General features: G+C 52.2%; 1 protein-coding gene across 1 annotated transcript; it reads left to right on the top strand.

Annotated features, from left to right (window-relative positions):
• Nucleotides 1-27,056: 27,056 nt before the first annotated feature.
• Nucleotides 27,057-41,388, top strand: LOC119964199 (neuropeptide Y receptor type 2-like). Its single transcript, XM_038793485.1, has 2 exons — nt 27,057-27,147; nt 39,482-41,388. The coding sequence occupies exons 1-2, from the start codon at nt 27,119-27,121 to the stop codon at nt 40,668-40,670; spliced, it is 1,218 nt and encodes a 405-aa protein (XP_038649413.1). The 5' UTR covers nt 27,057-27,118; the 3' UTR covers nt 40,671-41,388.
• The last annotated feature ends 30,701 nt before the right edge of the window (nt 41,389-72,089 follow it).

Here is a 72,089-nt window from a genome sequence, read left to right as displayed (position 1 = left end):
AGTGCAGCATTCTTTCAGTACTGCCCCTCTGACAGTGCAGCACTCCCTCAGTACTGCCCCTCTGACAGTGCAGCACTCCCTCAGTACTGCCCCTCTGACAGTGCAGCACTCCCTCAGTACTGACCCTCTGACAGTGCAGCACTCCCTCAGTACTGACCCCCTGACAGTGCAGCACTCTCTCAGTACTGACCCTCTGACAGTGCAGTGCTCTCTCAGTACTGCTCCTCTGACAGTGCAGCACTCCCTCAGTACTGACCCTCTGACAGTGCAGCGCTCCCTCAGTACTGACCCTCTGACAGTGCAGCACTCCCTCAGCGCTGACCCTCTGACAGTGCAGCGCTCCCTCAGTACTGACCCTCTGACAGTGCAGCACTCCCTCAGCACTGACCCTCTGACAGTGCAGCACTCCCTCAGTACTGACCCTCTGACAGTGCAGCGCTCCCTCAGTACTGACCCTCTGACAGTGCAGCACTCCCTCAGTACTGACCCTCTGACAATGCAGCACTCCCTCAGTACTGTCCCTCTGACAGTGCAGCACTCCCTCAGTACTGACCCTCTGACAGTGCAGCACTCCCTCAGTACTGACCCTCTGACAGAACAACGCGCACTTAGTACTGACCCTCTGACAGTGCAACACTCCCTCAGTATTGACCCTCTGACAGTGCAGCACTCCCTCAGTACTGACCCTCTGACAGTGCAGCACTCCCTCAGTACTGACCATCTGACAGTGCAGCACTCCCTCAGTACTGACCCTCTGACAGTGCAGCACTCCCTCAGTACTGACCCTCTGACAGTGCAGCACTCCCTCAGTACTGCCCCTCTGACAGTGCAGCACTCCCTCAGTACTGACCCTCCGACAGTGCAGCACTCCCTCAGTACCGACTCTCTGACAGTGCAGCACTCCCTCAGCGCTGACCCTCTGACAGTGCAGCGCTCCCTCAGTACTGACCCTCTGACAGTGCAGCACTCCCTCAGCACTGACCCTCTGACAGTGCAGCACTCCCTCAGTACTGACCCTCTGACAGTGCAGCACTCCCTCAGTACTGACCCTCTGACAGTGCAGCACTCCCTCAGTACTGACCCTCTGACAATGCAGCACTCCCTCAGTACTGTCCCTCTGACAGTGCAGCACTCCCTCAGTACTGACCCTCTGACAGTGCAGCACTCCCTCAGTACTGACCCTCTGACAGAACAACGCGCACTTAGTACTGACCCTCTGACAGTGCAGCACTCCCTCAGTACTGACCATCTGACAGTGCAGCACTCCCTCAGTACTGACCCTCTGACAGTGCAACACCCCCTCAGTACTGACTCTCTTACAGTGCGGCACACCCTCAGTACTGACCCTCTCACAGTGCGGCACTCCCTCAGTACTGTCCCTCTGACAGTGCGGCACTCCCTCAGTACTGCCCCTCTGACAGTGCGGCACTCCCTCAGTACTGACCCACTGACAGTGCGGCATTCCCTCAGTACTGACCCACTGACAGTGCAGCACTCCCTCAGTACTGACCCTCTGACAGTGCAGCACTCCCTCAGTACTGACCCTCCCACAGTGCGGCACTCCCTCAGTACTGACCCTCTGACAGTGCGGCATTCCCTCAGTACTGTCCCTCTGACAGTGCGGCACTCCCTCAGTACTGCCCCTCTGACAGTGCGGCACTCCCTCAGTACTGACCCACTGACAGTGCGGCACTCCCTCAGTACTGCCCCTCTGACAGTGCAACACCCCCTCAGTACTGACTCTCTTACAGTGCGGCACACCCTCAGTACTGTCCCTCTGACAGTGTGGCACTCCCTCAGTACTGCCCCTCTGACAGTGCGGCACTCCCTCAGTACTGACCCTCTGACAGTGCAGCACTCCCTCAGTACTGACCCTCTGACAGTGCAGCTCTCCCTCAGTACTGACCCTCTGACAGTGCAGCTCTCCCTCAGTACTGACCCTCTAACAGTGCAGCACTCCCTCAGTACTGCCCCTCTGACAGTGCAGCACTGCCTCAGTACTGACCCTCTGACAGTGCAGCACTCCCTCAGTACTGACCCTCTGACAGTGCAGCACTCCCTCAGTGCTGCCCCTCTGACAGTGCAGCATTCCCTCAGTACTAACCCTCTGACAGTGCAGCACTCCCTCAGTACTGACCCTCTGACAGTGCGGCACTCCCTCAGTACTGACCCTCTGACAGTGCAGCACTCCCTCAGTACTGACCCTCTGACAGTGCAACACCCCCTCAGTACTGACTCTCTTACAGTGCGGCACACCCTCAGTACTGACCCTCTCACAGTGCGGCACTCCCTCAGTACTGTCCCTCTGACAGTGCGGCACTCCCTCAGTACTGCCCCTCTGACAGTGCGGCACTCCCTCAGTACTGACCCACTGACAGTGCGGCATTCCCTCAGTACTGACCCACTGACAGTGCAGCACTCCCTCAGTACTGACCCTCTGACAGTGCAGCACTCCCTCAGTACTGACCCTCCCACAGTGCGGCACTCCCTCAGTACTGACCCTCTGACAGTGCGGCATTCCCTCAGTACTGTCCCTCTGACAGTGCGGCACTCCCTCAGTACTGCCCCTCTGACAGTGCGGCACTCCCTCAGTACTGACCCACTGACAGTGCGGCACTCCCTCAGTACTGCCCCTCTGACAGTGCAACACCCCCTCAGTACTGACTCTCTTACAGTGCGGCACACCCTCAGTACTGTCCCTCTGACAGTGTGGCACTCCCTCAGTACTGCCCCTCTGACAGTGCGGCACTCCCTCAGTACTGACCCACTGACAGTGCGGCACTCCCTCAGTACTGACCCACTGACAGTGCAGCACTCCCTCAGTACTGACTCTCTGACAGTGCGGCACTCCCTCAGTACTGACCTTCTGACAGCGCAGCACTCCCTCAGTACTGACCCTCTGACAGTGCAGCAATCCCTCAGTACTGACCCTCTGACAGTGCAGCACTCCCTCAGTACTGGCCCTCTGACAGTGCAGCTCTCCCTCAGTACTGACCCTCTGACAGTGCAGCTCTCCCTCAGTACTGACCCTCTAACAGTGCAGCACTCCCTCAGTACTGCCCCTCTGACAGTGCAGCACTGCCTCAGTACTGACCCTCTGACAGTGCAGCACTCCCTCAGTACTGACCCTCTGACAGTGCAGCACTCCCTCAGTACTGACCCTCTGACAGTGCAGCACTCCCTCAGTACTAACCCTCTGACAGTTGATGCACCATCAATTGGACACGAGACGAAGATGAGATCCAAATGATAGGCTTTAATGCACAAGATGTGTGCCCGGCAGCAGATGTACAGAAGAATGGCCGACTGCCAGGAAGCACGGGTTCTTATATCCCGCCTTGTAGGCGGAGCTACCTACCTCCCAGCCAATCGGCTGAGAGGCACAAGACGTACCCAGGCCGATGGGCAGCAAGTCCTCTGCACCAATAGTAGCTCACTTCCAAGGTACCGTAATACCCGTAGTCATACTACCACAACAGTGCAGCACTCTCTCAGTGCGGCCCCTCCGACAGTGCAGCACTCCATCAGCACTTGACCATGTGCTGAAGTCTCTGGAGTGAGTCTTGAACCGACTTACATTTGGGCCCAGAGGTAAGAATGCCTCCCTCTGAGCAAAACCTGAGGTCGAGTGCAAAAGCTGCTTGACAACAGCAGTCTGGTGGATCCCACCCATCTGTTTGGCTCCAGTCAATATAATGTCCGTCGCTGTGTACCACACATGACCTACAGCAGGGACTATCTGACGGGTTTCGACTGCATTGCTGTATGTTTCTTCTTTCATTCAGGACCCGATAATGCAAACTTTATCTCCCACTCCAGGATATAGTGTTCAGATACAGTTCAGTAAACAGTTTGAGCTTTCTAAACGCCTTTCAGATAACAGCTGACGAGAGCTCAAGTGGACAGAATCAAAGTGAAGCCTGCTGCCTATTCAGGAAACAGATCACTGGAGCAGGTTTGATTTGTCGAGGGAACACGTTTTAAGCCACGATGTGGAGTTAAGAGTTTGGATGCGTTTTGCAAAGCCGTCAAGCCGTTGCAGTCAGTGGTGGGGTGGTGATCAAACGGTTAAATGTTGAAACCAGGTGTACACTCTAGCTCTGTGCCCTCTCTATAGATGATTTGGGGGAAGATGCTCTGATTGACGTGTTGAAGAGGATTTAATACCTGTGCCACAATCTGGATGGTGAGGGCTGAGCCATCCGAGGAGGTGAGTTACTCGCTGCAGGATTAGAACATAGAAAAATTCAGCACAGAACAGGCCCTTCGGCCCACGATGTTGTGCCGAACCTTTGTCCTAGATTGATCATAGATTATCATAGAATTTGCAGTGCAGAAGGAGGCCATTCGGCCCATCGAGTCTGCACCGGCTCTTGGAAAGAGCACCCTACCCAAGGTCAACACCTCCACCCTATCCCCATAACCCAGTAACCCCACCCAACTCTAAGGGCAATTTTGGACACTAAAGGCAATTTATCATGGCCAATCCACCTAACCTGCACATCTTTGGACTGTGGGAGGAAGCCGGAGCACCCGGAGGAAACCCACGCACATACCTAGCCTTTAACCTGCTCTGGTAGCCACAGCATTAATATGGCTAGTCCAGTTCAGTTTCTGGTCAATGGTAACGCCCAGGATGTTTGTAGTGGGGGATTTAGTGATGGCAATGCCATTGAATGTCAAGGGGCGATAGTTAGATTCTCTCTTGTTTGAGATGTTCAATGCTAGGCACTTGATGGACATGAATGCTCCTTCCCACTTCTCAGCCTATGTTCGAACCAAGGCTGCAACGAGATCAGGAACTGAGTAACTCCAGAGGAACTCAAACTGAGCATTAGTGAGGTTATTCTTAAGCAAGTGTGATAGCACTGTTCATGACACCTTCCATCATTGATTGATTTATTGTCACATGTACCAAAGTACAGTTAAAAGTATTTTTCTGCAGCCAAGGGAACGTATACAGTATGTACACAATAGACAAAAAGAATAATCGACAAATTAGATCGACAAATAGTGATTGGCCACCATTACTGATCACTTTGTTGATGATCAAGAGTTGACTGATGGGGCAATAATTGGCTGGGATGGACACACCCGGCAACTTTCCACATTGCCCAGTAGATGCCAGGTAGAAACTATGCTGACAACATCTGTACTGAGGCAGTGCTGCACTGCCAGAAGATCAGTGCAGAGGGAGTGCTGCACTGTCAGAGTGACAGTACTGAGGGAATGCTGCACTGTCAGAGGGTCAGTACTGAGGGAATGCTGGACTGTCAGAGGATCAATACTGAGGGGGTGCTGCACTGTCAGAGGGTCAGTACTGAGGGAGTGCCGCACTGTCAGAGGGTCAGTACTGAGGGAGTGCCGCACTGTCAGAGGGTCAGTACTGAGGGAGTGCTGCACTGCCAGAGGGTCAGTACTGAGGGAGTGCTGCACTGTCAGAGGATCAGTACTGAGGCAGTGCTGCACTGTCAGAGGGTCAGTACTGAGGGAGTGCTGCACTGTCAGAGGGTCAGTACTGAGGGAGTGCTGCACTGTCAGAGGATCAGTACTGAGGCAGTGCTGCACTGTCAGAGGGTCAGTACTGAGGGAGTGCTGCACTGTCAGAGGGTCAGTACTGAGGGAGAGCTGCACTGCCAGAAGATCAGTGCAGAGGGAGTGCTGCACTGTCAGAGTGACAGTACTGAGGGAGTGCTGCACTGTCAGAGGATCAGTACTGAGGGAATGCTGGACTGTCAGAGGATCAATACTGAGGGGGTGCTGCACTGCCAGAGGGTCAGTACTGAGGGAGTGCTGCACTGTCAGAGGGTCAGTACTCAGGGAGTGCTGCACTGTCAGAGGGTCAGTACTGAGGGAGTGCCGCACTGTCAGAGGGGCAGTACTGATGGAGTGCTGCACTGTCAGAGGGTCAGTACTGAGGGCGTGCTGCACTGTCAGGAGGGCAACTCTGAGGAATACTAATCTGTTGTTGAGCGGGGAGCTGAAAGACTTCAGTTGTTGGGAGGGAATGGGGAGACGGGGGTTAATTGTTTGAGGGGGTGCAGCTTTAATTCTTAACTGGGTAATTGGGAAGCGGGGGGTGAGGGGTGAGTGGGAATAGGAGGAGTTGATGAAAACACACAATTTCTATAAAAAACTTTTCACAGGCTTTTTGTGTGCAGCAGTGAGGCCTCAGAGAGAAGTTCATTAGACCATGCCTACCAATGGAAAATAAAGTGAGGATTTTAAGAGGCCTCACAGCTTCAGAACTCAGTCTGAGCTGCTTCGGAACTAGTGACCCCCAAATCTCGTTTTCTGACACCAGGGAGGTGGGGGGGTGCCATAGACCACAGTTTGGGAAGCCCTCCTTGTCCCATCAAATATTGCAAGGGCTGCGTAGCAAATTATATGACTATTAAAACCACAGTTTACTTCCAATCACGTGTCTAGTGAATTGATGGTCGCATCAGGCTGCAGCACTGGTTAGATACAAAGTAAGGCTCCCGCTACATTCTCCCAGCAATGAGCCTCAGCCAAGACAATACATTCACCAGGAACACCTCTTGGTTCTGATGAAAGATCAGCACGTGGAGATGTTATCGGGAAGGATGGAAGAGGGCAACTGCTTCACTACCACCCACCGTTGCCCTTCAATCACTCCTGTTTTCCACACTGTCACAGATTTTCTACTTTCCTCTTTCCCCTCTTTCCCTTGCTCTGTGCTTGCTCAAAACCGGTTAGAGCAACCTGGGGCTGGTTTAGCACACTGGGCTAAATCGCTGGCTTTGAAAGCAGACCAAGCAGGCCAGCAGCACGGTTCAATTCCCGTACCAGCCTCCCCGAACAGGCGCTGCAATATGGCGACTAGGGGCTTTTCACAGTAACTTCATTGAAGCCAACTCGTGGCAATAAGCGATTTTCATTTCATTTCATATCCCACTTCTCATGAATGGTCATCAGCCTGGAAGGTTGCGGGGCAGGGTGGGGGGGATGGGATTTCCTGGTCAAACCCATAGCAAGGGCCGGAAATACCCACTAAGGTCAACGCACCATTTGCAGGATCCATCAAATTTTCCGTGCTGCCCATTCCGGTGACCGGCGGGACCGGCGGACTGGCACCATGCCCCCTCCCCCCCCCCCTCCCCCCCCCCCCCCCCCCCCCCCCTCTGCAAAAGCTGCCAGACCTATGGAGTGTTTCCATCACTTCCTGTTCTTCTTTCAGGCTTCCAGCCTTTGAAGTATTCACCTTTTAGCCTTCGGCAAGGCCCCCCCCACACAATTAAATCAAGGCGACCATATTCTCCAATTCACAATCATGTGCCTTTTGAGTTTAATGCTGTTTAGTGATGACTACAAGGCTCTCTGATGCGGAGGAACACATCCCACTGGGAAATGCATTGAAGTGACCCCCACACCATTTAATGCCCAACCTTTTTGATGATTGTCTGAAATTTTCTGAGGTAATTGGCTTCGCAGTAGCAGACTGCTATCCAGTTTCTGCAAATGTCCATCTATATTAATAATCATTCCACGGCGCGCACAAGGCAAAACTGAATTTAAGGCGTACATACATCAAATCTGAACTCTTAATGGGCCTGTGGTCATGCCAACAGACTCCTGACATTTGCTGATGGTTTCAACAAGTAAATGACAAACTGATTGCATTCCACTTGTCGAATCAATGCATTAGACACTTCTTCATTCATTCTGCATCTTTTATTGATTGTACAGTGGGAAAAAAAAAAACCGCTGTGCCTAAATGTTTGAGCCACATGAAAAGTTGGGGATGAAAATTTTCATTTGAACCAGGTAAATCTGAATTCTCTCGTGCGTCATTGAAGCCCGTTGCTCCGGCGCCCTAACTTTCCCATCAGATTGTGCCTGTACCATCCTGACTTGCCCATCAGAGCCCATTGTTCAATAGCCTCAGCATCCCGTAGAAACCATCCCTCCAGTAACCTAACTCTCCCACCAGAGCCCACCTCTCTCTATATGAGGTGCCCCTCTCCATCATTTTCTTTTCACTGCAGTCAATAGTGTTTTGTTGGTTTTGGGATAAAGGAGAAGTTGGCATTATTTGCCCACCTCTAGTTGCCTGGAGTGGAACAACACAACAACATTGGACTTACATGTAAGGCAGAGTGATTTTTTAACGTGTACCTGCACACCCACGTTTTGACTTTTGGGGAGTAGTGGGGAGGTGGTGGAAGGATTCCTGGGCTGGTTACTCGTCCGTTGAACCATGTTCATGAATGCCCCTTGGCAGAACCCGCTGTTTCCTAATACAGGTAAAAGTAATAGTTCGAAAGATAGCTATTTAATATTGAACCCCTGGTCTATTGAATCACTCATAACCTCAAACAGAAATTCCTATGCAGCTAGCAAAATACATATGCAAAATAAAATAAGCCAAGGACAAGGCAAGTATGTGATAAGAAAGCCGAATCGCATTCCTAGCTGATACAAGAATACATTTTAGGCCAATGTTGCCTATAAATGAAGGACAACTAACCCTCAAATCAAACCCATTTGATGTTAATCCAAACCAATTAGGATTACATTGGGGTGTAATTCGATGGCTGAAGACAGATATGATACAGTATAACTGTGAGGTTTCGTTCGGCCATTTTTATCTGGATCACTCTCTCTCTCTCTTTCCGGAATCAATCTATACTTTGACTTAACAATTTGCTGTCTTCATATTTCACTTTCTGACTTTGATTTTTGAAGTTATTGCGAGCTCTTTGCCGAAGCAAGAAAATAATTTCTGTGATTCTTAGAAAGTTTCAATTGTCTACAAATTGCCTCTCTGAGTCCTATACTGGCTGGACGTATTAGAGAATGAGACTTTTAAATGACTCTCAATTGTAATCAATAGAAGATAAATAAAACAATTCTTATTTGCATCTGAGAAGTTTTAACTTAAATTTCTACTGAGATTTAGTGATTTTCAAAGTGCAGGTGAATCCGCATGGTAGATCCATCAGCCCTCCATGGCTGCCAAGTCATGGTGTGGGTCTTCTCTCTGGAGCTCTGGTCTAGATGTACGGATGCTACCCACTGAGCCACAAGCCCTCACCAGACTGGGTGAGGATGGTACATTGCCTTCCCTGAAGCTAGTTGAGACTTTACAGTAACTCATCTGGTTCATGGTCAATTTCCTTGCTGCGCACTCATACACGACAAGAATTCAATTTCACTGTCATAGGATGTGAACTCTCTACCAATGGATGGTTGATACAGCACCACAGTCACTTTCTACCATCTATTCCCAATCGCAGAGTCCATACATCCTTTCTGTAGATACTGAACCCAATCAGCCTTTAGCAGGAAAGATTGTGCAAGGTGCAAAGGTTAATTCCCAATTGGCCATCTTACGCAATCACCGCAGATCAATTATAACACCCAGTAGCTCCACAAAGAGCTCAAAATGCCTCCAGATCCCCCCTTGAATTGTTTACTCCCATTACGGTCCTTCAAGAGTCTTTGATGACAGCCATTGCTGGGTTTAAGTTATGCTACTGAGGCCCATAGGGGCCTAAAGAGTGCAATTTTCAGGATAACTAATAATACTAATAACACCTTCCCCTGATTTTTCCCAGGGGGTGGTGAGAGGTTCGTTGGTGGGAATGGCCTTGACATCTGCCATATCGACACATCACTGATTGAGGTTGAGTGGCTCCTTCTCTGGCACTGATGCAGGATGGAACGTGGGGGCCAGGATGTTGATGGCGATTGAATAATTTGTGATGAAAGATGGTCCCCACAACAAGTGCATGAGCCATCATTTATATAGTAGAACGCCCAAGGCACTTCACAGAAGCATATCCAAACAGAATTGGACATTAATCCGCATTGGACGGGTGACCTGAAGCTTGGAAAAGGAGGCAGCTTTCAAGTAAAAGTGGAGAGGGATGTAGCGGGGCGAGCAGGCTTAGCAAGGGAATTTCAGAGGTTGAGGGCCTGAGGAGCTGAAGGTATGACCGCTAATGAGGGAGCAACTAAAACTACAGATCTCAGAATTGGAGGAGTGCCGAGGTCTCGGAGGGCTGGAGTGAAGTACAAAGACATGGGGCGGGATTGTCCCATTCGGCGGCAGAGTGTCAACGCCGTCTGAAACGCCGTCGCGTTTCTCGCAGCGTGAACGGGCCGCTGGGAGTACCGATTCTGGCCCCTACAGGAGCCAGCACGGCACTGGAGAGGGTCAGTCACTCCAGCCTCCCATCCCGGCGTGAACCTTGTGCCGCGCCAACACGCGCATGCGCGGCCTCCCATCCCAGCGCGAACTGTGCGCCGCGCCAACCCGCGCATGCGCGGTGGCTTCCCTCAACGCGCAGACCCCGAATTAACATGGCGCGGGAGTTCAGGGGTCGGCGCGTAAGAAAGTAGGCCCGGGGAGCGAGAGGCCAGCCTGCCGATCGGTGGGCCATGATCGCGGGCCAGGCCCCATCGGACCCCCCCCCCCCCCGGGTTGGAGGCCCCCACAGGCCGCCCCTGACCCTGCACGCAGAGTTCCCGCCGGCTGTGACCAGGTGTGGACGCCGCTGGCAGGACTCTGCCTTTTTAGAGCGGCCGTTCGGCCCATCTGGCCTGGAGAATTGGTGGGCCGGCCGCGTACAGCGGCCCGCAACCGGCGCCGAGCCAAACGCACCGGCGCCAATGGCCACGTGCCGGCGTCGAGGCGGCATGGCGCGGTTGAGGGGATTCTCCGGCCCGGCGCAGGGCTGGGAGAATCCTGCCCATGAAGTAGCAAAGCCAGAGAGGAATTTGAATACGAGGCTGAGGATTTTAAAATTGAGGTGCTGCTCGTAAAGGAGCCAATGTAAGTTAGTGAGCACAGGGGTGCTACATCAATGCAAAGTGGGATAGGGGCAAAGGACTTTTGGCTGACCTCTACTTTATGGATGGTGGGAGATATTTGGTGAACATTGGGATAGTCAAGCCTGTAGGAAACAAGGAGTATCTGTGAGGATTTCAAAGTCCTCTGTATATGGGTTGGCAATCCTGTCTCCAGGAATTGAAGATTGATCTTCAAGACACTGTGGCAAACAGAAGCCAGGAGAAAGATCATCGTGGCCTGAAACAAAATGGTGTCTTTAATTCACTTTCTTTGAACACTGCTTTACTAGTTACACAAATGTTAGCAAAGGGGGAAGAAAGGCCTGTTTGACTGAATCATCCAATCGATCAATGGGGACTGTTTGCTTTCCAATTGGAGGTGGATGTACATGTCAGGTGGCCAATGGCAGGATTTTGGGGGTAGGGCTGTTGGAGGCAGGAGGTCACGTGGTAAATTAAAGTTAACAAAGCTAATCCCAGGGCAGCACGGTGGCGCAGTGGGTTAGCCCTGCTGCCTCACGGCGCCGAGGTCCCACGTTCGATCCCGGCTCTGGGTCACGTCCGTGTGGAGTTTGCACGTTCTCCCCGTGTTTGCGTGGGTTTCGGCCCCACAACCCAAAGATGTGCTGGGTAGGTGGATTGGCCACGCTAAACTGCCCCTTAATTGGAATGAATTGGGTACTCTAAATTAAAAAAAAACAATGCAAATTCTGTGTAAGGTGAGATACGTTGAGCCAATTTCCCCTCAGAAACCTTTGGTGCCGAAGAACCTCCAAGGTGGGGTCTTAATGATTCTTTAGCCTATGTTTAGCACAAGATGTCATCTTGGTAAAGGAGTGAAGTGTGCGATAGAAATGGCTGTCCCAAGGATTATTAAGGCAGTGATTGCCAATTAAATTGCGTGCTCGTTCTCACTAATGAGATTATGTGGGTAGCACTTGATCCGGCATCCTCTGCTAACAAGGAACAGCTGATTGGGAATAACAGGGCATGACAGAAGATTTTGAGTGTGATTAAAGATGTATCACCTTTTGCAATTCGCTTGCTGCTGGACATTACGATATTATTATAAAAACACTTTGGAAATCCATTTGGACGTTTTGCCAGGACTTTGCCAACATTTACTCTGGAAATTCTGTGACAACTTCACATGAAAAGAGTGATTTTGCTTAATTGAACACCTGGGAGTCACCAGGAGAAAGATAACCTGATCACGGCCATCTTGCGAGGGGTCTCTCTCGCAAGTGGCGTTCAATTGATCAATTGTTTGCCATTTGATTACACTTGCCTCTTGAGTCTTCTCTGCACTTTGTGTGATTAGTTAAGCCTTCGCATGGTCACTTAGGAAAAAAAACCAAACTAAACTGAAGCCAGCTGCTGAAAGCATTAAAGCTTTGACTACAACTTCTGTTCAAATATATAACTTGGGGTGCCTCATCTCTGCATATCTCCATTGCACAAAACACAACATTGTTCTGCAGGATCGGGGAATGGGAGGAGGGCAAGATACCAGGCAGAGCAGCACCAGCTGCTGCAGGAGGCACAGACGGGCAAGGTGGATTGCCTACCTGTGGGGAGAGGACAACCCTTCTCCTCTGGAGCTCCTCCACCAGGGCCTCTAATGTGATGCCCAAGGAAGTTATCACCTTCATCCTTGTCCCTCGAGCCATCCTGTAGCCTGCCATTGTGTACCATCCAACCGGAGCATGCCACACTCTCAGTGGAACCCGGTGTGAGGTGCTCGCATTCGCTGTTCCGTGAAAATGTTGCCAACATGCCGATGTTGCAGGTTGCTCTGGTTTAGCTCCTCCAGGCAAGTTCACATTACAGCAATCAGCAATTAAGATCAAATGTGCCTGTAAAACTAGACCTTCAAACAAGCGTGTTCTACTAACACAGCACCCTTTGCTGCCTGATCCAACCTTCCACCAAAGCAACCCCTGTAGGCTCTGATTTCAGTTCTGCTACCAGTAAAATGACACCCGGTGACAGATCTGACAGCTTAATTACCGCCTAATGTGCTTTTACACATCAGCTACATCTTATTCCTTCAATCAAGCTTCTCTTGGTAGGGAGCAGAGACTGGAGAACTCGAGTTAAAAATATTATTTTCAAGTATCTGTAAATAATATTAAAAGGAAAAGGCAACCGAACTCCTGGTTTGTTATTTGCATATTAGCATAATGAGGGTGAAAATTGAGAAACTAGCTTTTTTCTCCCATAATTAACACGTCGTCCACCAAATTGTGGCCTCTAAATGTAAGGTTTTTTTTCCAGAATCAAATACGGGCCAGCACAGTGTTAACCAGCTATCTTCTTGTTTTATTCAGAGATTCAGTTCACTCCAGGGTAATGTTTCTCACGTTGCATTGCACAGTGAGCCAGGCGGTTTCCATCCACTCCCCCTGTCCCGCCTGAATCAGAATCAAGACCGTGTTATTAATGAGATGATGTGCTTTGGGAGTTACCAGAACACTGCTCACGTAGTATGTCAGCAGCCAAGAACCGTTCAATATCCTCTCCTGATCATTCTTCCAAGGCAATTTCTACAGGCAATGTGTAAAAGCTGAATTATAGGGGAGGGAATCTATGTGTGGAGCCAGAGGAAATGGGCGAGGTACAAAATGAATACTTTGCATCACTATTCACCAAAGAGAAGGAATTGGTGGATGTTGAGCCTGGAGAAGGGTGTGTAGATAGCCTGGGTCACATTGAGATCCAAAAAGAAGAGGTGTTGGGCGTCTTGAAAAATATTAAGTTGGATAAGTCCCCAGGGCCGGATGGGATCTACCCCAGAATACTGAAGGAGGCTAGGGAGGAAATTGCTGAGGCCTTGACAGAAATCTTTGGATTCTCACTGTCTTCAGGTAATGTGTTGGAGGACTGGAGAACAGCCAATGTTGTTCCTTTGTTTTAGAAGGGTAGCAAGGATAATCTGGGGAACTACAGGCCAGTGAGCCTTACGTCAGTGGTAGGGAAATTACTGGAGAGAATTCTTCGAGACAGGATCTACTCCCATTTGGAAGCAAGTGGACGTATTAGCGAGAGACAGCACTGTTTTGTGAAGGGGAGGGCGTGCCTCACTAACTTGATTAAGTTTTTCGAGGAGGTCACAAAGATGATTGATGCAGGTAGGGCAGTGGGTGTTGTCTATATGGACTTCAGTAAGGCCTTTGACAAGGCCCCTCATGGCAGACTGGTACAAAAGGTGAAGTCACATGGGATCAGAGGTGAGCTGGCAAGATGGATACAGAACTGGCTAGGTCATAGAAAGCAGAGAGTAGCAATGGAAGGGTGCTTTTCTGATCGGAGGGCTGTGACTACTGGTGTTCCACAGGGATCAGTGCTGAGATCTTTGCTGTTCGTAGTATATATAAATGATTTGGAAAAAAATGTAAGTGGTCTGATTAGTAAGTTTGCGGACGACACGAAGGTTGGTGGAATTGCAGATAACAATGAGGACTGTCAGAGGATACAGCAGGATTTAGATTGTTTGGGGACTTGAACGGAGAGATGGCAGATGGAGTTTAATCCGGACAAATGTGAGGTAATGCATTTTGGAAGATCTAATGCAGGTAGGGAATATACAATGAATGGCAGAACCCTCAAGAGTATTGACAGTCAGAGAGATCTAGGTGTACAGGTCCACAGGTCACTGAAAGGGGCAACACAGGTGGAGAAGGTAGTCAAGAAGGCAAACGGCATGCTTGCCTTCATTGGCCGGGGCATTGAGTATAAAAATTGGCAAGTCATGTTGCAGCTGTATAGAACCTTAGTTAGGCCACACTTGGAGTATAGTGTTCAATTCCGGTCGCCACATTACCAGAAGGATGTGGAGGCTTTAGAGAGGGTGCAGAAGAGATCTACCAGGATGTTTCCTGGTATGGAGGGCATCGGCTAATAATAATAATAATAATCACTTATTGTCACAAGTAGGCTTCAATGAAGTTACTGTGAAAAGCCCCTAGTCGCCATATTCCGGCGCCTGTTCTGGGAGGCCGGTACGGGAATTGAACCTGTGCTGCTGGTCTTGTTCTGCATTACAAGCCAGCTGTTTAGCCCACTGTGCGAAGCTACGATGTGAGGTCGAATAATCTCGGTTTGTTCTCACTGGACCGACGGAGGTTGAGGGGCGATCTGATAAAGGTCGACAAAATTATGAGCGGCATAGACAGAGTGGATAGTCAGAGACTTTCTCCCAGGGTAGAGGGGTCAATTACTAGGGGGGCATAGGTTTAAGGTGCGAGCGGCAAGCTTTCCAGGAGATGTACGAGGCAAGTTTTTTACACAGAGGGTAGTAGGTGCCTGGAACTCGCTGCCGGAGGAGGTGGTGGAAGCAGGGACGATAGTGACATTGAAGGGGCATCTTGACAAATACATGAATAGGATGGGAATAGAGGGATACGGACCCAGGAAGTGTAGAAGATTTTAGTTTAGACGGGCAGCATGGTCGGCGCAGGCTTGGAGGGCTGAAGGGCCTGTTCCTGTGCTATACTTTTCTTTGTTCTTTGTTCTTTGACCCTCTGACAGTGCGGCACTCCCTCAGTACTGACCCTCTGACAGTGCGGCACTCCCTCAGTACTGACCCTCTGACAGTGCAGCACTCCCTCAGTACTGACCCTCTGACAGTGCGGCACTCCCTCAGTACTGACCCTCTGACAGTGCAGCACTCCCTCAGTACTGACCCTCTGACAGTGCGGCACTCCCTCAGTACTGACCCTCTGACAGTGCAGCACTCCCTCAGTACTGACCCTCTGACAGTGCAGCACTCCCTCAGTACTGACCCTCTGACAGTGCGGCACTCCCTCAGTACTGACCCTCTGACAGTGCAGCGCTCCCTCAGTACTGCCCCTCTGACAGTGCGGCACTCCCTCAGTACTGACCCTCTGACAGTGCAGCACTCCCTCAGTACTGACCCTCTGACAGTGCGGCACTCCCTCAGTACTGACCCTCTGACAGTGCAGCACTCCCTCAGTACTGACCCTCTGACAGTGCGGCACTCCCTCAGTACTGACCCTCTGACAGTGCAGCTCTCCCTCAGTACTGACCCTCTGACAGTGCAGCACTCCCTCAGTACTGACCCTCTGACAGTGCAGCTCTCCCTCAGTACTGACCCTCTGACAGTGCAGCACCCCCTCAGTACTGACCCTCTGTCAGTGCGGCACTCTCTCAGTACTGTCCCTCTGACAGTGCAGCACTCCCTCAGTACTGACCCTCTGACAGTGCAGCACTCCCTCAGTACTGACCCTCTGATAGTGCAGCACTCCCTCAGTACTGCCCCTCTGACAGTGCAGCACTCCCTCAGTACTGACCCTCTGACAGTGCAGCACTCCCTCAGTACTAACCCTCTGACAGTGCAGCACTCCCTCAGTACTGACCCTCTGACAGTGCGGCACTCCCTCAGTACTGACGCTCTGACAGTGCAGCATTCCCTCAGTACTGACCCTCTGACAGTGCGGCACTCCCTCAGTACTGACTCCCTGACAGTGCGGCACTCCCTATGTACTGCACTGGGACTGTCAGTTTAAATTAAGGGTTCAAGTATCTGGAGTACCCAACCTGAGAGTAAGAGAGCTAGCCACTGAGACAGCGTGACACCTTGTTGGTGATTAAAAAGTCCCAAGTCCACAGAGTGTCTCAGCTCTAAATTCATCGCTCCCCGTACAAAGCTCAGACTCCATTGAATAACTACTGGACATCTCAAAGCACTTCACTTTACTTTTCGATGTAATTTTGAAGTGTATGCAGTGCAGCAATGTGAAAATGCAATTTGTGCACAGCAAGCTCCAACAAGCAGCCATGTGATAATGACCATAAAATCCTGTTTGTGATGTTGATTGAGGGATAGATATTGGCACTGAGACCAGTGTTAACACCACTACCTTTCTGTGAAATCGTGCCATGGGATCTTTTATGTCTGCCTGAGAGGGCAGACTACGCCTCATCGAAAGACGGCACCTCCGGCAGCGCATTCATCCCTCAGTGCTGCACTCAAGTGTCAGCCTTGATTATCGTGCTCAAGTCCTGGAGTGGGACTTGCTTGGTGCATTGGCCAGTTGTGATGTTTTAACCCTGGCCCCATGGCAGGTGCTGCACTGAGCTAATGCCAACCCCAACTCTTGTTCCATTTGCCACATGAACACCTCTCCAGTCAGCAATGGATCCATGGAGGAAGATCGAAGGAGTTGGGAGAGGATCAGCCTGGATCCTCGGAGCGAGCATGTCTACTCTTGTGGGTCCCAGACGTCTGTTTTATTCTGCCTGCTTCCCAATTCTAACACAGAAATGCGGCCCTTTTGCTTTCCGTCTTTCAAGGATGTGCTGATTGGAGCTTTATTAAATTAACCACAAGAGTCTGAAAAAAAGGTCACGGCAGCTGAAATGTTACTGAAATGTGAGTAAGAGGCACTTTCACTGATTATTAACACTCGCACATCTCAGATGAGATGATACAGTTTGTTCATCTTTCGAGGATATTTTTCACAGCACTTTGATCAGCGTGGCAGTCGCATCACGGGCATCATGGGCAGCACGGTAGCATTGTGGATAGCACAATGGCTTCACAGCTCCAGGGTCCCAGGTTTGATTCCGGCTTGGGTCACTGTCTGTGCGGAGTCTGCACATCCTCCCTGTGTGTGAGTGGGTTTCCTCCGGGTGCTCCGGTTTCCTCCCACAGTCCAAAGATGTGCAGGTTAGGTGGATTGGCCATGATAAATTGCCCTTAGTGTCCAAAATTGCCCTTAGTGTTGGGTGGGGTTACTGGGTTATGGGGATAGGGTGGAGGTGTTGACCTTGGGTAGGGTGCTCTTTCCAAGAGCCGGTGCAGACTCGATGGGCCGAATGGCCTCCTTCTGCACTGTAAATTCTATGATCACGTGCAGTTGACAGCAGCGCCAAGGGCTGATCTTCGATCGGCAACACGGCACCCAGGCTGTGCATGGGAAGATCCCACAAGCAACTCTGCACAGCTGAAGCATAACTCATAAGAACATAAGAACTAGGAGCAGGAGTAGGCCATCTGGCCCCTCGAGCCTGCGCCGCCATTCAATGAAATCATGGCTGATCTTTTGTGGACTCAGCTCCACTTTCCGGCCCGAACACCATAACCCTTAATCCCTTTATTCTTCAAAAAACTATCTATCTTTATCTTGAAAACATTCAATGAAGGAGCCTCAGCTGCTTCACCGGGCAAGGAATTCCATAGATTCACAACCCTTTGGGTGGAGAAGTTCCTCCTAAACTCAGTCCTAAATCTACTTCCCCTTATTGTGAGGCTCTGCCCCCTGGTTCTGTTTTCACCCACCAGTGGAAACAACCTCCCTGCATCTATCCTATCTATTCCCTTCATAATTTTATATGTTTCTATAAGAGCCCCCCCCACCCCCGCCGCATCCTTCAAAATTCCAATGAGTACAGTCCCAGTCTACTCAACCTCTCCTCGTAATCCAACCCCTTCAGCTCTGGGATTAGCCTCGTGAATCTCCTCTGCACACCCTCCAGCGCCAGTACGTCCTTTCTCAGGTAAGGAGACCAAAACTGAACACAATACTCCAGGTGTGGCCTCACTAACGCCGTATACAATTGCAGCATAACCTCCCTAGTCTTAAACTCCATCCCTCTCGCAATGAAAGTCAAAATTCCATTCGACTTCTTAATCACCTGTTCCACCTGTAAACCAACTTTTTGCGACTCATGCACTAGCACACCCAGGTCTCTCTGCACAGCAGCATGTTTTAATATTTTATCATTTAAATAATAATCCCGTTTGCTGTTATTCCTCCCAAAATGGATAACCCCTCTGCACAGCAGCATGTTTTAATATTTTATCATTTCAATAATAATCACTTTTGCTGTTATTCAACACTCCCTCACCTGTTGCATGCGGGTCCCCTTGGGATAAAGGCCTACATTCCATGAAGTTTTATTTTTGTTTTTTAATTTTAGAGTACCCAATTCATTTTTCAAATTTAGGGGCAATTTAGCTTGGCCAATCCACCTACTCTGCACATCTTTGGGTTGTGGGGGTGAAACCCATGCAGACACGGGGAGAATGTGCAAACTCCACACGGACAGTGACCCGGGGCCGGGATTGAACCTGGGACCTCGGCACCGTGAGGCAGCAGTGCTAACCACTGCGCCACCGTGCTGCCCGATTCCATGAAGCTTTATGACTGCTGTTCATACCCGCGCACTAGATGTTACTCACTTGGGTTATAACAAGAGTAACAAGAGGAAATGGTGGCCTCGTGGTTATGTCACTGGTCTAGTAAACTAGAGACCCAGAGTAATACTCTCGGAACCGAGGTTCAAATCCTGCCACTGCAGATGGCAAAATTTGAATTCAATAGAAATCTGGGATAAAAGTCTAATGATGGCCATGAAACCATTGTCGATTGTCGTAAAAACCCATCTGGTTCAGTAATGTCCTTTAGGGAAGAAAATCTGCCGTCATTACTTGGTCTGGCCCAGATCCACTGCAATGTGGTGAAGGGGCTGGTTTAGCTCACTCGGCTAAATCACTGGCTTTTAAAGCAGACCAAGCAGGCCAGCAGCACGGTTCAATTCCCGTACCAGCCTCCCCGAACAGGCGCCGGAATGTGGCGACTAGGGGCTTTTCACAGTAACCTCATTGAAGCCGACTCGTGACAATAAGCGATTTTCATTTTTTCTTAACTGTCCTCTCAAGGGCAATTAAGGATGGGCAATAAATGCTGGCCCCGTGTGCGATGCCCACATCCCATGAACGAATAAAAAAAAAGCACTACAAAAACTCAGCAGGTCGTGCAGCATCTGTGGAGAGAGACATGGAGTTCGCCCGTAGAAGAGTCACATTGGAATTCAAACATTAACTCTGTTTCTCTCTCCATAGACACTGCCGAGCTTTTCGAACATTTGCTGCTTTTATTTCAGATTCCAGCTTCTGCAGTATTTTGCTTATATTCTCCTCATTTGGGGACTTCATTCCCATTGCCCCTCCACTGACCCTGGTCTCTCACCATTAGGAATGAGAATTAGCTCTTTGTTCGCCGAATCTGACTGCTGTAGAGAGTGCAAAGGTAGCACTGGAGGGAGAGGAGATTGGAAAGCCCCCACCGTTGATCACCGTACAATACAGCCGTCTCTGCTGGGAAATAAGTGGGGACAGATTTCAGGTCAGGACGCGTTTGTTGTTAACCGTGATGCACTGCACGGTTGAATAGCCTACCACCGCTCACTGCCCGGGTCCATTTTAGTCCGATATTGGAAGCTAACCCACGCCAGCGGAAATGTATGCATGCCCTATCGGCCGAACCCAGCAGCCCAACTCTCTCCCAAACCCGCCCCTCTCGATTACACATGGGGTTGGATTCTCCGCCCCGCCACTTTTCAGCCTCGACCCGCCGGTGGGATTCTCCGTTACACCGGCCGGTAAATGGGGTTTCCCATTGTGGCCACACCGTCGGGAAACCACGGGTGCCGGCAAAACAGAGAATCATGCCGGCGGAGAATCCTGCCCACGGTGTCATTGTATAAGAGAACAGAGGTCATTTCTAACCCTGGTGAGGAGAGGACGTCTCGGCCCAGGGTACAACTCATCCAGCTTCATCCGATTGTTTTCAATGGACCAAGAACTGGGCATGTTGTCCAATGGAGAAAGCAGGAACTTGCTCTCCTGCCGCACCCTTTACCACCTCATGGTGTTCCAGAGCTGTCAATGCTCAGTGAAGTCTTTCTGAAATGCAGCCACTGCTGTAATCTGGGAAACATTGCAATCAATTTTTTCACAGCAAGCTCTTCCAAACAGCAACGTGATGGATAACCTGGCTTCAGTGATGTTGGTTGCGGGATAAAAATTGGCGAAGAAACTAGGAATTTGGCATGCTCTGCCACCCTACTGCACAAGCGATATTGAAAATGAATCCAAAGAAGGTTTCAGATCTTGAGCGTGTTGTGATTAGGTCATTACAACAGGCCTCCAACAGGCGGCAAACTGCTGGCTTCTGCTTTCCAGTTACCGAGGGGGTTGTAGTGTAAATGTGCATCAGATATCAGAGCGAAGATCCAGAACAGGTTTAATGGCAGACACCGAAGCTGACCGGTGTACAGGGAGTCCAGTTAAAATTCACCGAGAATGGCCACTAAATCTGCAGCATGTTTGACAGGTCACAGTCTGAGCTCAATTATTTCAGCCTGTTTGTGAGTCTGAATGAAAAGAAGTCAAAGTAGCTCCCTCAGTACTGACCCTCTGACAGTGCAGCACTCCCTCAGTACTGACCCTCTGACAGTGCAGCACTCCCTCAGTACTGACGCTCTGTCAGTGCAGCACTCCCTCAGTACTGACCCTCTGACAGTGCAGCTCTCCCTCAGTACTGACCCTCTGACAATGCAGCACTCCCTCACTACTGACCCTCTGACAGTGCAGTACTCCCTCAGGTCTGACCCTCTGACAGTGCAGCTCTCCCTCAGTACTGACCCTCTGACAGTGCAGCTCTCCCTCAGTACTGACCCTCTGACAGTGCGGCACTCCCTCAGTACTGACCCTCTGACAGTGCAGTACTCCCTCAGTACTGACCCTCTGACAGTGCAGCACTCCCTCAGTACTGACCCTCTGACAGTGCAGCTCTCCCTCAGTACTGACCCTCTGACAGTGCTGCACTCCCTCAGTACTGACCCTCTGACAGTGCAGTACTCCCTCAGTACTGACCCTCTGACAGTGCAGCTCTCCCTCAGTACTGACCCTCTGACAGTGCAGCACTCCCTCAGTACTGCCCCTCTGACAGTGCAGCATATCCTCAGTACTGACCCTCTGACAGTGCAGCACACCCTCAGTACTGCCCCTCTGACAATGCAGCACTCCCTCAGTACTGACCCTCTGACAGTGCTGCACTCCCTCAGTACTGAACCTCTGACAGTGCAGCACATCCTCAGTACTGACCCTCTGACAGTGCAGCACTCCCTCAGTACTGATCTTCTGACAGTGCAGCACTCCCTCAAAACTTTGACAGAGTTATCCAGAATTGAAACATTCGCTTCTTTTCTCTGCATGGATGCTGTCAGATTTGCTGAGGTTGCCCAGAATTTTCTGTTTTTGTGTCACGGGAACACTGCCCAGATTCAAATAAACCTTCTGTCCACTAGCAGGAGATAAATATTTAAAATAAAATCTATATATTTTTATTTTGAATGTAACCAGCAGAAGTAGATTGTTTTGACAGTGCACTTCCATCACTTCATTGCTCTTTGAGTCTGCGTTGTGAATGAATGCGTGACAATCAATGCTAAAACTGGGTCATGCTGGACTTACACAGCTCGTTTGGGGGTTTAGTATGAAAATAATGTCCTTCTGGCCAGAATGGACTTCCTCTGGGTGTTTGGAGGTGAGGTCTGGAGGAGATGTCCTGTTGAAGTTGGAAATTTGATTGGTTGGGTTTATAAATAAAAGAGGCCATTCTTGGGAATGTGGGCATTCTTAAAAGCGCCGTCATTTTTGTTTGCTCACCCCTGATTGCCTGGAGAAGGTGGAGGTGATGGGTAGGGTGGGGGAGGTGGTGGGTGGGAAGGGGCTTCCTCTTGAATCACGGGTAGCAATTTTGACATGAACTGAGTGTTTTGATCGGTTGCTCCATAGGACAGGGGCACCTGTAAAACAGATATTGTTTGCAATTTGTCAGTGGTCTGTTTGGTCTGAATAGCTGCTGGAAGTTACAGCATTAAAAATGTTCACCTAAAATCTATCTTTCTTGTAAAAATGGAATCAGAAGCAAAGGATGGGCCATTCAACTCTTCCGGTCATTAGCTATTTGAAGGGGTCGTTAGAAGAATTTAAGATGATAGGTTGTGCAGGTTAGGTGGGTTGGCCATGCTAAATTGCCCCTTGGTGTCCAAAAGGTTCGGTGGGGGTTACGGGTTGTCGGGATGGGGTGGGAAAATTGGGCATGGGTAGGGGGCTCTTTTGGAGGGTTGATGCAGACTCGATGGGCCGAATGGCCTCCTCCTGCACCGTAGGGACTCTGTGATTCCAGGAGCAGTAGTGGGCCATTCAGCCCATCGAGCCTGTCCACCATTCAGTAAGTTGATGGCTGATATGATTGTGGCTTCACACTTTTCTGTCTGTGCCCCCCCCCCCCCCCACCCCCTTATCCCCCATAATCCTTGACTCCCGTGTCACTCAAATATCAAAAAACTCCGCCCTGCAGCCTCCACTGCTACCTGGGGAAGAGACTTCCAAACACTGACCACCCAAAAAGTTCTTTCTCATCTCCATCTTAAATGGGAAACCCTGGCTCTAGAAACCGTGCCCTTAGTCCCATATCCTGAAACTGTTCTTTCCATGTATATTCCCTCTGGAAATGACCACAGAAAGTTGTTTATTTTCTATTGTATGAACTATCAGGTACAACTGTATAGGTTGAGGAACAGAGAGACCTGGGGTTCTGGGAGCTCAGTTCCATGGAGGTGCTAAAAAAGCACAGAGGAGATAGGACCCTTGACTTTATGAACAGAATTCTCAAGCAAAGGTTAGAACATAGAACATAGAACACTACAGCGCAGTACGGGCCCTTCGGCCCTCGATGTTGCGCCGACCTGTGAAACCATCTGAAGCCTATCTGACCTACACTATTCCATTTTCATCCATATGTCTATCCAGTGACCACTTAAATGCCCTTAAAGTTGGCGAGTCTACTACTATTGCAGGCAGGGCGTTCCACACCCCTACTACTCTCTGAGTAAAGAAACTGCCTCTGACATCTGTCCTATATCTCTCACCCCTCAATTTAAAGCTATGTCCCCTCGTGTTGGTCATCACCATCCGAGGAAAAAGACTCTCACTGTCCACCCTATCTAACCCTCTGACTATCTTATATGTCTCTATTAAGTCACCTCTCAGCCTTCTCCTCTCTAACGAAAACAACCTCAATTCCCTGAGCCTTTCCTCGTAAGACCTTCCCTCCATACCAGGCAACATCCTAGTAAATCTCCTCTGAACCCTTTCCAAAGCTTCCACATCCTTCCTATAATGTGGTGACCAGAACTGCACGCAGTACTCCAGGTGTGGCCGCACCAGAGTTATGTACAGCTGCAGCATGACCTTGTGGTTCCGAAACTCAATCCCCCTGCTTATAAAGGCTAGCACACCATATGCCTTCTTAACAGCCCTATTAACCTGGGTGGCAACTTTCAGGGATTTATGTACCTGGATGCCGAGATCTCTCTGTTCATCTACACTACCAAGAATCTTGCCATTAGCCCAGTACTCTGCATTCCTGTTACTCCTTCCAAAGTGAACCACCTCACACTTTTCCGCATTAAACTCCATCTGCCACCTCTCAGCCCAGCTCTGCAGCTTATCTATGTCCCTCTGTATCCTATAACATCCTTCAGCACTATCCACAACTCCACCGACCTTCGTGTCATCTGCAAATTTACTAACCCATCCTTCTACACCCTCTTCCAGGTCATTTATAAAATGACAAACAGCAGTGGCCCCAAAACAGATCCTTGCGGTACACCACTAGTAACTGAACTCCAGGATGAACATTTGCCATCAACCACCACCCTCTGTCTTCTTTCAGCTAGCCAATTACTGATCCAAACCGCTAAATCACCTTCAATTCCATACTTCCTTATTTTCTGCAATAGCCTACCGTGGGGAACCTTATCAAACGCCTTACTGAAATCCATATACACCACATCAACAGCTTTACCCTGATCCACCTGTTTGGTCACCTTCTCAAAATACTCAATAAGGTTTGTGAGACATGACCTACCCTTCACAAAACCGTGTTGAGTATCGCTAATCAACTTGTTCTTTTCAAGATGATTATAAACCCTATCTCTTATAACCTTTTCCAACATTTTACCCACAACCGAAGTAAGGCTCACAGGTCTATAATTACCAGGGTTGTCTCTACTCCCCTTCTTGAACAAGGGGACAACATTTGCTATCCTCCAGTCTTCCGGCACTATTCCTGTTGACAAAGACGACATAAAGATCAAGGACAAAGGCACTGCAATCTCCACTATGCTAGACTTTTCAAAATCCCTACGTAACACCCAGCTGAAACCAGGAATTTTTGCTGGATTCAGTTCCGGGCGCCTTTTTAAGAAGGGGGAGGAGATCGGAGAAAGGGAGCAGGAGAGATTTACCAGAAGTTATTAGTGTAGATTAGAGCAGGTATGATGGGCCTCTCCTGGATTCTATGATTCTGAGGACATGAAAGACTTCAGTTGTGTGGAGAAGCTGAGGCCGTTCTCCTTTTAAGGGGAGATTTGATGGAAGGAGTTCAAAGCGTGATGGGTTTTGACCGAGTAGAGAAGGAGGAATTATTTCCATGGCGGGAGGGTCAATAACCAGAGGCTTCAGAATTGAAGCAATGAAATGGCAAAATGGCCAGAAGGGGGAGGTAGGGGGTGAAATCAACCAGGGGGGTTCCTCCGGATCTGGAGTACAGGATCTGGAAAGGACGATGGACGCTTTGAATAGGAAATTGGATTAATAAGTAGGAGGAGGCCATTCAGCCCTTCGAGCCAGCTCCGCCATTCATTATGATCATGGCTGATCATCAAGTTCAATACCCTGATCACACTTTACCCCTTTAGCCTTGATCCCTTCAGCCCCAAGAGCCATATCTAATTCCTTCTTGAAATTACACAATGTTTTGGCGTCAACTACTTCCTGTGGTTGTGAATTCCACAGATTCACCCCTCTCTGGGTGAAGAAATTTCTCCTCACCTCAGTCCTAAAAGGTTTGCCCCTTATCCTCAAACTATGACCCCTAGTTCTGAACTCTCCCACCATCAGGGAACATTCTTTCTGAATCTACCCTGTTTTCTCCTGCTAGAATTTTATAAATTTCTGTGAGATCCCACCTCACTGGTCTAAACTCCAATGAATATAATCCCAGGTGGCTTAGTGTCTCCTCATGTGACAGTCCCGCCATCCCAGGAATCAGCCTGGTAAACCTTCGCTGCACTCCCTCCATGGCAAGAACACCCTTCCTTAGACAAGGACACCAGAACTGCGCACAGGTGTGGCCTCGCCTATGCCCTATACAATTGCAGTAAAACATCCCTATTCCTGTACTCAAACCCTCTCACTATGGAGGCCAACATACCATTTGTCTTCTTCGCTGCCTGCTCTACCTGTGTGCTTACTTTGAAGATGAATGTTGGAGGGGGGGGGGGGTGGAGTATTAATCACAGCTCACTGAAGAACCAGCACAGGTTCAATGGGTCGAACAGCCGCTTCTGCACCGTTTTCCTGGCTATGTGGCAATAATAATGTCCAAAGATGTGCAGGATAGGTGGATTGGCCATGATAAATTGCCCTTAGTGTCCGAAATTGCCCTTAGAGTTGGGTGGGGTTCCTGGGTTATGGGGATAGGGTGGAGGTGTTGACCTTGGGTGGGGTGTTCTTTCCAAGAGCCGGTGCAGACTCGATGGGCCGAATGGCCTCCTTCTGCACTGTAAATTCTGTAAATAATGCCGAATAAATATTGAAGCTGCAGCCAGTAACAGCTCCTGGTCTGTGTTGGCAACTCTGCCTCTTTAACACAGGGTCAATATGTTTTTTTTAAATATTGGGGAGGGTTAAGATTGTGAATTATTAGTGACCCTCAAAAAAATCATGAAATGAAGCGAATATCCACCCACGTCTGGATATGCAACAAGGGAACAGAAAATATGCACCTTTGCCAATTAACATTGCTTTTCAGGCAGTTAATGACTTTGGAAATTAACTCAAGGTCTATTGTAGGGTTAACAAAAATGTTTAAAGAAGTAGCCATTGCAATCGCCGAGAGAGAGAGACAAAACGATACAAAACCATGGATGTTAAAAGCTCCCATTTAATTGAAACTCCGCCCTGTCTCTGTCTCTCTCTCTGAAAGCTTAGACGAAGCAATTTAATCCCAAGGCGACATCTAACAGCCTGTGAGACTGGATGGAGTCTGTGCAGAAAGTGTCAGGCTGGGTTCTTTCCGAAACTCGTTAAAAAGCTTCTTTCTGAAGAGAAAAAGGGACAGACCAGACGCAGAGATTTCTGCATCTGTGCGAGAGGGTTGGAATTGTGGTGGCGAGTGGGTGCGCAGGAGTCAGTGTCCTGTCTCTGCTTCTGTGTCCAGGGTTCAGAGAGCTCGGTCCAGCCCAGGAACAGGAGCAGATCCTGCCCAACCCCGGCTGCGAGGCAGCTTCCTCCTCATCCCCACCCCACCCCAACACCTCGCAAGCCAGTTTCAGCTCCCCCCTCCCCAAACAAACCCCCCTCCCCAAACGAACCCCCCTCCTCAAAGTGCAGGAACGAGGAAATGAGCCTCCAGTGATGTCCACCTGGCCAGAGATGGGGAATTGGTAAGAATTTGTTCCTATTTAAACTTGTGAATTGATTCCAGAAACAAGTGGGCGATTTGGAGAGATAGTTGTCACATTGTGCTGAGCACAGAGGTGAAAGTGGCTGTTTGTGAGCCGGGGTTTAGTGTGTGTGGAATTGTGAATGGGGATTTGGGAGCTGTTTTATTGGCAGTTTTTAAACCACGGGGGGCGGGGGGGATTGTGTCCCCTCTCCCCCCCCCCCCCCCGCATCTTCCTGCCAGCATTTACAATCCCAAATCAGTTGGGATGGGTGCCAGTCCGTGGCCAGCCTGGCGGTTAGAAGGAAGCGGACCCTGAGGTTAATAATTGATGAAAGTACCTCCTCTGGAATGTGTCGAGCCTGCTAGCTATTCCCCTTTCATTCCTTCCTTTGCCCAAATCTGCTCCCCTTAAAAAGTGCAGAATTAGCTGCCAAGGTGAAGCCTCTGCAGTTGAGTTTCTGCCAGGGGACAACCCCCCCACCCCGTCCAGGCTCATTCAGGGTGACTGATTCCCCTCACTGGTTAGTTACTCTGCAACCTCAATCGCCATGTGTAGGTTTCTAGGGGAAGGAGAGGGATACCCTTGGTGGAGGGGGGGGGGGGGGGACAGGAATTGACCGTTCAGCCCCCTCAAACCTGCTCCACCCTTCAGTTAGATCCTAGCCGCCCCAACTCTTCATTCCAAATCCACAAGCCCTTCTGCAACCCAACCCAAATCTCTCAACCTCAGGTTTGATATATTGACCTGCCCAGCCTCAGGAAGGAGGGGGAGGGGAGAAGTTCAGAATCCCATTACTAGTTGGTAATCCACTGCTGCCTCACAGCTCCAGGGTCCCAGGTTCGATTCCGGCCTCGGGTCACTGTCTGTGCGGAGTTTGCACGTTCTTCCCGTGTCTGCGTGGGTTTCCTCCGGGTGCTCCGGTTTCCTTCCACGGTCCAAAGATGTGCAGGTTAGGTGGATTGGCTTTGATCAATGCCCGGGGTTATGGGGTTAGGGCGTGGGCTTGGGTACAGTGCTCTTTTGGAGGGTCAGTGTGTCATATAGCCTCCTCGGCATTCCATGGATTTGTGTGAAGAAATATTTTCTGACTTTGCTCCAATTTTAAGGTTTCCCCTGCCATTGTGATCAATTCCTCCACCAAGCATTAAAGGCTGGAGAATAATGAAATGAAATGAAAATGAAAATTGCTTATTGTCACGAGTAGGCTTCAATGAAGTTACTGTGAAAAGCCCCTAGTCGCCACATTCCGGCACCTGTCCGGGGAGGCTGGTATGGGAATCAAACCGTGCTGCTGGCCTGGTTGGTCTGCTTTAAAAGCCAGCGATTTAGCCTTGTGAGCTAAACCAGCCCCCTGATAGCTTAATTGTGTAATTTAACAAATAACATAATATCTGCTCTTTTTCCAGTTCTCTGTTGTTTGTTCCATGTACAACCACAAATCATGCTTAATCTTTCTCTGTAACCTGCTTGGAGCTGATAGATTCTCTTTAAGGAATCTCCTTTCTCGCTTTAAAATTAGTGCCTTCCTGGCATCTGTTCTTGACCATCATGAGTGTTTCTCCATCTCAGTTCATTGATCATAGTCACCTCTCCCCTTCCCTCTTCCCCCTTCACTCCCCATCAACTCTCATTTGTTCCATTATCTCTTGGTCAACGCCACTTTCATTGCTGATCCACTTGCCTTCTCCCATTTCTCTTTGTGCCAATTCTGAGCCAGACGCCTCTTGAGTTGAAAGGTGTTGGTTTCGAACCCCACTCCAGGTATTTCTGGGGCGGAGACCAGAATTCTGGATTAACACCCAGTGGGACCTTTGCATCTGTTGGGTGTCGGTTCCCAACCCTGTTTATTGTGTGGATCACGGGAGCCCATTAAAACTTTGCCCTATTTAGGACTAGTGGTCCCTATTGGCAGGAGAAAGGATGGTCTTGGCTATGTGACGGTTTAAAAAAAAGTCTTTTATAGGAAGTGGGTGTCACCATCCCTATTGAGCACCATGCCCTTGAGCTGAGTGGCTTCCTTGGCCATTTCAGAGTCAACCACATGCAATGGGTCTTGAGTCTGTAGATCAGACCAGGTACAGATGGCAGACTTCCTTCCCTAAAGGACAGGTGAGATTTTACTTAACCAGGAGCAAATGCAGGTCAGGCAGACAGGATGAGAAGTAGACGGAACGTGCTGTGAGTTACGTTATCGGCAACAGAAATTTCAATGGCTTTGATTTGGAGGGTGTAAGCTGGAATGTAAAGTGGGAGAGCGTCAGAAAAAACAGTAATCGTCTTTCATTCTCACTCCACAGTATAAATATTTCCCACTTTCTCTGTCTGTTAGCTTTGACAAAGAGTCATTGGACTCGAAACGTTAGCTCTTTTCTCTCCCCACAGATGCTGCCAGACCTGCTGAGATTTTCCAGCATTTTCTCTTTCGTCACAGTTAACAAGGGCCTGGATGGCAATTTTGAAGGGTTTTCAGTGCAATTGCTGACAGGTTTAAATGTTTCAGTTCAACATTGCTTCCAGTTTATTTCCTGGTAATACACTTGCTGATGATTCACTTTCAAATCCATCTAATCCATCTAATGGGGCCTCACGGTAGCATGGTGGTTAGCATCAATGCTTCACAGCTCCAGGGTCCCAGGTTCGATTCCCGGCTGGGTCACTGTCTGTGTGGAGTCTGCACGTCCTCCCTGTGTGTGCGTGGGTTTCCTCCGGGTGCTCCGGTTTCCTCCCACAGTCCAAAGATGTGCGGGTTAGGTGGATTGGCCATGCTAAATTGCCAGTAGTGTAAGATTAATGGGGGGATTGTTGGGTTACGGGTATGTGGGTTTAAGTGGGGTGATCATTGCTCAGCACAACATCGAGGGCCGAAGGGCCTGTTCTGTGCAGTACTGTTCTATGTCTATGTTCTAATCCCCAAACAAACAATTCTCCGAAATCACAATCCCCAGATAGTGAATTTATTCCACAAAAAACAGTTGGTCAGTCAGATTGACCAATGGCAGTGGACACTAACACCGTTCGTTATTATAGAATTTTTACTGATTGCAATTGATGTATATCCCCATGAACTAACAGTCGCAGTCAATCTGTTTTCTACACTCCCTGACTTTGCTGAAACTGAGTGACTGGCTGACGTTGACTGGTATCTGCGATGCTGACCGATTGGTGCTGGCTGGTATCTGCGATGCTGGCCGATTGGTGCTGGCTGGTATCTGCGATGGTGACCGATTGGTGCTGGCTGGTATCTGCGATGCTGACCGATTGGTGCTGGCTGGTATCTGCGATGCTGGCCGATTGGTGCTGGCTGGTATCTGCGATGCTGACCGATTGGTGCTGGCTGGTATCTGCGATGCTGGCCGATTGGTGCTGGCTGGTATCTGCGATGCTGGCCGATTGGTGCTGGCTAGTATCTGCGATGCTGACCGATTGGTGCTGGCTGGTATCTGCGATGCTGGCCGATTGGTGCTGGCTGGTATCTGCGATGCTGACCGATTGGTGCTGGCTGGTATCTGCGATGCTGGCCGATTGGTGCTGGCTGGTATCTGCGGCGCTGACCGATTGGTGCTGGCTGGTATCTGCGATGCTGACCGATTGGTGCTGGCTGGTATCTGCGATGCTGACCGATTGGTGCTGGCTGGTATCTGCGATGCTGACCGATTGGTGCTGGCTGGTATCTGCGATGCTGTCCGATTGGTGCTGGCTGGTATCTGCGATGCTGACCGATTGGTGCTGGCTGGTATCTGCGATGCTGACCGATTGGTGCTGGCTGGTATCTGCGATGCTGATCGATTGGTGCTGGCTGGTATCTGCGATGCTGACCGATTGGTGCTGGCTGGTATCTGCGTGCTGACCGATTGGTGCTGGCTGGTATCTGCGATGCTGACCGATTGGTGTTGGCTGGTATCTGCGATGCTGACCGATTGGTGCTGGCTGGTATCTGCGGCGCTGACCGATTAGTGCTGGCTGGTATCTGCGATGCTGACCGATTGGTGCTGGCTGGTATCTGCGATGCTGATCGATTGGTGCTGGCTGGTATCTGCGATGCTGACCGATTGGTGTTGGCTGGTATCTGCGGCGCTGACCGATTGGTGCTGGCTGGTATCTGCGATGCTGGCCGATTGGTGCTGGCTGGTATCTGCGATGCTGACCGATTGGTGCTGGCTGGTATCTGCGGCGCTGACCGATTGGTGCTGGCTGGTATCTGCGATGCTGACCGATTGGTGCTGGCTGGTATCTGCGATGCTGGCCGATTGGTGCTGGCTGGTATCTGCGATGCTGACCGTTTGGTGCTGGCTGGTATCTGCGATGCTGACCGATTGGTGCCGGCTGGTATCTGCGATGCTGGCCGATTGGTGCTGGCTAGTATCTGCGATGCTGACCGATTGGTGCTGGCTGGTATCTGCGATGCTGATCGATTGGTGCTGGCTGGTATCTGCGATGCTGACCGATTGGTGCTGGCTGGTATCTGCGATGCTGACCGATTGGTGCTGGCTGGTATCTGTGATGCTGACCGATTGGTGCTGGCTGGTATCTGCGATGCTGACCGATTGGTGCTGGCTGGTATCTGCGATGCTGACCCATTGGTGCTGACTGGTATCTGCGATGCTGATCGATTGGTGCTGACTGGTATCTGCGATGCTGACCGATTGGTGCTGGCTGGTATCTGCGATGCTGACCCATTGGTGCCGGCTGGTATCTGAGATGCTGACCGATTGGTGCTGGCTGGTATCTGCGATGCTGACCGATTGGTGCTGGCTGGTATCTGCGATGCTGACCCAGTGGTGCCGGCTGGCATCTGCGGCGCTGACCGATGCTGGCTGGTGTCTGCGATACTGACCCATTGGTGCTGGCTGGTATCTGTGGCGCTGACCGAGTGCTGACTGGCGTCTGTGGCACTAGCTGATTGTTTCCGGCTGGCGTCTGCGGCACTGACCGATTGGTGCCGGTTGGTATCTGCGGCGTGACCAATTGGTGCCAGCCATCATCTGCACCACTGGCTGTTTGGCGGCGGTTGGCGGCTGCGGCTCTGACCGAGTGCTGGCTCGCATATGCGGCGCTTACTGATTGGTGCCGGCTGGCGTCTGTGGCACTGGCCGATTGGTGGCAGCTGTGGTGCTGACCAATTGGTGCCGGCTGGCGTCTGCGGCGCTGGCCGATTGGTGGCAGCTGTGGTGCTGACCGATTAGTGGTGTCTGTGGCACTAGCCGGTCTGGCATCTGTGGTGCTGACTGATTGGTGCTGGTTGGAGTCTGTGGCACTGGCCAATTGGTGCTGGCTGGCATCTGCTGCGCTGACCGATTTGGCGTCTGGCATCTGCTGTGCTGACTGATCTGGCAGCAACTGCCGTCCTCATGGACTGGTTGACTGGTCTTTCCAAGAGCTCTGCTTATCTGAAAGTAATCAAATTTTTGCTACTTCCATTCATTTCCAGCTCGGTGCACTGGAAAAACCGATGGGAAAGCTGGTTGATGGGATGGATTTTGACACTTTCACAATGTGGGGGCAATTCCAGCTCTGGGCTTTGTGGATTCTGTGCAAAATGCATTAGAATGGGCTGAGCTGTTAACAATAGCCTAGATATTACTGTTAAAGCATTGAGGCTTATGGCATTTGACATTATTTGTTTGTATGTGGTACACCACCTTTCTCCGAGGACTCATAAAATTTGCGCGCTCAGCAATACTTGGGTAATGGTGTCTAAGACGCACTGCCCCACAGCCAGCTTTGCGAAGGCAACATCTCCCTATTTGTCTTATGGCTGAAACACATTGAATGGAGTGAGGTTACTGTATCTGAACGACAGATACAGACTCAACCCACCACAGAAAGCTAGGGCTGGATGTTTCAAACATAAACACTGTTTTAAAGAAGTGACCAGTGTTGATTATGGTTAAACAATCTTGCTGGCAATGGAAATGAACTATTACAAATATCATTCCTTCAGGTAGTAATTGTTTGGAGATTTTAAAAATAGCAAATGCCTTTCCTTTCTGTCGCTTTTCACTCTCTGTTCATCCATTTTTTTCTGTCTCTTTCTGTACCTGATTTGGCATGGGATAAATCCAGTCTATCTCCCATTTTCTCTGGTTCCATACATAGATGCCATCCAATATCCTTGAATGGACCAACCCTTTCTCTGGCTACCCTCTTGCGCTTTACATATGTAGCAAAAGCCTTAGGATTTTCCTTAATCCTGTTTGCCAATGACATTTCATGACCCCTTTTAGCCTTCCTAATTCCTACCTTAAGTAAAAGAGTCTTTGTTGCAGATGGGAGTTTCCAGCACCTTACTCCTCTTCCAACTTTGCTTGCAGTTCAAGATTTTACTCTGGATTCCTTCAGGTCTCTGCAGCTTCAGGAATACAGCACGCACAGGCTTTCTGGAGAGAGAGAGAGCTGCTTCTTGTCTTTGTTTGCGGCCTGCAGTGATTTCCCTGTAGTTTCATTAATTCAGATTCTCTGTAGTTTCAGGAATATAGCCTTTCTGGAGAGGAAGCAAAAGCAGGTCCTTGTATGGGTGGCATGGTAGCACAGTGGCTAGCACTGTTGCTTCACAGCGCCAGGGTCCCGGCTTGGGTCACTGTCTATGCGGAGTCTGCACGTTTCCCCCCTTGTCTGCGTGGGTTTTCCTCCAGGCGCTCTGGTTTCCTCCCACAAGTCCTGAAAACATGCTTGCTAGGTGAATTGCACAGTGGTTAGCACTGTTGCTTCACAGCACGAGGGTCCCAGATTTGATTCCCGGCTTGGATCACTGTCTGTGCGGAGTCTGCACATTCACCCCGTGTCTGTGTGGGTTTTCTTCCGGGTGCTCCGGTTTCCTCCCACAAGTCCCAAAAGACATGCTTTTGTCTGGAATGTGGCGACTAGGGAATTTTCACATTGCAGTGTTAATGTAAGCCTGCTTGTGACAATAATAAAGAATATTATTATTATTCTATATCAAGGACTCAACTGCTCCCTCGGGTCTCTCAGAACCATCCCGCTGTGAGATGATCCAATCACCACCTCTTACCGGGCAGATTACGGCCTTTTGGACAATTTGTTGGCCACCGGCCATTCAATCAAACTGAGTCCCACCCCATCTGTACGGTGCTGCAAATTCTGAAGCTCCTGTTCAATCGAGAAGAGTGTTCTCCTCTGTACCTTCTGAATTCCTCACTCTCATTCCTGGTTTCCCCTCACTGCTCTGTTATCAACGCTCACATCGAACCACAGAAAGAGGGCGTGGGCTGGGTGCTCCGATCCCCGACGCCAAAATCGTGTTCGGTGACGGGACGGAGAATCCACGATGGTGTTGAAATGGGCAGGGGTGGATATATTCGGGGCTGGGGGCACTGTGGTGGGGCGGTCCGGGGCGTGCGAGCTGGCCGAAGAGGGGGTACTATTTCGCGGGCCGGGTCCGCGATTGGCATCCGCCATGAAGCACGTCGTGGCCGCTGCAGGCCACCGCCATGCGCATGCGCGGCCACGGACCCCCGCCAATTCTCCGGGGCGGGTCGGCAGCTAGAGCCGGGTGATCTATGCTAGCCCCCCAGCCAAACCGGCAATTGGTGGCCGGTTTGCGCCAGTTTTCCAGGTGTAAAACACCACCGTTTTCTCGATGGCATGGGGACATAGTCTCTAAATCGGAGAGCCCAGCCCCATTTATCCCATCACGTCTACACAGCTAAAAAAAAAGAAATTCACCCCTCATTTTAACCCCACTTTCCAGCAGCCAGTCCGAGCCTCGCAGGTTCCAGCACTTCAGATGCAGATCCAGCTACCGTTTTAAATGAGTTGAGAGCTTCAACCTCAACCAGCAACTTAGGCAGTGAATTCCAGACACCCACCTCCCTGCTGATGAAAGGGTTTTGCACCTGGCCCCCTCTAATCTTTCTACCAACCACCTTAAATCATAAATTTGGCAACTTGCCATGGAATAATATACAAATGAGCAGCGCAGTTCATGCCTAAAGCACATTCTGTGATAATATATTGTTGAAACTAGCAGCAGGAATGAAAGTCCAGATAAATAAAATTAATACCCTAGAAACCCAACGTATGAGTCAGTTATGGCAAATTGCACTTAAATCACCCTTTGACGGGGTCGCATTGATCTACTCCAGATATATGTTTGGTCTGGTTTGAGGCATTTGGTTTGAGACATTTGGTCTGAGAAGTTATTTAGTATAAAATACTCCCATTTCACAAATAGAAAACTCCCATATAGTAAATAGAAACATGAGGAGCATTATGAACCAGTTCTGTCAGACAGATAGTGGCTGATTTTGTATTTTGACGCGACTTTTCCGCCTCGTTTCCCTGACCCTCCCCAACCTCATCCTGAAAATTTTCAATTGATTCTCCCCTGGCCTCAGCGACCTCTCTGAGGGGGGGGGTTCCAGATTTCAATTACCCTTTGTACCATCAAGTTTAGCTTGACCTCATTCCTGATGGCCCAGCTTTAGTTGTAAGGTTATGACCCCTAGTGTTACATCATATCCTATATCAAACGTAGGTGGCGCAGTAGTTAGCACCGAGGTCCCAGGTTCAATCCCGGCCCTGTCCGTGTGAAGTTTACACATTCTCCCCGTGTCTGTGCGTGGGTTTCACCCCCGTAACCCAAAGATGTGCGGGGTTGGTGGATTGGCCATGCTAAAATTGCCCCTTAATTGGAAAAAAAAATTGGATACTCTAAATTTATTTTTTAAAAAAATCCGATATCAAATGTTTTAATCACCTCAAACACCTCAATTAGATCATCCTTTAATTGCTTCTATTCAAGGAAATATAAATAATATTGAATTAATATGAGGTGAGACAAACTGGGCTTGTTCCTACTGGAGTTCAGAAGAGTGAAAGGAGTGACACGACATGTAAAATCCCGAATGGGCTGGACGAGGTGTACGTTGAAAGGGGTTTTTCCAGAACTAAGGGGCGCTGTTATAAAATTAGGGGTTGCCCTTTTAGGACAGAGCTGAGGAGAATTGTTTCCTGAAGGTTGCGCAACTTTAAAACTCTCTGCCTTCGCAAGTGGTGGAGGCGGGGTCGCTGAACATTTTTACAGTGGGGGTGATGCACTATCAATGACCACAGAAATGAGGATGTAGTCCGAATTGAAGGCTTTAATCGACAAGATGTTTCCCCAGCAGCTCAAGTACAGAAAAGGAAGCTGCAGGGGAAACACTGGTTCTTATACCCCGCCTCAATGGGCGGAGCTATCTTACATTCTGACCAGTGGGTTACAAACCATTGGGCCAATGAGCAGCGAGCCTTCTCCACCAATGGTGGCTCAGCACTCCCAGGTACCGCAGTACCTCTAGTCATACTACCACAGGGGGGTAGTTAGCTTTTTGTTCGGCTAGGTATTCAAAGGTTAGTTAGTGTGGGGGGGAGGTGTGGGTGGGAAAAGGGAATGTGAAATTTGCAACACCAGAGGGATAAGCCATCTTATTGAATGATAGAACAGGCTTGAGGGGCTGAATGGCCTATTTCTGCTCCTAGTTTGCATGTTGGTATGTAAACCTTAGTCTATGCAACCGAGCTTCAACCTGCCCCCTAGTGGATGACACAGTGGTTGGCACTGCTGCCCCACAGAGCCAGGGACCCAGGACCAATTCCGGCTGTGGGTGTCTATGCATTTACGGGTTACGGGGCAGTGTGGGGGAGTGGGCCCAGGTTGGGTGCTCTTTCAGAGCATTGGTGCAGACTCGATGGGCCGAATGGCACTGCAGGAATTCTAAGATTCTATGATAACTGAAACCTTTGAGCCCAGCTATAATTCTGGTACATCCAAGCTGCGTCAATTGCACTCCCCACACCGCTGCTTGCATCTACACTAAACCTTGCCTTGTATTTAACAAATTATTAACTTTATACCACATTTTTACAATGTAAAAACAGTTTTACAAACCTTCAGTGACACTCTCTTTACCTGTTCTGGATTGATGATGATGAAACCGGGGAGGAATGTCCAGTGGAGGGTTTAATAGGGCAGTTGAACTTAAAATTCTGCCCATTTGTTACACATTTTCTGAATCATAGTTGCAGTACAGAAGGAGGCCATTTGGGCCATCCAGTCTGTACCAACCCTCCGAAAGATCATCTGACAGACACCCCACCCTGTACCCATAACCCGCCACCTAACCTGCACACCTTTTGTACTCCCAGGGGCACTTTATCATGGCCAATCCACCTCGCCTGCACATCTTTGGACTTTGGGAGGAAACCCACACAGTTACGGGGAGAACGTGCAAACTTCACACAGTCACCCGAGGCTGGAATTGAACCCGGGTCCCTGGTGCTGTGAGGCAGCAGTGCTAACCCACTGTGCCACCCCAATTTATATGAAAGTTCCTGCCCCACTCACTAATGAAATCAACAAATGAAAAAGCTGCTGTCAAGATGTGTCTCCAGGAAAGCACCAGACGCGCCTCGGATACATATTGTTCAATGCGAAAGCAAAAGTTTTGAGCTCTGGCACCTGCATAATTAGCATGCAACCAGAGTAGCTTTTCAATTTTTAACTTGACACAAAGGGCTGGCCAGGCAAATTTATCGATAGGAACATAAAATGCAGAGCAGGTTTCAAAATCAAAAACAAGCCACTCAATTAAAACAAAAAAGCAGCAACAAAATGTATCTTTTCCTGGGTCTAAAATTCTGGGCTTAATTTGACAGCCGTCTTGGATCACTGAACGGCAGGACATTCACCTCCACAGCCTGGGATGTCGGCCTATTTGGGAGGTGTTTGGAAATGAGGCCGGAGAGCCAGATGTAAGAGGTGAAGGAAATTCGGGCCCAGTCCACACAATAATCCGCACAACACGCTTGCCTCTGAGGTTCCTCCATTTTCTGCTGCTGGGCCGGTTTAGCTCAGTGGGCTAGACAGCTGATTTGTGATACAGAGCAAGGCCGGGTTCAATCCCCGTACTGGCTGAGGTTATTCATGAAAGCTCCTCCTTCTGAAACTTGCCTCTCACCTGAGGTGTGGTGATCCTCAGGTTAAATCGCCTCCAATCAGCCCTTCCCCCTCAAAGGGCAAACAACCTATGGCCATTTGGGACGATGGCCACTTGGCTTGGCTTTTATTTTTACTTCTGGCTATTTTTTGTTATGCCTGGATGTAAATACGGTGGAGATTTCATTCCGCACTCCCTTCCCATGAAATTATGGGAAGGAGGGCACTTCTCCTGATATTCCGATCCAATTCATTCAACCTATATGACTGCAAAGAAAAGCTCTAGATAATCTGGTCACCTCATCTCGTTGCTGTTTGCGAGGATTTGCTGTTTGTAAATGGCAGCTGCATTTGCCATTTTAAAATTGCTACACTTCAAAGCAATTCATTTTTTGGTGAAGCACTTTGAAGCCTTCCTGAGAGCTGTAATAATGATCTCTGGATCAGCAGGTTGTTCTTGTTATTGCCGTACCTATTGCATTCATGCATAAATTATCTTTAGATTATTGATAGTGTTACATAATTATACAGTTCCTGTCCTCGTCCTCAATTTAATTTCCAGTTGTGACCCGTCTCTTTTGGCAATGCTTTTTGCTCTTCATTCACTCTGGGTGTTGCTGGCAAGGCCGGTGTTTATTACCCATCCCCGACTGCCCCCTTGAGAAGCTGGCAGTGGCGAGCGACCTTTTTGTACCAATGGAGATGCGTTAATGCTAGGGTTCTGATCCAGGATGAAGAAACGGCCAACATATGTCCAAATTCGGGGGACGAAGAGATGTACTGTGATTAAATATCTTCACTTGTTGGTCGATTCGGATAGTTCTGCTGTTTCCTTGGCACAGGTGGTATCTTGCCCTTGGTCCCCCCTTGTTGTTTTGAAGAATTTGTTAAATTTGTACACCAATTGCACATTAAAGTCACCAGAGAAAGGTAAATGGCGAGGTTCAGTATTTCTTCAGTGACGAGAATTATCGATAACGGGTGATTTCCCCTCTGGTCCAAAAATGGGAACAACTTAAACTGCTTTGGGTGGTAAATTGTTAGAGATTTTTACAAACTCCAAATTTAAAGTGTGCATCATTTTTTTTTTGTTGCTTCACTTCCTTTCAATCTCTAATTTTTTCTCTCTTGTTGAAGCCTAGCCCCTATTTCCTTTTCTGTACCCGTTTTGAACCATGGTCACATCCCATATCCATCCTTGGTGATCCCATTGTTCAGTCTGGTCTGTGAATGCTCTCTCCGCGATGTTATTATTTAACCCTTCTAACAGGTTAACGAGTAGATTTTGAGCGATGGTCTGAAGGAATAAGTCTGATAAACAGGCGTGAGATGCCTCGCCTCAGAACATTTTGATTCCGTTGTTCCGCGCTCTAACAATGTCCTTGTTATTCACAGGGAGCGGCGTCAGGTCAAGTCAGAACCTCTCACGATGCGGCCAACCAGTGCAGACAATGGCACGGACATTGTAGATGGCAGCCAATGGAACATTTCCGGTGAGTGGCACTCAATGACCATTGGCCAGTCCAAGAACAAGGTCTACCCGTCTATGGCCGAGAGTACCAAGTTGTTGGGCGTCCAGATCACACTCATTACAGCTTACGCATTGATCATTCTCCTGGGGTTGGTAGGAAACTCCCTGGTGATTTATATGATTGTCAAGTACAAAACCATGCGAACTGTCACCAACTTCTTCATTGCTAACCTGGCCTTGGCTGACCTCATGGTGGACACACTCTGCTTGCCGTTCACCCTGGTTTACACTCTGTTGGACGAATGGAAACTCGGAGCTGTCCTTTGCCACCTGGTCCCTTATGCCCAGGCTTTAAGCGTTCACGTGTCTACCCTAACTTTAACGGTGATCGCTCTGGACCGCCACCGATGCATCGTCTTCCATTTGGACAGTCGGATTTCCAAGAAGTTCAGTTTCATCACCATTTCCATGACCTGGCTGGTGTCTGCTATCCTTGCCGGACCATTGGCTATCTTCCGAGAATACAAGGTCATCGACTTACAACCCATCAACCTGCAGATCGTCGTGTGCTCTGAGAAATGGCCAAGTGGGAACACTCGCGATGGAACCATCTACAGTGTCTCGATGTTCATTCTACAGTACGTGCTGCCTTTGGGAATCATCAGTTATGCCTACATTAGAATCTGGATCAAGTTAAAGAACCACGTTAGCCCTTGTGCGCGGAGTGACACCCATTACAGACGGAGGAAAACCACCAAAATGCTTGTGATGGTGGTGGTAGTCTTTGCAGTGTGTTGGTTACCCTTGCACACCTTCCAGCTTGCCAGCGATTTGGACAAGCGCCTCTTTCAGTTCACCGAATACAAGCTGCTGTACAGCATCTTTCACGTAGTGGCCATGTGCTCGACCTTCGCCAACCCCCTGCTGTATGGCTGGATGAACAAGAACTATCGCAACGGTTTCATCCACTTCTTCCACTGCAACCACCACGTGGACAACCTCAACATGGAGACTTCAGTCAAGGCGAGGTTGCACACCTTCCGGGTAGAGGCTCACAACTGCAGCCTTCATGGTTCCAGGGACACGAACGGGCATCCGCCCACAGACGTTTAGCGGGTGGTCCATCTGTGGTGTAGCGAAAAAGTATTGATGGCGGGTGGGATAGGCTGCTTCTGGTCAGTGGTAGGCATTGTCCAATTAAGCTGGAATTGTCGAACGGAGTAATGTATTAAGTAACCCCACCTTTACCTGGCATCGACTTTTCTTTTTATTTCTGGGTGTGAGCATCATTCGCAAGGTCGGCACTTATTGCCCATCCCTAACTGCTCTCGGGAAAGTGGTGGTGCCTTCCTGAGACACCAGCCCATCCAATAGTCCTGTCAGGGATGGAATTCCAGGATTTTGACAATTGTCAATTAAAATCGGCCTGCATTCTCTGGCCGTTGGGTTTTCCAGCGGCGTGTTGGGGTGGGGGGGGGGCCTCAATGGGAAATCCCATTGACGAGCGGCAGGAAGAAAGGATCCCGTCACCAGCGAACGGCACGCCCTCGAGGAACACGCGGGGTACCGGAGAATCCCGGCCATCGTCCTGAATGATATTAGTGCAGTTTCAGACATGGAATATATTTTTCATCCATGTAAATTTCTCTCTCACCTTCAAGCTGGTCCTTTCCCTACAATGTTGAAGGCTGTGCTCGACATCACAAAGGTTGACTCCTTTATTCACCCCGCTGTCTCACTGACACGTTGCATGCTCCCCCTTCCTCTACCCACCCTTACTCCCAGGCAGAGTGACCTCCGCATGCTCCATTCCTTAGATGTCCCAGGTAAACCAATGCGGTCAGCTTGCAGGCGACGGTGGGCCGGCCAGCTCAGTTGGGCGTCGGCCCAAGGGATTCCGATACCCTGACAGGGACCAGGAGAGTTGCAGAGCTAAACCTTCCTGGATTCTTGCCTGAGGAGCTTTTCTGGGCTTCTCTACCTGCCAAAAAGTGTCGATATCTCAGTGATGGAGTAGTCGGTGTGACTCAGAAGGAGATTATTCAATCCATTGGGTCAATTCCCTGAGGAAAAATGCAGTGAATCCCATTCCCCCACTCTGTAGCCCTTCAATTTCTCTCCGGTTTGCATTCAATTTCCTTTAGAAACGACTGATACCTCCACTTCCTGTACCCCTGGGGGCAGCAATGTTCATCATATTCTCCCTCTACTGTGTCTCTTACTCAAAACCTTAAATCTGTGTCCTTTAGCCCTTGTGTCATCGGCGAATGAGATCGGCATACTTTGCCTGCCTTATATGAACCTATCCTGATCATTGTAAGAAGCTTTATAACACCAGATTAAAGTCCAACAGGTTTGTTTGGAGTCACTAGCTTTCAGAGTGTAGCTCTTTCATCAAGGGACCTGTTGGACTTTAACTTGTAAGACTTCTTACTGTGCCCACCCCAGTCCAACGCCGGCATTTCCACATCATATCATGATCATAGAATTTACAATGCAGAAGGAGACCATTCGGCCTATCGAGTCTGCTCCAACCCTCTGAAAGAGCTTCCTACCCATGTCCACTCCCCTGACCTATCCTCGCAACCCCACCCAACCTACACATCTTTAGACACTTCGGGACAATTGATCATGGCCAATCCACCCTAACCTGCACATCTTTGAACTGTGGGAGGAAACCAGAGCACCCGGAGGAAACCCATGCAGTCATGGGAAGAACGTGCAGACTCCACACACAGTCACCCGAGGTCATCTCCGGGTGCTCCGGGTTCCTCCCACAAGTCCCAAAAGACGTGCTGTTAGGTGAACTGGACATTCTGAATTCTCCCTCTGTGTACCTGAACAGGTGCCGGAATGTGGCGACTAGGGGCTTTTCACAGTTACTTCATTGCAGTGTATATGTGAGCCTACTTGTGACAATAATAAAGTTTATTAAAAAAGTAAATCAGGCAGCTGATAAGCCAGCCGTGGGCCTTTTCCTTGGATCAGGACCATGGGAAAAGGGGCCATTTTGCTCAGCAGCGCCACTAGTGTGGCGATGGCTGTTGCCTGAATGACATCCACCAGAGACCCAGGATTGCAGAATGACCCAGGCCAGAGGTAAGTAATGGTGGGAGAGGATTCACAGGGGCGGGGATTGTGGGCTTCGAAGGCGTAGGGATGTGTAGGGGATGGTCAGGAGCAAGAGCAGGTGGTTGGCTCTCAGTCCCCCCCCCCCCCCCCCCCCCCTTCCACCTGCACCTCCACCCACCTTTTGCCGGGTGATGCGACCATCAATTCACTCAAGACATGAATGGAAGTAAACTGTGGCTTTAATCGACTTACAACTGAGCCTGCCTGCGACCAGAAGAACTGAGGGCAGGCTCACAAGACCGCAGCACTTTATACTTCCGGTAGTGGGAGGAGCCATGGGCGGAGCCAAGGGCGGAGTCCTGTACATGCTCCTCATCTCCCCCTGTGGGCAGAGCCGCGCAACGGCTCACAGATGGAGCCCACAGGGACACGGTAATGCACAGTGTGATTTATATATATTATCCATTCACCACACCGAGTCTCCCCATCAGGCACTTTAGGACCTCAATAGGTGGTGGGGTGGGAAGGACGGCCATGAGACTTCCTGCCCTGAACCTTATTGGAGTGGGGGGATGGCAAAGTGGGTGGGGGTAGTCACCTGCCACCCTCCTGCTCGATTAAATGCCCTCTCCACCTCTAAACACACTACAAGAGATTCTGCTCAATGCAGCCATTAGCTTTTTCTTGATTTTGATTTTATTTACTTTTATTCAGGAGCTGTTATGTTAAATTGGTTGAAAGTGTGTAATTAAGCTGTTGTAATTTTTCAGTAATGGTTATTTGGCCCTATTGAGCATATCACCCAACGCGCTGAATTAATTTGCAGAAAGGCAGCTATCTGTTATACCCACTGACTTTTATATGATGCAGTATCTGCATCACAGATTTTAAAAAAATCTATAAAAGTACCAACTCCATTGCAGAATCCTGCGGCTATAACAAAGCTCGACTTCCACAGCTCCCGATCACTCAGTCACTTGCCCAAGTGATGTTTCTTCATGCAGAGGTGCAATCAGTTAATGCCAGAGGACATTTTGTCATGGGGACAGTTACAGTTTGATTTAGTGTCTCCCCTACCTCTGCAGTTGAGCCCAGTGATAGAAACTGTGCTGTTGCTGCTGTCTCCGCTGTGATCAGTGAACTCAGCATCTGTCAAAGGGTCAGTGATTTAGAAATGAAAGCCATCGAATTGTAGGAAGCAGCCATTGAAGTCAAGTACCTCAATCGAAGGAGTGACAAATCATAGCTGGTCAAACTAGCTGCTCGGGTACAACTGCCCAGCCTGGATACCAGGCCAGGGCCCAGCCTGGACACCAGGCCAGGGCCCAGCCTGGACACCAGGCCAGGGCCCAGCCTGGATACCAGGCCACAGCCCAGCCTGGATACCAGGCCAGGGCCCAGCCTGGACACCAGGCCAGGGCCCAGCCTGGACACCAGGCCAGGGCCCAGCCTGGATACCAGGCCAAAGCCCAGCCGGAACACTAAGCCATGGCCGAGCCCGGGCACCGGCTCAGGGGCCCAGCCTGGACACCAGGCCACGGCCCAGCCTGGATACCAGGCCACGGCCCAGCCTGGACACCAGGCCATGGCCGAGCCCGGGCACCGGCTCAGGGGCCCAGCCTGGACACCAGGCCACGGCCCAGCCTGGATACCAGGCCACAGCCCAGCCGGAACACTAAACCAGGGCCCAGCCTGGACACCGGGTGGCCACGGCTCAGCCTGGACACAGGGCCACAGCCAGCCTGGACACCAGGCCATGGCCCAGCCTGGACACCAGGCCACGGCCCAGCCTGGACACCAGGCCAGGGCCCAGCCTGGACACCGGGCCACGGCCCAGCCTGGACACCAGGCCACGGCCGAGCCCGGGTACCGGGTCAGGGGCCCAGCCTGGACACCAGGCCACGGCCCAGCCTGGACACCAGGCCACGGCCCAGCCTGGCCACCAGGCCACGGCCCAGCCTGGACACCAGGCCAGGGCCCAGCCTGGACACCGGGCCACGGCCCAGCCTGGACACCAGGCCAGGGCCCAGCCTGGACATCAGGCCACGGCCCAGCCTGGACACCAGGCCAGGGCCCAGCCTGGACACCGGGCCAGGGCCCAACCTGGACACCGGGCCACGGCCCAGCCTGGACACCGGGTGGCCATGGCTCAGCTTGGACACCGGGCCACGGCCCAGCCTGGACACCGGGTGGCCATGGCTCAGCTTGGACACTGGGCCACGGCCCAGCCTGGACACCAGGCCAGAGCCCAGCCTGGACATCAGGCCACGGCCCAACCTGGACACTGGGCCACGGCCCAACCTGGACACCGGGCCACGGTCCAACCTGGACACCGGGCCACGGCCCAGCCTGGACACTGGGCCACGGCCCAGCCTGGACACCAGGCCACGGCCCAGCCTGGACACTGGGCCACGGCCCAGCCTGGACACCAGGCCACGGCCCAGCCTGGACACCAGGCCACGGCCCAGCCTGGACACTGGGCTACGACCCAGCCTGGACACCAGGCCACGGCCCAGCCTGGACACTGGGCTACGACCCAGCCTGGACACTGGGCCACGGCCCAGCCTGGACACTCGGCCATGGCCCAGCCTGGACACCGGGCCACGGCCCAACCTGGACACTGGTCCACGGCCCAGCCTGGACACTCGGCCATAGCCCAGTCTCAGCACCTGCCTCTTTTAAATTCAGTCTCGAGGTGTAAACGTCGTCCCCAAAGTCAATGTTCATTTTTTTGTATCCATTCGTTAGATGTTGGCTTCGTTGACTGGGCCAGCATTTATGTCCATCCCTAATTGCCCATGAGAAGGTAGTGGTGAGCTGCCTTCCCGATTGTGATTGTGATGCAGCTTCGTTCATTTTGGGGCAAACCTGTATCTCTGGAGTCACATGTAGGCCAGAACAGGAAGGTGGCTGATTCCTTTCTCTGAAGGGCATTAATGACCCTAATGGTTCACAGTCAACTTTGATTCCATTCTTTAAAAAACAGAATCCAAATGCCACCATCTGTCGTGGGATTCAAACCTGGGTCTCTGGATTACTAGGCCAGTGATAATACCACTATGCCACCACCTTCTGAATTGGTCATCACTAGTTACCTTGAGAAGGTGATGGTGAAACCTTTTCCTTGGCAGCAGGTTTGATGCAAACTCAGCCTCTTGCTCGGTCACTTCACAGGAATTTGGGAGTCAACCACATTGGTGTGGCTCTGGAGTAAGCCAGGTTGGGTCAGGGCGACTCATTTCCTTCCCTAACGGATACGAGGGAACCAGTTGGATTTTTATGTCAAATCGGAAGGCTGCACAATCCGTTTTCCCAAGAGCAACTTTTTCCAGAATCATTTTTGAAACTAAATTTGAATTCTGAAATTGCCGTGATGAGGTTTTCTCTTGCGTTCTCTGGGTAACAAATCCAGTGACAAATCCACTGTGAGGCCACTCATTCCTGTCTCCGCAATTCCAGCTTAATGCATCTGGTCACCACACATCCAACTGAGGCTCTGACATTCCTCTATATGTCAGCTATTCCAGTGCCAACTGTGTTCAAATGTTAACTGGTTATTAAACCTTTATTAAATAAATTATTTCAATGTTTTAAAGAATCATGTTATTGCATTGTTAAAGTATTAAATTTTTTGTGTATGCACCATCCCTTGAATTTTATTTGTTGTGTGTCACTTTATTATCTTATCGCAGATCTTCCCACGACAGGCAGCACGGCCCCCATCAAACACGGTCCCCATCAAACACGGTCCCCATCAAACACTCCCAGGACAGGTACAGCACAGGGCTAGAAACAGAGTAAAGTTCCCTCTACATTGTCCCCAGCAAACACTCGCAGGACAGGTACAGCACTGGGTTAGATACAGAGTAAAGCTCCCTCGATATTCACCCCATCAACACTCCCAGGACAGGTACAGCATGGGGTTACATACAGAGTAAAGCTCCCTCTACACTGACCCCATCAACACTCCCAGAGCAGGTACAGCACAGGGTTAGGTACAGAATAAAGCTCCCTCTACACTGTCCCCATCAAACACTCCCAGGACAGGTACAGCATGGGGTTAGATACAGAGTAAAGCTCCCTCTACACTGTCCCCATCAAACACTCCCAGGACAGGTACAGCACTGGGTTAGATACAGAGTAAAGCTCCCTCGATATTCACCCCATCAACACTCCCAGGACAGGTACAGCACGGGGTTACATACAGAGTAAAGCTCCCTCTACACTGACCCCATCAACACTCCCAGAGCAGGTACAGCACAGGGTTAGGTACAGAATAAAGCTCCCTCTATACTGTCCCCATCAAACACTCCCAGGACAGGTACAGCATGGGGTTAGATACAGAGTAAAGCTCCCTCTACACTGTCCCCATCAACACTCCCAGGACAGGTACAGCACAGGGTTACATACAGAGTAAAGCTCCCTCTACACCTACCCCATCAACACTGCCAGAGCAGGTACAGCGCAGGGTTAGGTACAGAATAAAGCCCTCTCTACACTGTCCCCATCAAACACTCCCAGGACAGATACAGAACGGGATTGGATACAGAATAAAGCTGCCTCTACACTGTCTCCATCAAACACTCCCAGGACAGGTACAGCACAGTGTTTGATATGGAGTAAAGCTTCCTCCACACTGTCCCCATCAAACACTCCCAGGACAGGTACAGCACGCTAGTTAGATACAGAGTAAAGCTCCCTCTACACTGTCCCCATCAAACACTCCCAGGATAGGTACAGCACGCTAGTTAGATACAGAGTAAAGCTCCCTCTACACTGTCCCCATCAAACACTCCCAGGACAGGTACAGCACGGGGTTAGATACAGAAAGATACAGAATAAGGCTTCCCCTACACTGCTGTCACGAACTACACTGATATGATCTATGAGGGTATCCCATGTTGGTACCCCCAGTTTGTGGGGTGTAGAAATTAGTTTTTTGGAATGGGATGAGGCATTGAGTGAAACCCCAGTGGGAATAAGCAGCCCAATCATTGAGTAACAATTATTTGAAGACTATTTATTAAATTAAAGAAAAGACAAAAACACACAACAGGACAACCACATATCAAGACCATATAGAACATAGAACGATACAGCGCAGTACAGGCCCTTCGGCCCTCGATGTTGCACCGACATGGAAAAAAACTAAAGGCCATCTAACCTACACTATGCCCTTATCATCCATATGCTTATCCAATAAACTTTTAAATGCCCTCAATGTTGGCGAGTTCACACCTGTTGCAGGTAGGGCATTCCACGGCCTCCCACTCTTTGCGTAAAAAACCCACCTCTGACCTCTGTCCTATATCTATTACCCCTCAATTTAAGGCTATGTCCCCTCGTGCTAGCCACCTCCATCCGCGGGAGAAGGCTCTCGCTGTCCACCCTATCTAACCCTCTGATCATTTTGTATGCCTCTATTAAGTCACCTCTTAACCTTCTTCTCTCTAACGAAAACAACCTCAAGTCCATCAGCCTTTCCTCATAAGATTTTCCCTCCATACCAGGCACCATCCTGGTAAATCTCCTCTGCACCCGTTCCAAGGCTTCCACGTCCTTCCTATAATGAGGCGACCAGAACTGTACGCAATACTCCAAATGCGGCCGTACTTGAGTTTTGTACAACTGCAACATGACCTCATGGCTCCGGAACTCAATCCCTCTACCAATAAAGGCCAACACACCATAGGCCTTCTTCACAACCCTATCAACCTGGGTGGCAACTTTCAGGGATCTATGTACACGGACACCGAGATCCCTCTGCTCATCCACACTACCAATAATTTTACCATTAGCCAAATATTCCGCATTCCTGTTATTCTTTCCAAAGTGAATCACCTCACACTTCTCCACATTAAACTCCATTTGCCACCTCTCAGCCCAGCTCTGCAGCTTATCTATGTCCCTCTGTAACCTGCAACATCCTTCCGCACTGTCTACAACTCCACCGACTTTAGTGTCGTCTGCAAATTTACTCACCCATCCTTCTGCGCCCTCCTCTAGGTCATTTATAAAAATGACAAACAGCAACGGCCCCAGAACAGATCCTTGTGGTACGCCACTCGTAACTGAACTCCATTCTGAACATTTCCCATCAACTACCACTCTCTGTCTTCTTTCAACTAGCCAATTTCTGATCCACATCTCTAAATCACCCTCAATCCCCAGCCTCCTTATTTTCTGCAATAGCCGACCGTGGGGAACCTTATCAAACGCTTTACTGAAATCCATATACACCACATCAACTGCTCTACCCTCGTCTACCTGTTCAGTCACCTTCTCAAAGAACTCGATAAGTTTTGTGAGGCATGACCTACCCTTCACAAAACCATGCTGACTATCCCTAATCATATTATTCCTATTTAGATGATTATAAATCGTATCTTTTATAATCCTCTCCAAGACCTTACCCACCACAGACGTTAGGCTCACCGGCCTATAGTTACCGGGGTTATCTCTACTCCCCTTCTTGAACAAAGGGACCACATTTGCTAACCTCCAGTCCTCTGGCACTATTCCTGTAGCCAATGATGACCTAAAAATCAAAGCCAACGGCTCAGCAATCTCTTCCCTGGCTTCCCAGAGAATCCTAGGATAAATCCCATCCGGCCCCGGGGACTTATCTATTTGATAATATGAATCACTAAACGCACACAGTTTATGTAGAATGTACCCCTTGTTCCAAAATTTATCTATGACCCCTGAACTCCTTACGACTTTCCCTTTCCCAAAAAACATCCCAATTTAATGAACCAGTCAAATTCAGTATATAGTTACCAGACCATACAGTGAGGACAGTCAAGTTTTGAAGACGTTTTTCCCTGGTCCAGTGCAGATATTTAAACTGCCTTTACAAAGGCTTGGCTCTAAGACTTAGATGCCAGCTTAGTGTCCAGGCTGTTAGATTGGGGACTGGCCGTACAGGCTGTTAGATTGGGGACTGGCCGTACAGGCTGTTAGATTGGGGACTGGCCGTACAGGCTGTTAGATTGGGGACTGGCCGTACAGGCTGTTAGATTGGGGACTGGCCGCACAGGCTGTTAGATTGGGGACAGGCTGTACAGGCTGTTAGATTGGGGACTGGCTGTACAGGCTGTTAGATTGGGGACAGGCCGTACAGGCTGTTAGACTGGGGACTGGTTGTACAGGCTGTTAGATTGGGGACTGGCCGTACAGGCTGTTAGATTGGGGACTGGCCGTACAGGCTGTTAGATTGGGGACTGGCCGTACAGGCTGTTAGATTGGGGACTGGCCGTACAGGCTGTTAGATTGGGGACGGGCTGTACAGGCTGTTAGATTGGGGACTGGCCGTACAGGCTGTTAGATTGGGGACCGGGTACAGGCTGTTAGATTGGGGACTGGCCGTACAGGCTGTTAGATTGGGGACTGGCCGTACAGGCTGTTAGATTGGGGACTGGCCGTACAGGCTGTTAGATTGGGGACTGGCCGTACAGGCTGTTAGATTGGGGACTGGCCGTATAGGCTGTTAGATTGGGGACTGGCCGTACAGGCTGTTAGATTGGGGACGGGCTGTACAGGCTGTTAGATTGGGGACTGGCCGTACAGGCTGTTAGATCGGGGACTGGCCGTACAGGCTGTTAGATTGGGGACTGGCCGTACAGGCTGTTAGATTGGGGACTGGCTGTACAGGCTGTTAGATTGGGGACTGGCTGTACAGGCTGTTAGATTGGGGACTGGCCGTACAGGCTGTTAGATTGGGGACTGGCCGTACAGGCTGTTAGATTGGGGACTGGCCATACAGGCTGTTAGATTGGGGACTGGCCGTACAGGCTGTTAGATTGGGGACTGGCCGTACAGGCTGTTAGATTGGGGACGGGCCGTACAGGCTGTTAGATTGGGGACTGGCCGTACAGGCTGTTAGATTGGGGACTGACCGTACAGGCTGTTAGATTGGGGACTGGCCGTACAGGCTGTTAGATTGGGGACTGGCCGTACAGGCTGTTAGATTGGGGACTGGCCGTACAGGCTGTTAGATTGGGGACTGGCCGTACAGGCTGTTAGATTGGGGACTGGCTGTACAGGCTGTTAGATTGGGGACTGGCCGTACAGGCTGTTAGATTGGGGACTGGCCGTACAGGCTGTTAGATTGGGGACTGGCCGTACAGGCTGTTAGATTGGGGACTGGCCGTACAGGCTGTTAGATTGGGGACTGGCTGTACAGGCTGTTAGATTGGGGACTGGCTGTACAGGCTGTTAGATTGGGGACTGGCCGTACAGGCTGTTAGATTGGGGACTGGCTGTACAGGCTGTTAGATTGGGGACTGGCCGTACAGGCTGTTAGATTGGGGACTGGCCGTACAGGCTGTTAGATTGGGGACAGGCTGTACAGGCTGTTAGATTGGGGACGGGCCGTACAGGCTGTTAGATTGGGGACTGGCTGTACAGGCTGTTAGATTGGGGACTGGCCGTACAGGCTGTTAGATTGGGGACTGGCTGTACAGGCTGTTAGATTGGGGACTGGCCGTACAGGCTGTTAGATTGGGGACTGGCCGTACAGACTGTTAGATTGGGGATTGGCCGTACAGGCTGTTAGATTGGGGACCGGGTACAGGCTGTTAGATTGGGGACCGGCCGTACAGGCTGTTAGATTGGGGACTGGCCGTACAGGCTGTTAGATTGGGGACCGGGTACAGGCTGTTAGATTGGGGACGGGCTGTACAGGCTGTTAGATTGGGGACTGGCCGTACAGGCTGTTAGATTGGGGACTGGCCGTACAGGCTGTTAGATTGGGGACTGGCCGTACAGGCTGTTAGATTGGGGACTGGCCGGACAGGCTGTTAGATTGGGGACAGGCCGTACTGGCTGTTAGATTGGGGACTGGCCGTACAGGCTGTTAGATTGGGGACTGGCCGTACAGGCTGTTAGATTGGGGACTGGCCGTACAGGCTGTTAGATTGGGGACTGGCCGTACAGGCTGTTAGATTGGGGACTGGCCGTACAGGCTGTTAGATTGGGGACTGGCCGTACAGGCTGTTAGATTGGGGACTGGCCGTACAGGCTGTTAGATTGGGGACTGGCTGTACAGGCTGTTAGATTGGGGACTGGCCGTACAGGCTGTTAGATTGGGGATTGGGGACTGGCCGTACAGACTGTTAGATTGGGGATTGGCCGTACAGGCTGTTAGATTGGGGACCGGCCGTACAGGCTGTTAGATTGGGGACTGGCCGTACAGGCTGTTAGATTGGGGACCGGGTACAGGCTGTTAGATTGGGGACGGGCTGTACAGGCTGTGAGATTGGGGACTGGCCGTACAGGCTGTTAGATTGGGGACTGGCCGTACAGGCTGTTAGATTGGGGACTGGCCGTACAGGCTGTTAGATGGGGACTGGCCGGACAGGCTGTTAGATTGGGGACAGGGCTGTACTGGCTGTTAGGATTGGGACTGGCCGTACAGGCTGTTAGATTGGGGACTGGCCGTACAGGCTGTTAGATTGGGGACAGGCCGTACAGGCTGTTAGATTGGGGACTGGCCTTACAGGCTGTTAGATTGGGGACGGGCTGTACAGGCTGTTAGATTGGGACTGGCCGTTACAGGCTGTTAGATTGGGGACTGGCCGTACAGGCTGGTTAGATTGGGGACTGGCCGTACAGGCTGTTAGATTGGGACCGGGTACAGGCTGTTAGATTGGGGACCGGTACAGGCTGTTAGATTGGGGACAGGCCGTACAGGCTGTTAGATTTGGGACTGGCCGTACAGGCTGTTAGATTGGGGACTGGCCGTACAGGCTGTTAGATTGGGGACTGGCCGTACAGGCTGTTAGATTGGGGACTGGCCGTACAGGCTGTTAGATTGGGGACTGGCCGTACGGCTGTTAGATTGGGGACTGGCCGCACAGGCTGTTAGATTGGGGGACTGGGCCGTACAGGGCTGTTAGATTGGGGACTGCCGTACAGGCGGTTAGATTGGGGGACAGGCCGGACAGGCTGTTAGATTTGTGACTGGCCGTACAGGCTGTTAGATGGGGGACTGCCGTACAGGCTGTTAGATTGGGGGACAGGCCGTCCAGGCTGTTAGATTGGGGACTGGCCGTACAGGCTGTTAGATTGGGGACTGGCCGGACAGGCTGTTAGAGTGGGGACTGGCCGTACAGGCTGTTAGATGGGGACAGCCGTACAGGCTGTTAGATTGGGGGACTGGCCGTACAGGCTGTTAATTGGGGACTGGCTGTACAGGCTGTTAGATTGGGGACTGGCCGTACAGGCTGTTAGATTGGGGACTGGCTGTACAGGCTGTTAGATTGGGGACTGGCCGTACAGGCTGTTAGATTGGGGACTGGCTGTACAGGCTGTTAGATTGGGGACTGGCCGTACAGGCTGTTTGATTGGGGACTGGCCGTACAGGCTGTTAGATTGGGGACCGGCTGTACAGGCGGTTAGATTGGGGACTGGCCGTACAGGCTGTTAGATTGGGGACAGGCTGTACAGGCTGTTAGATTGGGGACTGGCCGTACAGGCTGTTAGATTGGGGACTGGCTGTACAGGCTGTTAGATTGGGGACTGGCCGTACAGACTGTTAGATTGGGGATTGGCCGTACAGGCTGTTAGATTGGGGACCGGGTACAGGCTGTTAGATTGGGGACCGGCCGTACAGGCTGTTAGATTGGGGTCTGGCCGTACAGGCTGTTAGATTGGGGACTGGCCGTACAGGCTGTTAGATTGGGGACTGGCCGTACAGGCTGTTAGATTGGGGACAGGCCGTACAGGGCTGTTAGATTGGGGACTGGCCGTACAGGCTGTTAGATTGGGGACTGGCCGTACAGGCTGTTAGATTGGGGACTGGCTGTACAGGCTGTTAGATTGGGACTGGCTGTACAGGCTGTTAGATTGGGGACTGGCCATACAGGCTGTTAGATTGGGGACGGGCTGTACAGGCTGTTAGATTGGGGACTGGCCGTACAGGCTGTTAGATTGGGGACTGGTCCAGGACAGGCTGTTAGATTGGGGACTGGCCGTACAGGCTGTTAGATTGGGACTGGCCGTACAGGCTGTTAGATTGGGGACTGGCCGTACAGGCTGTTAGATTGGGGACTGGCCGTACAGGCTGTTAGATGGGGACTGGCCGTACAGGCTGTTAGATTGGGGACTGGTTGTACAGGCTGTTAGATTGGGGACTGGCCGTACAGGCTGATAGATTGGGGACTGGCCGTACAGGCTGTTAGATTGGGGACTGGCCGTACAGGCTGTTAGATTGGGGACCGGGTACAGGCTGTTAGATTGGGGACTGGCCGTACAGGCTGTTAGATTGGGGACTGGCCGTACAGGCTGTTAGATTGGGGACTGGCCGTACAGGCTGTTAGTTTGGGGACTGGCTGTACAGGCTGTTAGATTGGGGACTGGCCGTACAGGCTGTTAGATTGGGGACAGGCCGTACAGGCTGTTAGATTGGGGACAGGCTGTACAGGCTGTTAGATTGGGGACTGGCCGTACAGGCTGTTAGATTGTGGACTGGCTGTACAGGCTGTTAGATTGGGGACTGGCTGTACAGGCTGTTAGATTGGGGACCGGGTACAGGCTGTTAGATTGGGGACTGGCCGTACAGGCTGTTAGATTGGGGACTGGCCGTACAGGCTGTTAGATTGGGGACTGGCCGTACAGGCTGTTAGATTGGGGACTGGCCGTACAGGCTGTTAGATTGGGGACTGGCCGTACAGGCTGTTAGATTGGGGACTGGCCGTACAGGCTGTTAGATTGGGGACTGGCCGTACAGGCTGTTAGATTGGGGACTGGCCGTACAGGCTGTTAGATTGGGGACTGGCCGTACAGGCTGTTAGATTGGGGACTGGCCGTACAGACTGTTAGATTGGGGACTGGCTGTACAGGCTGTTAGATTGGGGACTGGCCGTACAGGCTGTTAGATTGGGGACAGGCCGTACAGGCTGTTAGATTGGGGACAGGCTGTACAGGCTGTTAGATTGGGGACTGGCCGTACAGGCTGTTAGATTGTGGACTGGCTGTACAGGCTGTTAGATTGGGGACTGGCTGTACAGGCTGTTAGATTGGGGACCGGGTACAGGCTGTTAGATTGGGGACTGGCCGTACAGGCTGTTAGATTGGGGACTGGCCGTACAGGCTGTTAGATTGGGGACTGGCCGTACAGGCTGTTAGATTGGGGACGGGCCGTACAGGCTGTTAGATTGGGGACTGGCCGTACAGGCTGTTAGATTGGGGACTGGCCGTACAGGCTGTTAGATTGGGGACTGGCCGTACAGACTGTTAGATTGGGGATTGGCCGTACAGGCTGTTAGATTGGGGACCGGTACAGGCTGTTAGATTGGGGGACCGGCCGTAAAGGCTGTTAGATTGGGGACTGGCCGTACAGGCTGTTAGATTGGGGACTGGCCGTACAGGCTGTTAGATTGGGGACTGGCTGTACAGGCTGTTAGATTGGGGACCGGGTACAGGCTGTTAGATTGGGGACTGGCCGTACCGGCTGTTAGATTGGGGACTGGCCGTACAGGCTGTTAGTTTGGGGACCGGGTACAGGCTGTTAGATTGGGGACGGGCTGTACAGGCTGTTAGATTGGGGACTGGCCGTACAGGCTGTTAGATTGGGGACTGGCCGTACAGGCTGTTAGATTGGGGACTGGCCGTACAGGCTGTTAGATTGGGGACAGGCCGTACTGGCTGCTAGATTGGGGACTGGCCGTACAGGCTGTTAGATTGGGGACTGGCCGTACAGGCTGTTAGATAGGGGACTGGCCGTACAGGCTGTTAGATTGGGGACTGGCCGTACAGGCTGTTAGATTGGGGACTGGCCGTACAGGCTGTTAGATTGGGGACTGGCCGTCCAGGCTGTTAGATTGGGGACTGGCCGTACAGGCTGTTAGATTGGGGACTGGCCGTACTGGCTGTTAGATTGGGGACTGGCCGTACAGGCTGTTAGATTGGGGACTGGCCGTACAGGCTGTTAGATTGGGGACTGGCCGGTACAGGCTGTTAGATTGGGGACTGGCCGTACAGGCTGTTAGATTGGGGACTGGCTGTACAGGCTGGTTAGATTGGGGACTGGCCGTACAGGCTGTTAGATTGGGGACTGGCCGTACAGGCTGTTAGATTGGGGACTGGCCGTACAGGCTGTTAGATTGGGGACTGGCCGTACAGGCTGTTAGATTGGGGACTGGCTGTACAGGCTGTTAGATTGGGGACTGGCTGTACAGGCTGTTAGATGGGGGACTGGCCGTACAGGCTGTTAGATTGGGGACTGGCTGTACAGGCTGTTAGATTGGGGACTGGCCGTACAGGCTGTTAGATTGGGGACTGGCCGTACAGGCTGTTAGATTGGGGACAGGCTGTACAGCTGTTAGATTGGGGACGGGCCGTACAGGCTGTTAGATTGGGGTCTGGCCGTACAGGCTGTTAGATTGGGGACTGGCCGTACAGGCTGTTAGATTGGGGACTGGCCGTACAGGCTGTTAGATTGGGGACAGGCCGTACAGGCTGTTAGATTGGGGACTGGCCGTACAGGCTGTTAGATTGGGACTGGCCGTACAGGCTGTTAGATTGGGGACTGGCTGTACAGGCTGTTAGATTGGGGACTGGCTGTACAGGCTGTTAGATTGGGGACTGGCCATACAGGCTGTTAGATTGGGGACGGGCTGTACAGGCTGTTAGATTGGGGACTGGCCGTACAGGCTGTTAGATTGGGGACTGGCCGGACAGGCTGTTAGATTGGGGACTGGCCGTACAGGCTGTTAGATTGGGGGACTGGCCGTACAGGCTGTTAGATTGGGGACTGGCCGTACAGGCTGTTAGATTGGGGACTGGCCGTACAGGCTGTTAGATTGGGGACTGGCCGTACAGGCTGTTAGATTGGGGACTGGTTGTACAGGCTGTTAGATTGGGGACTGGCCGTACAGGCTGATAGATTGGGGACTGGCCGTACAGGCTGTTAGATTGGGACTGGCCGTACAGGCTGTTAGATTGGGGACCGGGTACAGGCTGTTAGATTGGGGACTGGCCGTACAGGCTGTTAGATTGGGGGACTGGCCGTACAGGCTGTTAGATTGGGGACTGGCCATACAGGCTGTTAGTTTGGGGACTGGCTGTACAGGCTGTTAGATTGGGGACTGGCCGTACAGGCTGTTAGATTGGGGACAGGCCGTACAGGCTGTTAGATTGGGGACAGGCTGTACAGGCTGTTAGATTGGGGACTGGCCGTACAGGCTGTTAGATTGTGGACTGGCTGTACAGGCTGTTAGATTGGGGACTGGCTGTACAGGCTGTTAGATTGGGGACCGGGTACAGGCTGTTAGATTGGGGACTGGCCGTACAGGCTGTTAGATTGGGGACTGGCCGTACAGGCTGTTAGATTGGGGACTGGCCGTACAGGCTGTTAGATTGGGGACTGGCCGTACAGGCTGTTAGATTGGGGACTGGCCGTACAGGCTGTTAGATTGGGGACTGGCCGTACAGGCTGTTAGATTGGGGACTGGCCGTACAGGCTGTTAGATTGGGGACTGGCCGTACAGGCTGTTAGATTGGGGGACTGGCCGTACAGGCTGTTAGATTGGGGACTGGCCGTACAGACTGTTAGATTGGGGACTGGCTGTACAGGCTGTTAGATTGGGGACTGGCCGTACAGGCTGTTAGATTGGGGACAGGCCGTACAGGCTGTTAGATTGGGGACAGGCTGTACAGGCTGTTAGATTGGGGACTGGCCGTACAGGCTGTTAGATTGTGGACTGGCTGTACAGGCTGTTAGATTGGGGACTGGCTGTACAGGCTGTTAGATTGGGGACCGGGTACAGGCTGTTAGATTGGGGACTGGCCGTACAGGCTGTTAGATTGGGGACTGGCCGTACAGGCTGTTAGATTGGGGACTGGCCGTACAGGCTGTTAGATTGGGGACTGGCCGTACAGGCTGTTAGATTGGGGACTGGCCGTACAGGCTGTTAGATTGGGGACTGGCCGTACAGGCTGTTAGATTGGGGACTGGCCGTACAGACTGTTAGATTGGGGATTGGCCGTACAGGCTGTTAGATTGGGGACCGGTACAGGCTGTTAGATTGGGGACCGGCCGTAAGAGGCTGTTAGATTGGGGACTGGCCGTACAGGCTGTTAGATTGGGGACTGCCGTACAGGCTGTTAGATTGGGGACTGGCTGTACAGGCTGTTAGATTGGGGACCGGGTACAGGCTGTTAGATTGGGGGACTGGCCGTACCGGCTGTTAGATTGGGACTGGCCGTACAGGCTGTTAGTTTGGGGACCGGGTACAGGCTGTTAGATTGGGGACGGGCTGTACAGGCTGTTAGGTTGGGGACTGGCCGTACAGGCTGTTATATTGGGGACTGGCCGTACAGGCTGTTAGATTGGGGACTGGCCGTACAGGCTGTTAGATTGGGGACAGGCCGTACTGGCTGCTAGATTGGGGACTGGCCGTACAGGCTGTTAGATTGGGGACTGGCCGTACAGGCTGTTAGATAGGGGACTGGCCGTACAGGCTGTTAGATTGGGGGACTGGCCGTACAGGCTGTTAGATTGGGGACTGGCCGTCCAGGCTGTTAGATTGGGGACTGCCGTACAGGCTGTTAGATTGGGGACTGGCCGTACTGGCTGTTAGATTGGGACTGGCCGTACAGGCTGTTAGATTGGGGACTGGCCGTACAGGCTGTTAGATTGGGGACTGGCCGTACAGGCTGTTAGATTGGGGACTGGCCGTACAGGCTGTTAGATTGGGGACTGGCTGTACAGGCTGTTAGATTGGGGACTGGCCGTACAGGCTGTTAGATTGGGGACTGGCCGTACAGGCTGTTAGATTGGGGACTGGCCGTACAGGCTGTTAGATTGGGGACTGGCCGTACAGGCTGTTAGATTGGGGACTGGCCGTACAGGCTGTTAGATTGGGGACTGGTTGTACAGGCTGTTAGATTGGGGACTGGCCGTACAGGCTGATAGATTGGGGACTGGCCGTACAGGCTGTTAGATTGGGGACTGGCCGTACAGGCTGTTAGATTGGGGACCGGGTACAGGCTGTTAGATTGGGGACTGGCCGTACAGGCTGTTAGATTGGGGACTGGCCGTACAGGCTGTTAGATTGGGGACTGGCCGTACAGGCTGTTAGTTTGGGGACTGGCTGTACAGGCTGTTAGATTGGGGACTGGCCGTACAGGCTGTTAGATTGGGGACAGGCCGTACAGGCTGTTAGATTGGGGACAGGCTGTACAGGCTGTTAGATTGGGGACTGGCCGTACAGGCTGTTAGATTGTGGACTGGCTGTACAGGCTGTTAGATTGGGGACTGGCTGTACAGGCTGTTAGATTGGGGACCGGGTACAGGCTGTTAGATTGGGGACTGGCCGTACAGGCTGTTAGATTGGGGACTGGCCGTACAGGCTGTTAGATTGGGGACTGGCCGTACAGGCTGTTAGATTGGGGACTGGCCGTACAGGCTGTTAGATTGGGGACTGGCCGTACAGGCTGTTAGATTGGGGACTGGCCGTACAGGCTGTTAGATTGGGGACTGGCCGTACAGGCTGTTAGATTGGGGACTGGCCGTACAGGCTGTTAGATTGGGGACTGGCCGTACAGGCTGTTAGATTGGGGACGGGCCGTACAGGCTGTTAGATTGGGGACTGGCCATTGATGCACCATCGATTGCACGCGAGGCGAGTGATTTACCAATGTCAGGCTTTAATTAACTAGAACACAGCCTGGCGATCGTCTACAGTGGAAAGGAACGATCGTCAGGCTTCTGAGCATTTATACCTCGTTGATAGAGGCGTGGTTAACTCAGCCTCTCGGCCAATCGGTCGAGAGGCACATGACCGACCAGGGCCAATGGTAAGCCGACGTTCTGGCCCAATGGCAGACGAGTATGCAGATCATATCATCACATTCACCCCTTACGGAGGAGGAAGGCGGGGGGGGGGTGTGAACGAGACCCGGGGGGGGGGGGGGGGGGGGGGGGGGGGGAAGAACTGATGATATGAGTAGCCGTCGGGAGAATAATTTTCTCTCCGTACCCGTGTCGAATTTGGGGGCTTGCCACTGGCCCAGACATAACAATATTAACAAAAGGAAGTCCATGGGACCGTAGAACTCTAGATGGATTCGATCAGTCGTTTGGTGGTCCTTGACGTCCTGGCCGAGCGCCGTAGTGGAGGAGTTGTCGTCGGATCGGCTGATGGTCCTGCTGATGTCCTGGAGTCCGGGAGCGATAGACCTCGAGTAGTCTCCGTCACCTGAGCTGGCCGCGGAGACGCCATGGATGAGGGATGGGTAAGCTGAGTGGGGTGCTGGGGTGAAAAAGGGAAGGGGGGGTCTGTGGTGGGGGGGGGCCGCACGCCGGCGGGTGCCAGGTCCCGGATGGAGACCGTGTCCTGCCGACCGTCGGGGTACTCCACATACGCGTACTGCGGGTTAGCGTGGAGTAACTGGACATGCTCCACCAACGGGTCGGACTTGTGCATCCGCACATGCTTCCGGAGCAAGATGGGTCCGGGGGTGACCAGCCACGTCGGGAGAGGGGATCCGGAGGACGACTTCCTGGGGAAAACAAGAAGACGCTCATGAGGCGTCTGATTAGTTGCAGTACAGAGGAGAGGGAGTTCCATCAGGGGGCGCATGCTTTCGGGGTCGGGACCTATCACTCCGTTACGCACTACGTAGCCGAGGATGGCTAGGCGGTCGGTGCTAAACACGCATTTATCCTTATTGTACGTGAGGTTAAGGAGTTTTGCGGTTTGGAGGAATTTCTGGAGGTTGGCGTCATGGTCCTGCTGGTCGTGGCCGCAGATGGTGACATTATCAAGGTACGGGAAGGTAGCCTGTAATCCGTACTTGTCGACCATTCGGTCCATCTCCCGTTGGAAGACCGAGACCCCATTCGTGACACCGAATGGAACCCTGAGGAAGTGGTAGAGGCGCCCGTCAGCCTCGAACGCGGTGTACAGTCGGTCACTCGCGCGGATGGGGAGCTGGTGGTAAGCGGACTTAAGGTCCACAGTGGAGAAGACCTTGTATGTCGCGATCTCGTTTACCATGGTAGAGATACGGGGGAGAGGATACGCGTCCAGTTGCGTAAACCGATTGATGGTTTGGCTATAATCGATGACCATCCGGTTTTTCTCCCCCGTCCGGACCACCAGCACTTGGGCTCGCCAGGGACTGTTGCTGGCCTCGATGACCCCTTCCGTCAGCAGCCTCTGGACCTCGGACCTGATGAAGGATCGGTCCTGGGCGCTGTACCGTCTGCTCCGTGTGGCGACGGGTTTGCAATCGGGGGTGAGGTTAGCAAACAGGGAGGGAGGGTCCACTTTGAGGGACGCGAGGCTGCAGACAGTGAGGGGGGGTATAGGGCCGCCGAATTGAAAAGTCAAGCTCTGCAGGTTGCATTGGAAGTCCAGTCCTAGGAGTGCCGGTGCGCAAAGGTCAGGGAGGACAAGGAATTTATAATTTTTAAAAACCTTCCTTTGGACCGTGAGGTCCGCGATGCAGCAGCCGGTGATGTGGACGGAGTGCAAACCTGAGGCTAAACTGATTTTGCGTGTTACGGGATGGACAGGGAGCGCGCAGCGTCTTACCGTGTCAGGGTGAACGAAGCTTTCCGTGCTCCCGGAGTCCAGCAGGCAGTCCGTCTTGTGGCCGTTGAGGTGGATCAGCGTAGTTGTTTTGGCGAGCGTGCGTGGATGAGACTGGTCGAGTTGAACGGCCGCGAGCCGTGGAGAAAATCCGTCGTCGCTGTCCGATTCCATGCTGGAGGGACCTTGCGTGGCAGATGTGGAAGCCGGTGGCCAGGATCCCCAGGTGAGGTCTGTTCCCCAAGATGGCGGCGCCCAGGACCCGCACGTGGGGTAGGGGCCCCAAGATGGCGGCGCCCAGGACCCGCACGTGGGGTCGGCACCCCAAGATGGCGGCGCCCAGGAAGCCCTCGTGGCCGCTGGAGGCGGAGCTAGCGTTGCCGGCGCTGTGAGCGGAGAGGCGCGCAGGCCGGCTCCAAGAGGTGAGTAACCAGCATCAGCTGTGGGGATGCGGAAGCCGGCTCCAGGACGCCGGCTAGGTGCATCAGCTGTGGGGATGCGGAAGCGGCTCCAGGACGCCGGCTAGGTGCATCAGCTGTGGGCGGAGGTAAGGCGCGCGGGCCGGGTGCCGGGGCCCGGGGGTGGGGGGAGCCGGGGTCCGGGAGCGAGGGAAGCAGGGCCGCTGCGGGCAGGCAGGGACCAGGGGGCCCCGGAGAGGCGAGCCGGTCGGGCGCCGGGGCCCGGGGGCGGGGGGAAGAAACGTGCGCGGCGGGCAGGCAGAGGCCTGGAGGGGCCGGGGAGGTGTGCATGTCGGCCGGCGGGGCGCGAGTCGGGAGCAGCTGGGGCGGCCCTGGAGGAGAGAGAGAGGCACACAGGCCGTTTGCAGAGGCCTGGGGGAGGGGGGGAGAGTGCTGTGCAGCTTCCAGAAGCGCTGCAGCCAGCGTTTTGGCCTGGAAGACCGTGGAGTAGTGGCCCTTCTTCCCGCAGCTCTTACAGAGGGCGGAGCGGGCTGGGCAGCGCAAGCGAGGGTGTTTAGCGTACCCACAAAAGTAGCAGCGGGGCCCCGCGGATTTATCGGGGCGCCCCGCGGCACAAGCCTGAGGGAGGCCGGGAGCGGTGGGTAGCTGGTGGGAAGCGTGCCAGGAGGCGGCCTGGCCAGGGTCATAGGTGCGAGCGCTTAGATCTGCGACCTCCAGGGAGGCGGAGAGAGTCAGTGTCTCCGTTAAACTGAGTTCGTCTCTTTCCAGCATCCGCTGGCGGATCACGGGAGACAGCATCCCAGCCACGTAAGCGTCTCTGACGAGTAGCTCCATGTGCTCTGTAGCGGACACCGCTTCACAGGCGCAACCTCTCCCCAGGGCACAGAGGGCCCGGGCGTATTGGTCTAGAGGCTCACCGGGGACCTGCTTTCTGGTGGCCAGCAGATGTCGAGCGAATACCCTGTTGATCGGTTTGAGGAATTGTCCTTTTAGCTTCCGTATAGCGTCGTCATAATCTGTTTCGTCTTCGATTATTGAGTAAGCGGCAATACCCACGCTGGAGTGGAGGACGTGCAGCTTCTGTGCCCCGGTGGGGGGGGGGGGTGGTTGTAGATGCCAGGAACCCTTCGAGGCAAGTCAGCCAGAGTTTGAAAAGTTCTGTAGAGTTCAGAGTTTGCGGGCTGATGCGGAGGCATTCGGGCTTGATGCGGAACTCCATCTTCAAAGTTGTAGTTAATTAAATTGATGCACCATCGATTGCACGCGAGGCGAGTGATTTACCAATGTCAGGCTTTAATTAACTAGAACACAGCCTGGCGATCGTCTACAGTGGAAAGGAACGATCGTCAGGCTTCTGAGCATTTATACCTCGTTGATAGAGGCGTGGTTAACTCAGCCTCTCGGCCAATCGGTCGAGAGGCACATGACCGACCAGGGCCAATGGTAAGCCGACGTTCTGGCTCAATGGCAGACGAGTATGCAGATCATATCATCACACCGTACAGGCTGTTAGATTGGGGACTGGCCGTACAGGCTGTTAGACTGGGGACTGGCCGTACAGGCTGTTAGATTGGGGACAGGCCGTACAGGCTGTTAGATTGGGGACCGGGTACAGGCTGTTAGATTGGGGACTGGCCGTACGGGCTGTTAGATTGGGGACAGGCCGTACAGGCTGTTAGATTGGGGACAGGCCGTACAGGCTGTTAGATTGGGGACTGGCCGTACAGGCTGTTAGATTGGGGACCGGGTACAGGCTGTTAGATTGGGGACTGGCCGTACAGGCTGTTAGATTGGGGACTGGCCGTACGGGCTGTTAGATTGGGGACAGGCTGTACAGGCTGTTAGATTGGGGACGGGCTGTACAGGCTGTTAGATTGGGGACAGGCCGTACAGGCTGTTAGATTGGGGACAGGCCGTACAGGCTGTTAGATTGGGGACGGGCCGTACAGGCTGTTAGATTGGGGACTGGCCGTACAGGTTGTTAGATTGGGGACTGGCCGTACAGGCTGTTAGATTGGGGACTGGCCGTACAGGCTGTTAGATTGGGGACTGGCCGTACAGGCTGTTAGATTGGGGACTGGCCGTACAGGCTGTTAGATTGGGGACTGGCCGTACAGGCTGTTAGATTGGGGACTGGCCGTACAGGCTGTTAGATTGGGGACTGGCTGTACAGGCTGTTAGATTGGGGACTGGCCGTACAGGCTGTTAGATTGGGGACTGGCCGTACAGGCTGTTAGATTGGGGACTGGCCGTACAGTCTGTTAGATTGGGGACTGGCCGTACAGGCTGTTAGATTGGGAACTGGCCGTACAGGCTGTTAGATTGGGGACTGGCCGTACAGACTGTTAGATTGGGGACTGGCCGTACAGGCTGTTAGATTGGGGACTGGCAGTACAGGCTGTTAGATTGGGGACTGGCCGTACAGGCTGTTAGATTGGGGACTGGCCGTACAGGCTGTTAGATTGGGGACTGGCCGTACGGGCTGTTAGATTGGGGACTGGCCGTACAGGCTGTTAGATTGGGGACTGGCCGTACAGGCTGTTAGATTGGGGACCGGCCGTACAGGCTGTTAGATTGGGGACCGGCCGTACAGGCTGTTAGATTGGGGACCGGCCGTACAGGCTGTTAGATTGGGGACTGGCCGTACAGGCTGTTAGATTGGGGACTGGCCGTACAGGCTGTTAGATTGGGGACTGGCCGTACAGGCTGTTAGATTGGGGACAGGCCGTACAGGCTGTTAGATTAGGGACTGGCCGTACAGGCTGTTACATTGGGGACGGGCTGTAAAGGCTGTTAGATTGGGGACTGGCCGTACAGGCTGTTAGATTGGGGACTGGCCGTACAGGCTGTTAGATTGGGGACTGGCCGTACAGGCTGTTAGATTGGGGACGGGCTGTACAGGCTGTTAGATTGGGGACTGGCCGGACAGGCTGTTAGATTGGGGACGGGCCGTACAGGCTGTTAGATTGGGGACTGGCCATACAGGCTGTCAGATTGGGGACTGGCCGTACAGGCTGTTAGATTGGGGACTGGCCGTACAGGCTGTTAGATTGGGGACTGGCCGTACAGGCTGTTAGATTGGGGACCGGGTACAGGCTGTTAGATTGGGGACCGGGTACAGGCTGTTAGATTGGGGACTGGCCGTACAGGCTGTTAGATTGGGGACTGGCCGTACAGGCTGTTAGATTGGGGACTGGCCGTACAGGCTGTTAGATTGGGTACCGGCCGTACAGGCTGTTAGATTGGGGACTTGCCGTACAGGCTGTTAGATTGGGAACCGGCCGTACAGGCTGTTAGATTGGGGACTGGCTGTACAGGCTGTTAGATTGGGGACTGGCCGTACAGGCTGTTAGATTGGGGACTGGCCGTAAAGGCTGTTAGATTGGGGACCGGCTGTACAGGCTGTTAGATTGGGGACTGGCTGTACAGGCTGTTAGATTGGGGACTGGCCGTACAGGCTGTTAGATTGGGGACGGGCCGTACAGGCTGTTAGATTGGGGACAGGCCGTACAGGCTGTTAGATTGGGGACTGGCCGTACAGGCTGTTAGATTGGGGACTGGCCGTACAGGCTGTTAGATTGGGGACTGGCTGTACAGGCTGTTAGATTGGGGACTGGCCGTACAGGCTGTTAGATTGGGGACTGGCCGTACAGGCTGTTAGATTGGGGACTGGCCGTACAGGCTGTTAGATTGGGGACTGGCCGTACAAGCTGTTAGATTGGGGACTGGCTGTTAGATTGGGGACTGGCTGTTAGATTGGGGACAGGCCGTACAGGCTGTTAGATTGGGGACCGGGTACAGGCTGTTAGATTGGGGACTGGCCGTACAGGCTGTTAGATTGGGGACTGGCTGTACAGGCTGTTAGATTGGGGACCGGCCGTACAGGCTGTTAGATTGGGGACTGTCCGTACAGGCTGTTAGATTGGGGACTGGCCGTACAGGCTGTTAGATTGGGGACTGGCCGTACAGGCTGTTAGATTGGGGACCGGGTACAGGCTGTTAGATTGGGGGCTGGCCGTACAGGCTGTTAGATTGGGGACTGGCCGTACAGGCTGTTAGATTGGGGACTGGCCGTACAGGCTGTTAGATTGGGGACGGGCCGTACAGGCTGTTAGATTGGGGACTGGCCGTACAGGCTGTTAGATTGGGGACTGGCCGTACAGGCTGTTAGATTGGGGACTGGCTGTACAGGCTGTTAGATTGGGGACCGGCCGTACAGACTGTTAGTTTGGGGACTGGCCGTACAGGCTGTTAGATTGGGGACTGGCCGTACAGGCTGTTAGATTGGGGACTGGCCGTACAGGCTGTTAGATTGGGGACTGGCTGTACAGGCTGTTAGATTGGGGACTGGCCGTACAGGCTCTTAGATTGGGGACTGGCCGTACAGGCTGTTAGATTGGGGACTGGCCGTACAGGCTGTTAGATTGGGGACTGGCCATACAGGCTGTTAGATTGGGGACTGGCCGTACAGGCTGTTAGATTGGGGACCGGCCGTACAGGCTGTTAGATTGGGGACTGTCCGTACAGGCTGTTAGATTGGGGACTGGCCGTACAGGCTGTTAGATTGGGGACTGGCCGTACAGGCTGTTAGATTGGGGACAGGCCGTACAGGCTGTTAGATTGGGGACTGGCCGTACAGGCTGTTAGATTGGGGACTGGCCGTACAGGCTGTTAGATTGGGGACTGGCCGTACAGGCTGTTAGATTGGGGACCGGGTACAGGCTGTTAGATTGGGGGCTGGCCGTACAGGCTGTTAGATTGGGGACTGGCCGTACAGGCTGTTAGATTGGGGACTGGCCGTACAGGCTGTTAGATTGGGGACGGGCCGTACAGGCTGTTAGATTGGGGACTGGCCGTACAGGCTGTTAGATTGGGGGCTGGCCGTACAGGCTGTTAGATTGGGGACTGGCTGTACAGGCTGTTAGATTGGGGACCGGCCGTACAGGCTGTTAGTTTGGGGACTGGCCGTACAGGCTGTTAGATTGGGGACTGGCCGTACAGGCTGTTAGATTGGGGACTGGCCGTACAGGCTGTTAGATTGGGGACTGGCTGTACAGGCTGTTAGATTGGGGACTGGCCGTACAGGCTGTTAGATTGGGGACTGGCCGTACAGGCTGTTAGATTGGGGACTGGCCGTACAGGCTGTTAGATTGGGGACTGGCCGTACAGGCTGTTAGATTGGGGACTGGCTGTACAGGCTGTTAGATTGGGGACCGGCCGTACAGGCTGTTATATTGGGGACTGGCCGTATAGGCTGTTAGATTGGGGACTAGCCGTACAGGCTGTTAGATTGGGGACTGGCCGTACAGGCTGTTAGATTGGGGACTGGCCGTACAGGCTGTTAGATTGGGGACAGGCTGTACAGGCTGTTAGATTGGGGACTGGCCGTACAGGCTGTTAGATTGGGGACAGGCCGTACAGGCTGTTAGATTGGGGACCAGCCGTACAGGCTGCTAGATTGGGGACTGGCAGTACAGGCTGTTAGATTGGGGACTGGCCGTACAGGCTGTTAGATTGGGGACTGGCCGTACAGGCTGTTAGATTGGGGACTGGCCGTACAGGCTGTTAGATTGGGGACTGGCCGAACAGGCTGTTAGATTGGGGACAGGCCGTACAGGCTGTTAGATTGGGGACTGGCCGTACAGGCTGTTAGATTGGGGACTGGCCGTACAGGCTGTTAGATTGGGGACTGGCCGTACAGGCTGTTAGAGTGGGGACTGGCCGTACAGGCTGTTAGATTGGGGACCGGCCGTACAGGCTGTTAGATTGGGGACTGGCCGTACAGGCTGTTAGATTGGGGACTGGCCGTACAGGCTGTTAGATTGGGGACTGGCCGTACAGGCTGTTAGATTGGGGACTGGCCGTACAGGCTGTTAGATTGGGGACTGGCCGTACAGGCTGTTAGATTGGGGACTGGCCGTACAGGCTGTTAGATTGGGGACCGGCCGTACAGGCTGTTAGTTTGGGGACTGGCCGTACAGGCTGTTAGATTGGGGACTGGCCGTACAGGCTGTTAGATTGGGGACTGGCCGTACAGGCTGTTAGATTGGGGACTGGCTGTACAGGCTGTTAGATTGGGGACTGGCCGTACAGGCTGTTAGATTGGGGACTGGCCGTACAGGCTGTTAGATTGGGGACTGGCCGTACAGGCTGTTAGATTGGGGACTGGCCATACAGGCTGTTAGATTGGGGACTGGCCGTACAGGCTGTTAGATTGGGGACCGGCCGTACAGGCTGTTAGATTGGGGACTGTCCGTACAGGCTGTTAGATTGGGGACTGGCCGTACAGGCTGTTAGATTGGGGACTGGCCGTACAGGCTGTTAGATTGGGGACAGGCCGTACAGGCTGTTAGATTGGGGACTGGCCGTACAGGCTGTTAGATTGGGGACTGGCCGTACAGGCTGTTAGATTGGGGACTGGCCGTACAGGCTGTTAGATTGGGGACCGGGTACAGGCTGTTAGATTGGGGGCTGGCCGTACAGGCTGTTAGATTGGGGACTGGCCGTACAGGCTGTTAGATTGGGGACTGGCCGTACAGGCTGTTAGATTGGGGACGGGCCGTACAGGCTGTTAGATTGGGGACTGGCCGTACAGGCTGTTAGATTGGGGACTGGCCGTACAGGCTGTTAGATTGGGGACTGGCTGTACAGGCTGTTAGATTGGGGACCGGCCGTACAGGCTGTTAGTTTGGGGACTGGCCGTACAGGCTGTTAGATTGGGGACTGGCCGTACAGGCTGTTAGATTGGGGACTGGCCGTACAGGCTGTTAGATTGGGGACTGGCTGTACAGGCTGTTAGATTGGGGACTGGCCGTACAGGCTGTTAGATTGGGGACTGGCCGTACAGGCTGTTAGATTGGGGACTGGCCGTACAGGCTGTTAGATTGGGGACTGGCCGTACAGGCTGTTAGGGACTGGCCGTACAGGCTGTTAGATTGGGGACCGGCCGTACAGGCTGTTATATTGGGGACTGGCCGTATAGGCTGTTAGATTGGGGACTGGCCGTACAGGCTGTTAGATTGGGGACTGGCCGTACAGGCTGTTAGATTGGGGACTGGCCGTACAGGCTGTTAGATTGGGGACAGGCTGTACAGGCTGTTAGATTGGGGACTGGCCGTACAGGCTGTTAGATTGGGGACAGGCCGTACAGGCTGTTAGATTGGGGACCAGCCGTACAGGCTGCTAGATTGGGGACTGGCAGTACAGGCTGTTAGATTGGGGACTGGCCGTACAGGCTGTTAGATTGGGGACTGGCCGTACAGGCTGTTAGATTGGGGACTGGCCGTACAGGCTGTTAGATTGGGGACTGGCCGAACAGGCTGTTAGATTGGGGACAGGCCGTACAGGCTGTTAGATTGGGGACTGGCCGTACAGGCTGTTAGATTGGGGACTGGCCGTACAGGCTGTTAGAGTGGGGACTGGCCGTACAGGCTGTTAGATTGGGGACCGGCCGTACAGGCTGTTAGATTGGGGACTGGCCGTACAGGCTGTTAGATTGGGGACTGGCCGTACAGGCTGTTAGATTGGGGACCGGCTGGACAGGCTGTTAGATTGGGGACTGGCCGTACAGGCTGTTAGATTAGGGACTGGCCGTACAGGCTGTTAGATTGGGGACCGGGTACAGGCTGTTAGATTGGGGACTGGCCGTACCGGCTGTTAGATTGGGGACTGGCCGTACAGGCTGTTAGATTGGGGACTGGCCGTACAGGCTGTTAGATTGGGGACTGGCCGTACAGGCTGTTAGATTGGGGACTGGCCGTACAGGCTGTTAGATTGGGGACCGGGTACAGGCTGTTAGATTGGGGACTGGCCGTACAGGCTGTTAGATTGGGGACTGGCCGTACAGGCTGTTAGATTGGGGACTGGCTGTACAGGCTGTTAGATTGGGGACTGGCCGTTCAGGCTGATAGATTGGGGACTGGCCGTACAGGCTGTTAGATTGGGGACTGGCCGTTCAGGCTGATAGATTGGGGACTGGCCGTACAGGCTGTTAGATTGTGGACTGGCCGTACAGGCTGTTAGATTGGGGATTGGCCGTACAGGCTGTTAGATTGGGGACTGGCCGTACAGGCTGTTAGATTGGGGACCGGCTGTACAGGCTGTTAGATTGGGGACTGGCCGTACAGGCTGTTAGATTGGGGACTGGCCGTACAGGCTGTTAGATTGGGGACCGGGTACAGGCTGTTAGATTGGGGACTGGCCGTACCGGCTGTTAGATTGGGGACTGGCCGTACAGGCTGTTAGATTGGGGACTGGCCGTACAGGCTGTTAGATTGGGGACTGGCCGTACAGGCTGTTAGATTGGGGACTGGCCGTACAGGCTGTTAGATTGGGGACCGGGTACAGGCTGTTATATTGGGGACTGGCCGTACAGGCTGTTAGATTGGGGACGGGCCGTACAGGCTGTTAGATTGGGGACTGGCCGTACAGGCTGTTAGATTGGGGACTGGCCGTACCGGCTGTTGGATTGGGGACTGGCCGTACAGGCTGTTAGATTGGTGACTGGCCGTACAGGCTGTTAGATTGGGGACTGGCCGTACAGGCTGTTAGATTGGGGACTGGCCGTACAGGCTGTTAGATTGGGGACGGGCTGTACAGGCTGTTAGATTGGGGACTGGCCGTACAGGCTGTTAGATTGGGGACCGGGTACAGGCTGTTAGATTGGGGACCGGGTACAGGCTGTTAGATTGGGGACTGGCCGTACAGGCTGTTAGATTGGGGATTGGGGACTGGCTGTACAGGCTGTTAGATTGGGGACTGGCCGTCCAGGCTGTTAGATTGGGGATTGGGGACTGGCTGTACAGGCTGTTAGATTGGGGATTGGGGACTGGCTGTACAGGCTGTTAGATTGGGGACTGGCCATACAGGCTGTTAGATTGGGGACCGGGTACAGGCTGTTAGATTGGGGACTGGCTGTACAGGCTGTTAGATTGGGGACTGGCCGTACAGGCTGTTAGATTGGGGATTGGGGACTGGCTGTACAGGCTGTTAGATTGGGGATTGGGGACTGGCTGTACAGGCTGTTAGATTGGGGACTGGCCATACAGGCTGTTAGATTGGGGACCGGGTACAGGCTGTTAGATTGGGGACTGGCTGTACAGGCTGTTAGATTGGGGACTGGCTGTACAGGCTGTTAGATTGGGGACTGGCCGTACAGGCTGTTAGATTGGGGACTGGCTGTACAGGCTGTTAGATTGGGGACTGGCTGTACAGGCTGTTAGATTGGGGACTGGCCGTACAGGCTGTTAGATTGGGGACTGGCCGTACAGGCTGTTAGATTGGGGACCGGGTACAGGCTGTTAGATTGGGGACTGGCCGTACAGGCTGTTAGATTGGGGACCGGGTACAGGCTGTTAGATTGGGGACTGGCCGTACAGGCTGTTAGATTGGGGACCGGGTACAGGCTGTTAGATTGGGGACTGGCCGTACAGGCTGTTAGATTGGGGACTGGCTGTTCAGGTGTTAGATTGGGGACAGGCCGTACAGGCTGTTAGATTGGGGACGGGCCGTACAGGCTGTTAGATTGGGGACTGGCCGTACAGGCTGTTAGATTGGGGACTGGCCGTACAGGCTGTTAGATTGGGGACCGGCCGTACAGGCTGTTAGATTGGGGACTGGTTGTACAGGCTGTTAGATTGGGGACTGGCTGTACAGGCTGTTAGATTGGGGTCTGGCCGTACAGGCTGTTAGATTGGGGACTGGCCGTACAGGCTGTTAGATTGGGGTCTGGCCGTACAGGCTGTTAGATTGGGGACTGGCCGTACAGGCTGTTAGATTGGGGACTGGCCGTACAGGCTGTTAGATTGGGGACTGGCTGTACAGGCTGTTAGATTGGGGACTGGCTGTACAGGCTGTTAGATTGGGGACAGGCTGTACAGGCTGTTAGATTGGGGACTGGCTGTACAGGCTGTTAGATTGGGGACTGGCCGTACAGGCTGTTAGATCGGGGACTGGCTGTACAGTCTGTTAGATTGGGGATTGGCCGTACAGGCTGTTAGATTGGGGACTGGCCGTACAGGCTGTTAGATCGGGGACTGGCTGTACAGTCTGTTAGATTGGGGATTGGCCGTACCGGCTGTTAGATTGGGGACTGGCCGTACAGGCTGTTAGATTGGGGACTGGCCGTACAGGCTGTTAGATTGGGGACTGGCCGTACAGGCTGTTAGATTGGGGACTGGCCGTACAGGCTGTTAGATTGGGGACCGGGTACAGGCTGTTAGATTGGGGACTGGCCGTACAGGCTGTTAGATTGGGGACTGGCCGTACAGGCTGTTAGATTGTGGACTGGCCGTACAGGCTGTTAGATTGGGGACTGGCCGTACAGGCTGTTAGATTGGGGACTGGCCGTACAGGCTGTTAGATTGGGGACTGGCCGTACAGGCTGCTAGATTGGGGACTGGCCGTACAGGCTGTTAGATTGGGGACCGGGTACAGGCTGTTAGATTGGGGACTGGCCGTACAGGCTGTTAGATTGGGGACTGGCCGTACAGGCTGTTAGA

Source organism: Scyliorhinus canicula, chromosome 4 (assembly GCF_902713615.1).
Source record: "Scyliorhinus canicula chromosome 4, sScyCan1.1, whole genome shotgun sequence".
NCBI classification, from domain to species: domain Eukaryota; kingdom Metazoa; phylum Chordata; class Chondrichthyes; order Carcharhiniformes; family Scyliorhinidae; genus Scyliorhinus; species Scyliorhinus canicula.
Note: the sequence above shows the minus strand (reverse complement) of the source record. Positions and strands in the feature narration are given on the sequence as shown.

Excerpts from the sequence above, each read along its gene's own strand:
- LOC119964199 (XM_038793485.1), top strand. The coding sequence starts at position 27,119 with ATGTCCACCTGGCCAGAGATGGGGAATTG. Across the intron at positions 27,148-39,481 it reads TGGCCAGAGATGGGGAATTG|GGAGCGGCGTCAGGTCAAGT; the intron begins GTAAGAATTTGT and ends TGTTATTCACAG.